The sequence below is a fragment of the Mirounga angustirostris genome, unplaced genomic scaffold (assembly GCF_029215605.1).
Source record: "Mirounga angustirostris isolate CCGP_5_RB_7025 unplaced genomic scaffold, mMirAng1.0.hap1 SCAF_10, whole genome shotgun sequence".
NCBI lineage: Eukaryota > Metazoa > Chordata > Mammalia > Carnivora > Phocidae > Mirounga > Mirounga angustirostris.
In genome coordinates this window covers 123,410,439-123,472,240 of record NW_026991718.1, presented here as the reverse complement: position 1 = coordinate 123,472,240, position 61,802 = coordinate 123,410,439, and the positions used below count along the sequence as shown (strand labels likewise).

Here is a 61,802-nt window from a genome sequence, read left to right as displayed (position 1 = left end):
CTTACTAGCTACATGGCTGTGGGCATGTCACCCAGTCTCCCTGGCCTCTGCTTCCTGGGAGTTGTGAGGCTGCTAGGAGGTGACAAGGCTGCAGGTAAATCTCACTGGGAGGCCGCATTCTTAGTGACAGGGATGCCAGGTGGCCCTGTACCTTTGAGGATCCCACTCCCAGGGCCCTTGGAACAATCCTTCCCTCCCAACAGCTGCAAGGTGGGAAGGGAGGAGTCCAGGGTGGGGCCGATAGAGTTCAAATCTCCTGTTTGTTTGTTTCAGAAGTGGGCTGTTTGCTAATTATCAGATCTGTTTATATTTAAACAAGAACCAGTTCTTGGGCGCCTGGGTGGCTCAGTTGGTTAAGCGACTGCCTTCGGCTCAGGTCATGATCCTGGAGTCCCGGGATTGAGTCCCGCATTGGGCTCCCTGCTTGGCAGGGAGTCTGCTTTGCCCTCTGACCCTATCCCCTCTCATGTGTTCTCTCTCATTCTCTCTCTCTCAAATAAATAAATAAAATCTTTAAAAAAAAAAAAAAAGAACCAGTTCTCAGCAGCCCCACCCCTCCTGCTGGGATCTGTAGGAACCCCTCGCTGAGCTGTTTGCGGCCTGGAGGGGGATGGGGGTTTGCTAAGGGTACAGGACCACCTGGACAAAGCCCAGAACAGGGTCACCCTCCTCAGTTGGAGGGGCAGAGTTTCTAGGCCTACGGAGGCTGAGTGAATTGCAAGGAGCACTCTGGCCTTGGAGAGGGGATTTGATGGTGGCCGGGAAGGTACAGTGTCTGAAAAGACGGTAGATTTTCAGTACATGGGCCCCTAGAGAGGGAGGAGAAGGCCTGTGTCAACAGTTGGGGCCTGATTTAACCCTAGTAGTACTGGAAGCCTGACTCACTGGTGACCTTCAGGAACGTCCCTGCACCTGGCCAGGCCCTTTGGCCCTGTCTGCTAGAGGCAGGGTGACTGGAAGTGGGTACATTTCACAGCCAGAAAAACCTGAGTCACCATCCCGGCTCTGCTGCTCACCCAAGGACATGCAGTTAGTTAATAAGTCACTTCACCAGTGTGTCCTCAGTAAAACACCCCTGTGTCACTCAAGGGTCATAATCGGTGTTTGGCAAACTTGTTAAGTGCTGGCTTGATCTTGGTTTATTCTTAGTGGCTAGACGAGGGCTCTTCCCCGGGGCCAGATGTTGGCTTCAGGGAGGTGGTATCTGAGTGCATGCCAAAAATGTAAACCGATAGTTACAGTTCTTGGGGTTCAAAACTTTTTTTATCCTTTCCAGAGGGCTCCAGGAGTCCCCAGGAGATCACTTTGTGATTTGAACAGTTCTTCCCAGCTTTGGCCTTCTACGGTACCCCCTACCATCCCTGCTACTTTTTTTTTTTTTTTTTTTTTTTAAAGATTTTATTTATTTGACAGCGAGAGAGGGAACACAAGCAGCGGGAGTGGAAGAGGGAGAAGCAGGCTTCCCTCAGAGCAGGGAGCCCGATGCGGGGCTCGATCCCAGGACCCTGGGATCATGACCTGAGCCGAAGGCAGACGCTTAACGACTGAGCCACCCAGGCGCCCCTCCCTGCTACTTTTTACCACCTCGTCTGTGCCCCCAGTTACCTCCCCCACCCTCTGGCCAGTCCCTCCTACTCACCCCCCCCCCCAGTCTGCCTCTCCCCTCCCCCACCCTGTAGGCTGGGAGCTCCGCTTGCCCCAGTTTTCTCTGGCACAGAGGCTGGCTAGTCAGGTGACACCTGGGGTAATGGAAAGGGGAGGCAGGGAAGGGCTGGTGAGTGTGGAAACAGTGACTTGGTGGAGCCCGCTGGTCGCGGCCAGGCCTGCAGGGCTGGCTGTACCACTCGGACCTCAGGCCATGGGGGCAGGGATGACCCGTGGCCAGTCACAGGGAGTGGGGACACTCCTTGCCCGGGGAAAGACCGGCTGGGAGACGTCTGTGGGACAGACTGACCTGGTCTGGAGCAGTGGCTTCCTCACGGGGGCGGGTTGTGGAAGGGGGAGGCTGGGAAGGGGCAGGAAGCCAGCACCCAGGGCTGATCTAATCAGCCGAGACAAGGCTATCGACTTTGCTCTTGAGAACACAGGAGGCTTGTTTACGTCCCGCCCGTAGATCCAGCAGGGACTTCGGATCTGCTGCCTAGATTACAAGTCCCAGCTTCAATGCACTTCTGTCTCTGCGGCCCTTGGGGAGCCAGCCCCCTCCCAGCTGTCTCCAGCGGTAATCGGAGCAGTGCCCAGCTTGGTTACCAGGCCCTGAGACAGACAGAGGCTTGTCTCTTTGAGAACCTTTTACAGGTGGGCAAACTGAGGCCCAGTGGGGAAATCTCCATCACCTGCTGGCAGGAGGATGTCCAGAATGCAGGACCCCACCCCCAGCCCCATTCCTAGCTGGCACCCCAGCATCCTGGAGCCCTTGCTGTGGAATGGTTTGCCCTGGGGGGGGGGGTTGGTGAAAAGTTGGCTGCTGGCAGTGCCAGGCCTGGCTTCTCTCCTGAGTGATTGTGTTCAGAGTAATCCGACCTTGGAGTGGGCAGAGCTGACATTCGATACCCCCCCCAGCCCCACCCCCCACCCCCAGACCTGGTTTAACCCTCCAGGTACCAGAGCACTGGCTGTGTGTGGTTTCTTTTTGCCTTTTGGATTTTTTTGTTTTGTTTTGTCCCCAGGGCAGGTCAGTAAATACCCCGGGGGGTACAGGTCCCCCAGTAGAATGTCAGGCGTCTCTGGTCACTTCCGTTTGCTCCTTTTGGAAAAATACAACTGCGTTTCCTATGCCTCTGTCGCCTTAGAACGAGTGCTCCAAGTTGTGTGGTCTCTGCCCATCTCTGGGTCCTTTGCAATTGCAAGGGACCTGGTCGGTTGTCCCAGAAGCAAAATAAATACCCATTATAGGTGTTTATTCACGATTTGCGAAGCACAGCCCTCCCCCCCTCCCCCGCACCCCGATCCACTGACCACCTTCTTTCTAGCAGGGGAGCTGCTTCCACAGCTTGTCCCAGGTCTCTCTGACCGTTTGAGCACTAATCCCTTTAGCCAGAAGGGAGGCAGGTGGGGATTGATAATAGCTGCTACTCATTGAGCACCTGCTGTGTACCAGGCCATATGCTGGATTCCTTGCACACACTAATGCATTGCACTTAATCCTCATCATCCTGCAGGGTGCTCCTAGCCCTGGGTACCGAAAGAGAAAGCTGAGGGTTCAAGATGTGACGTAGACTCCAAGACTCCTGCAGTTAGGAAGTGGCCAGACTGTACTTTGCTTGTGGGTCACCACTCTGCTGGCAGATCCTTCCTTTCTGCCGAGGTGTAGATCTCTGATTTGCTCATTCTGGGGGGTATCTGACCCTTCAGAAAGGGGGATGGGGGAAGACAGTGATTGTACCAGAGGTTGCTTTTGGGGATCTCCGGTCAGAATCACTCTGGTGGATTCAGTAGCTGGAGCCCAGTGTCCTTGCTCCCCCACCCCCCCTTGAATTTGGCTTGCACAGTTGTCTTCTGGTCTCACCTCCTGAAAGAAGGGTCAAGTGTGTCCCTGACCCTACCTCTGCTGGGGAGGAGCCTGAGGGCAGAGCTGGGGGAGGGTGGGGGGAGGGGGAGGCTCTCCTCCCTCTTTTCCTCCCACCAGCCAACCAGGCCTTGACCCTGAACTTCTCCCTGGTGCCCCAGCCAAGTTTTTGTTCTTTTGTTTAAGCAATATCAGTTTCACCTTTGTTTGCTCCCTGGTGGAGCCTGGCCTGGCAGTGTGGGGTCGGGGTGGAGAGGAGACGCGAGGGTGGCAGTGAGAAATCTGGTTGTGGCTGAGGCATGGTCTTGAGAAAGATCTAGGTTCAAACCCCAGGTCCGTTGCTTTCTAGTTGTGTGACTTTGGATAAATGACTATTGCACCTGAGTTTCTTGCAAAATGGTTGGAGCACGTTACAAGACCGTTGGGCCGTTGCAAATGAGCTCATAAAGGGAAGACTCCAGCTTGGTGCCTGGCTCGTGGTGGATACTTGAGCTAGTCACCCCAGCCCCTATGCTTTTCCCTGGTGACTGAAGCTGTAGGACTTTGGGATAGGGTTGGTGACCTTTTCCTAGCTTCGTGCCTATAGTGTAAGGACTGGATGCGGAATATGTCTGGAGTGACAGCTGTGGCCTGTGGGTTTGCTGAGACCCTTTGTTTTGCAGCCAAAATCCTTGAAGCAGGGCGGGGAGGACAACTCCAGCCTCAAGCCAGGAGACCTAGGTTCTAAGTCCAGCTCTGCTGCCAAGTGCTTGGGTGACCTTGGCAAAGTCCCTTGTCTTTTAATCTGTTTGCTGGGTTATAAAATGAGACCGTTGGGCTCAGTGACCTCGGATACCTTCTGTTGGCAGGTGTTAGTTCCTTTGGAACAAAACAGCACCTACCCCCTCTTCTGTGGATAATCTGGGAAGGCATTCAGCATCTCAACCCCCAGGCACCAACCCCAGGTGTCCACCAGCCCTGGGGCAAGCAGGTCTGTGGGACCCAGGCCCACTGACCTATTTCTGTTGTGGTCTGTGAGAAAAGAGACCCGAGGGCCCAGAGAGGGTGCCTGTGTGAACACACAATCCACAGGCAGGGGTGGGGGTGAGTGGAGAATAGACGGGTAGCTCAGCTGGGAGCAGGATCAGGTCCTCTCTGGTCAAGGCTGGGTCTGGCTGCTGAGTGGCCTCATTCTTCAGATGTACCCCAGACTGAATGGGCCTTGTCTGCAAAGCAGGTAAGGCAAGGGAGGGCTGTTGGCATGCCCATACACACAAAGGGATGCTTGCCCATAATGCTTGCCCATTGCTGACCTAGTCTTAAAGGGTTCCCACGTGGGAATGTCCCTCTTGTCAGGAGTCATGGGCAGAGAGGAACAGAGAGGGTGCTTCTGGAGTGGAAGAAAGATCCGCTTTCCTGTGCCCTCCCATGGGTACGCCCCACAAAGCTTCTTCCAGGCCCTGGACTTGCTGGAGGAAGGCACATGGGCCCCTGTAATGCAGCCTGGAGAGCCCCAGGATAGGTGTCTGACTGGGTCTACCCCTGGCCGTGCCCCTGACCCCTGGTGCGACCTTAGCCAAGCCGTTTATCCTCCCCAGGAACCTGGTATGGAAAGGAAGGGGGAGGGATCACCAGGCGACCCCTAAGAGGGCTGAACTGCCAGTGAATCTGGGTTTCATCTTTGGTTTCGAGACCACCATACCTGCCTCCTCTCTTCGCCTCTGTCTGGCTAATGAGAAACGGAGCTAGTAACTGTCAGCCAATCAGCATGCTAATCCCGTGGGTTGTTTTGAAACACCCCTTAACACTTTCACATAGTAAAAGAAGGGCAGGATGTGTAAACAACATTCCAGGGCTTCGGGGAATAAGAACCCTGTGGGGCGGGTCTCCCGCCTGAAACTGCCCAGCGTTGGGACCCCAGCCCCTGTCTGGAGGACTTGGAGCTGTGACTCCCATGGGAGTCTCCAGGCCAGGTCGACAAGTGGCCAAAGTACCTTTTTTCTCTGCTGGGCTGGATTTGACCTCCACTTGACAGGGCTCCCTCCCAGCTTGGGTGGCCGGGCACTCTGTGTACATGCGTGTTCATGCAGGTGTTCATTCGCATGTGACTAAAGGCTTGAGTGACCCAGGCCTGGGTTCTGGTCCAGTGTGGCCACTTTCTGCCGATGTGACCTTGGGCAAGCCACTTAACCTTTCTGAGGCCCCCGTTCCACTTCTGCCCACTTCTGCACAAGATCTATCAGGAGGACGTACTTCATTTGCTGAGGGCTCAAAAGGTCCTGCTCTTTCAGATTTGGGCCCTGGGGGAATTCGCGGCAGGAGATGGGGGTAGGAGCCCAGGGACCTCACCCTAGGGGACAGTTTTGCAACCACCACGGAGGAGCCTTCCTCCCAAGCTGCCAGACCGAAGCCACAGGCACGGGGCTGTGTGCGGGGGCTGGAATTCCAACACCAGCAGCTCAGCAGCTCCTGATTCCCAAGTCATGAAGTCATCCCCAGCCAGGGCTTAACCCCTTCTGGCTCCCCACCCCCATGTGTGCCCAGTGTTCAGCAAAGAGTCTCCCATCCGGTGGAAGAGGGCTGTGTGCCCACTGCCTTCTCCCCTGGCCTGACCCTCCTCCCTTCCGGGAATCCAGCCTCTGCCCTCTCGGGGGTGGAAGAGGGCATGACAGTCAGGTCCTGCCCACCTCTCCCCAGAAGCCAGTGGAGGAAGTACAGAGCCTGGGCCTCTCCTGCAATGCTTACCTGGTCCTAGGAACAGATATTCCTCCTCGGGCTACCCCCTTCCCTGGTGTCACTGGCAGTCTTAGCTGGGTGAAGGACAGCCTGGGGCAGTCAAAAAGACACCTGGCCTCTCCGCTCTGAGTTGTCTGGCTGACTCAGTTATGCGACCTTAGGCAAGTCACTGCCTTGTCCAGAGCTCAGATTCTCTCAGATTCTGTGAAATGAGAGCATGGGACCTCCCTGGCCTCTGTAACTGGAATTCTGGTGGTTCTGAGCAGAGCCCCAATATCCTACAGTTAGGGGCTCTGGGAAAGAAGAGGAGAATGTTTAGAGGAGATGTAATGTTTAGAGGAGAATGTAAGAGGAGAATGTGTATTGAACTTCATTGAAACCCTAACTCTTTTGGCAAATAGCAGGCACTTTAGTATTTGAGTTAATGGGGGGGGGGGGGAATGAACTTTGCTCTGGGCTGTTGTTCTTTGGGAAGCCTCAGCCCCAGAGCTAAGAGGAAGGTGGTAAGCATTCTGAATGTTTCCTACCCTTGTGAGCTCTGGGGAATGGGAACAGAGTAGCTGATGTACTTATAGGACCTTGGGGAAGTTTTTGCCTCCCTGGACCTTGTACTTTCCCTTTGAAAGCTTCTTGGTGGAAGTGGGGTTTAAGATTCTGCTGTGATGTGATGGGCTGGGTCCCCGTGCGGTAGGGGCTGAGGACATTTGTGGGTGCTGGAGTGGGTGGTCCATCCACAGGATGCCTCTCTTGCCCTCCCCTGTGCTGGTACAGAAGAGATCTATGGGAGATGCTGGAAAGCTGAGTACAAGAGTGTGCTTACGTACTTGTGAGTCACCAGGTCTGCAGTGCCTGGCCTGAGGCTGCCCTGGGGCGTGAGTGAGCCAGCCCTGGCTGTCCCAGCCCAGTCTGAGTCAGCTGGGAAAGATGTCCTGGACTGGGCAAGACCAGAGCCAGCAGCCCTCTCCCTGCCTCGGGTGAATCAGCTGTGACTTTATTTGCATCCTAGAACCCTGGAGCGTCATATCCTCAAGCCTGTGTGGTTCTGCATTCAGGCAGCTCGATGCTGAATTCTCTCTTTTCGACCTGCTACTTGTATCAGAAGGAAATTCCCAGTTTCCTCTTTTGTAAAATGAGGTTAAAGACATGCCTTTGGTGGTAAGAACAGGGACTTACACATACTAATTGCTTAGTCAATAGTACCTAGTAATATTTAATGTTCTGATTATTACCAACTTTATGATTTTTATTAGCCCAGGATGGGAAAGAGATTTGCCTAAGGTCACACAGCAAGTTAGGGACCAGGAGGGGTGGTCTCCAGGTTCTGGCCTGATTACCTTCCAGCACCCCAGGTTATCTTACTGAATGCCCACTTCACTGCCTTTTGGGGCTCAGGGGCTGCTGTAGAGCACCAGGGGGCTACCGATGTGGCTGACGTGACTCCCTTTTTCACCCTAGATCCGAGAGACCGAAGTCATCGACCCCCAAGACCTAGAAGGCCGATACTTTTCTGGGGCCCTACCAGATGACGAGGATGTTGGGGGGCCTGGGCAGGAACCTGATGATTTTGAGCTGTCTGGCTCTGGAGATCTGGGTATGGAGGATCTGGTGGGCAGCCTGGGCTCATGGGGTTGGAGGGAAAGTGGCCTTACCGAGCACAGGGTAGTGAGCTCGCCTTGAGACTTGGATTTGTGTGGGGGGTTTCCAACAGTGCTCTTCCCCTCTCAGAAAAGAGGAAACAAAAGTAACTATCAACCCTTTTCCATCCCTGACAACCCTCCTTGGGTGAGTTATTTGTTGCTTGGAGTTCATTTGTAGCTCTAGGTTTTCTCAGCACCAGCCTGGACCTGTCTGCCTGTGGCTGGGGGCCTAGTGGGTGTGGGGCTGGAAAGAACTGATAGTGTTTTCTTCTTATGAAAAGGAAAAGGAGCAGCTCAAAAGCCTGGGAGCATGTGTGGGCAGAGGTGTGAGTGGGGACCCAGGAACAAGCTCCTGCTTCAGAGGGGGGCATGGGTGAAGGGGTGCAGGCCTTGGGTGGCTGGACTGGGGGGGGGGGCGGGGAGGGCAGGGCTGTTCATGGTCTTCTGTGACTCCCTGGCTCAGGCTGCTGCACAGAAGCATCCTTCCTCCGTACAGAGTGCTGTGATGATCTCTGTGACCTCTGAGCCTTGGTTTCCAAATCTGTAAAATAGTAAATCAGTGTGTTGGGGATTGGACTGAGTTAAAGCTCTCTTGGCACATATACGGAGCACTCAGGATATATTTCAATGCTGCAATTTCTAATATTTAATATTACAGTCTAGAGTCTTCTCAAAGGAATCCCCTGGGGATCTTATGAAAATGCAGACTGATTCAGTGGGCCCAGGAATCTGTATTTCTAGCCGGCACCCAGGGGATGCTAGTGGTCCCTGGATCCATACATTATGGAGCAGGGGTTTGGAGCTGACAGCATCTGCTCAGCTACCTGCTGAGCACTTGTGAAAGAACCAGAGAGCCCAGTCTTCGGAGCCCATTTTACAGAGGAGGTGACTGAAGCTGGGGTGGGAATGGTCACTTGCTGTACACTGAGCATTTGAGGGCCTAGCCATGGCTGAAGAAGGGGGAGGTCCTTTATCTAAGGGGAAGTGACCTCACACTCAGCCTTTCTGACCTTCCAGATGACTCAGAGGACCCCCAGATCTTCCCCGAAGTAATCCATCCTCTGGTGAGTAATTACATGCTTTTGCCTCTCCCCACTTGCTCCTCTCCTACACCTGTTGAGAAGGGCCCATAAGTGAGGGTCTAACCTCTCTCTGCAAGAAAGCTTTTATTCGGGGCTCTGGCTCCCTGGGGGCAGGCACCGCTGTGGGTCATGGGTAGGCCGTCCTCCCGGCAGGGGATAATCACTGTCAGCACTTAGATGTGTTTCCAGCCCCTTTTCTGTGCATTTCTAGGTATTTCCCAACATTAATATCAAGTTGTATATACAGTTTTGTGTATATAAAGTGGTCAGGAGTTTGTGAGTTTATTTCCTCACATGATTAAATGTGCTTCCTATTCATTTTTATAGGCCGCATCATCATAGTTCACTGCTTTTCCCTTTTTGATGGAAATGTTGTTTCTGATTTTCTGATTTTCTAAAATTAGAACACTACAGCAAGCTTCTTTGACTCAAACCTCTGATTAGCTCCTTGGGACAGGGTCCCAAGCAATTTCTGCAGCTCTGCCACACTGCCCTCCAGGGTGGTGATTCTCGAATACCCACTGACCAGCAGTGAGTGGGATCACGTGCTTCCCTGCGCCCTTGGTCACATTATTCATTCCCCATTTGGGACAGACCTGGAAAGGTGGAGGGTGAGCCTTCGATGGCATCGTTGTTGAGAGTTTGGTGCTGCTTTCTGTCCCAGGACCCCCTGGTTCAGCCAGCAAGATGGCAAAACAGACTCCCTCCCTGGCTGAATGCTTCTGTCCCCTGCCCCAGGTTCGTCCCCAGACCACGCTGAGTGTTTGTCTCTCCTCCTTCCACCCCATGCAGGTGCCTCTCGATAACTTTATCCCTGAGAGGGCAGGGCCTGGGAGTTGGGTCCCCACCGAACCCAAGGAATTGGAGGAGAACGAGGTCATCCCAAAAAGGATCTCATCCTTTGAGGGGGACGAGGACGTGTCCAACAAGGTGTCCATGTCCAGCACTGCGCAGGGCAGCAGCATCTTTGAGAGGACAGAGGTTCTGGCAGGTAAGCTCCTCACCAGAGACTTAGGAGGGGGAGAGGACTCAGAGGGAGATAGTGTTGTAGACACGGATGCCTCGGGCCCCAGGGTACCCTGGAGACTCAAGGACTACACCTCCCTAGGGGCTGGCTCTGAGTGGATGAGTGGCCTGGTGGAGCCGAGGAAGAATTGCATATCAAAGGCTTCTAAAGAACAGCCTGAGAGTCGGTCACTTGCCTTAAGTCCTTCGGTCTTGTTTTAAAAACATTTGCACAGCCTGGGGTTGGTACCTGGGGAGTTAATTATTAAACGTTAACTTCCCATGAAAGCCCATTAGGCTGGCTCCCCATCCCCCTGCTCTGTCACTTGATGGCCTTGTGACCTTGGCTGAGAAGCTTTCCAACCCCAGTGGGGAGGTGAGCCCCAGTTTCCTCCTCTGTAAATGGGTACAATTCTACCCCTTGGGTTGGTATCATAACTCCATGAAAATTAGAATCTGAAGTAATTTGGCCAACTGGAAAGCGCTTTTCTGATTTGTGGGTGTAATCTGTCATTGAGTCTTCACTGACTTTTCATACTAGGTGGCATACCGGGATCCTTCATATGACAGATTAAGACACTGAGGCCTTGGAGAGGAGAGAGGTTCAGGGTTTGGCCTGACGTGAGAGCCGCAGGGTTCTTGAATGTGGTGTGCTATTGTGGAATCTCTGTCCCAGGGTGGGGCATCAGGTGTGGCCTTCATCTGGGGTGGGGACGGCTCCCTCTCTCCTTCCCTGGCAGCTTTGGGATCACCGAAGCTTCGCGGGGGCGGGTTGTCAGAGGGAACTCTCTCTCTGGCCAAGTTTTATAGGCCAAGGGCCTGTCTGCATGAACCAGCCTGGTGAGTGGCTGCCCTGGGCCCAGGCTCGGTTACTCCTGTCTCCTGGCAGCCAGCCGGGCCAGCACCTCCCAGGAGGCTTGAGGTACAAGGAAAGAGCCCTGTGCCCTGCATTTTGCAGATAAGGCTCCCTGGGAATATAACCCCAGGTGACGTTGGGCCCAGCTCAGCCCTGACCCTGGCCTCCTGATACCGGAGCCAATGTTCTTTCTCCTTTACCTTAGCTACTTGCTGAGCGATGTAAAGAGGGGTAGGGGGTGCTTTTGGAACCAGAGGGGCCCTTAGAGACCTTTTAGTCTTCTAAGCTTCAAAATATTTGGTAAAAACCTCCCCCATCTTTTTCAAACACAGAGTTTCACTTTTAGCTGGCATATGTGGGGTCAGCCTAAGGTTTTGCTTTCACCAACTCAGGGTTTTGCTGCTTTTAAAGAAAAATGTAAAACCACTGATCTAGTCCAACCATGTGTGTCTTATAAATGGGGAGACCGAGGCCCGGAGAAAGCAAACCACTTGCTTGGGTCACATAGCAAAAGACAGAACCAAAGCCAGGTCATCTCTTAAATCTTCCGATTGAGAATTAGACAAGCATAAGATCTTCATGTGAGAAGTTATATTGTTGCATTCGTTGGGGTGGGACCTTCCATTCCAGTAGCATCTCAGTGCACCTGGAAGTTTCTCAAGTGCTTACTAGATGCCATCTGATCCATGTGCCCCCCCTCACCGAGTCTCCACAACCCTATGGGACAGGTATGGTTGGCTATCTGTACTCTTACAGATAAGGAAACTGAGGCTCAAGAGAAGCCAAATCACTTGTCCAAAGTCACAAAACTAGGCACTGGTAGCCCCGGCATGTGAACCTAGGACCACAGTCACTTTTGAGACTGCCCTTGAACCTTAACCTGGTGGAGAGTCCCAGCACTGACCAAGGTCCTGATAAGAGGCGCCTGGGGTTATGAGAGGGGAAAGGTGATAAAAACAGTCATGGAGTTGGGATACCTCATTCCATGTGCTTTTTCTGTATTTCCTGGGGTCATTTTGTTGCTGCTTTCTCATATAGAGTTTTAGCAAGAAAGAACCTTACTGGGCTCCTCTGTTCCATTCTGCCCCCATTCTGTGCATAGATTGGGAGTATGTGCAGGGATGGAAAATTAATCTCCTTAGCCGTAGAAGACCGAATTAGGGGACTCAATCTGCCACAGCAAGGATTCTGTGAGGTGTCCCTGCCCCCTCAGCATACAGGATAGAGCCCTTCAGGTGGCCTGGCATGCTGCAAAACAGCTGTTCGCCTGAGGTTAGCAGCCCGCATCTGCCTGATGCCAGTAGGCAGCCTTGGCCGGTGCTCCTCTCTGAGCTGAATTGGGAGAGTCATTTCATAAGCACTTCGCTGTTGTGCCAGGGTCCAGTTCAGGGTGCTAGGGACACACATATAAACCACCAAGGTTTACAAGTAGTGAGTACCAAGGCTCTGCCATGCATTGTTCTAAGCACTTTTGGGGGGTTAATTTATTTCATCCTTAGGACTGATGCGTGAGAAAGGTCCTCCGATTTCTGTTTTGCAATGAGAGAGAGGAAGGAACCTGCCCGATCACACAGCCAGTGATGAGTAATGGGAGTGGGTCTCAGGCCTTAGCACACACCGAGCTGCACACGTAGGAGGGGGAGCCACAGTGTGTCATTGTGACAGACAGCACGGCCATGTCCGCGTGTCCGAGCTGTGTTTGGTAGCGTGCGCCTGTGTGCATGGAGAACGCGTATGTCCGTCTGTGTAGGTGCTTGCACACTCAGCTCGCGGGAGTGCCGGGAGTCTGTCTGGGCAGATGGTCGCAGCCTGCCGGTTTGCTGGCTCCCGGCGCAGTTAGTGCTAAGCTGTCGCTGGGGGGTGTGCTTGGCTGTGGGCTCCAGCAGGTGCGGATTGGAATGGTGGCTTTGCCGCCCTAGCGCTGTGGTCTTTGGTGACTTACGGTGACCCCCTGCTGTCTTGTGAATGAGGTCATGCCGAGCACAAGCAACAGCAAGGGGGAGCATGTCCAGCTGTGAGAGAGCTGACTGGGGGGAAGTGGCAGTGTACCCGAGGTCCTGACCCACGGCTCTCCCCATTCTTCCCCTGCAGCTCTGATCGTGGGCAGCGGCGTGGGCATCCTCTTCGCCGTTTTCCTGGTCCTGCTGCTGGTGTGCCGCATGAAGAAGAAGGATGAAGGCACCTATGACCTGGGCAAGAAACCCATCTACAAGAAAGCCCCTACCAACGAGTTCTATGCCTGAAGCGCCCACCTGGGCACTGGCTTGGACCTCCATGGGGAGGGAAGCCAAAGGATTTGGAAGGGTGGACGTTAGGGTAGGGGGAGGGCAACCTAATGCTGACCTGTCCGCATCTCCAGCTCTGATTATGTTTCAAGCGTCAGAAGAGACATCATCTTCTGTTCCTGCCTGCCTCTTGTTGATTCTCTGGGCCTCGGTTGTCCCGGCAGAAAAATAGGGTTACACTTGGCCTTGCTGAAGGCAGGTCTGGGATTGGATCATTTCTTAATCTTACACTTAAAATGTGGGCCCAGCTTACACCCTATCCTGAACATGCCTCACCCAGAGCCCCTCTGAAGCTGGGACAGGAGTCCTTCTGGGCCTCTGCCCCCAGCCAGCCTTCTCCCTCCCTCTTGTGAAAAGGAGCCAGGAGAAGGAACTAGAACCATCTGCACCTTGACATGTGTCCGTCACAGGGCACTTGTGATCATACTACAGGAGTCTGGTATACCTTGGGCCATTCTCGGCTCTTTCAAGTGACTTTCTGGAAATCAACCTTTTTTATTTGGGGGAGGGGATGGGGAAGGAGGGAGGGTGGGAAGAAAAACTGAAAGTTCATACTGAAATGGATATGCAGAGTATTTGCAAATCTATCTTAAGCGGGGTATTTTTTTCTGAATGGTTCAGTCCTTGGTGCAGAGCCTCTGCCTGGGCAAGAGTGTGCCCATGCTGAGATGTTCTCCGCTCTCTTGCACTTTCCACAGTATCTGCTAAGTTTGTATTTAATGTTTTTTTTATTTTTGTTTTTTGAAAATGAGAGAAGAGACGGAGACACGATTTTTAATAATTTTTATTAATTTTTTTTTTTTTTACTATTTATAGCTTCAGACAGGGCCTTCTTCCTCTTTTTCTTTAAATATCCTCCCCATTTTTGGGGGCACCTGGGTGGCTCAGTTGGTTAAGCGACTGCCTTCGGCTCAGGTCATGATCCTGGAGTCCCGGGATCGAGTCCCACATCGGGCTCCCGGCTCAGCAGGGAGCCTGCTTCTCCCTCTGACCCTCCCCCCTCTCATGTGCTCTCTCTCTCAAATAAATAAAATTTTAAAAAATAAATAAATATCCTCCCCATTTTTTTTTTTTTTATACTTAACACTCCCTCAGCTCGTGACCTTGGCCCTTGCTGAAGCTGCTTCCTCTAAGAAGTAGCTTTTGCTGAAACAGTTTTCTAGCAGATCCCAAAATACAATGTTAGGGGATGGTGGGAATATTTGTATCTCTTTTCTTGTAATATATTATTATTCTTCCTTGGTTCTAGAAAAATAGATAAATATATTTTTTCAGGAAATAGTGTGGTATGTCCCATTTGAAGTTGGCTGGATAGTTGAGTGAGTGGAATTTTGTTTGGCTGAGTGGGTTTTTGCCTCTCTCTCTCTCTCTCCTCTCTCTGTTCCTGGTGCCTTCTCCTGATTGGGCTGGAATAGTTGAGGGTAGACAGTTCTACCTTCTTTCTAGCTTCTGCTTTGAGCCCAACCGGTGTTCCTTTGTTTGCTCTCTCCGAATTTATGAGAAAATTGGAGAGCTGTGCTATCCGCTGCGGTGGCCGCTGGCCACGTGCGGCTGTTCAAATCCGTGAAAATCACCCAGAGTTAAAAATCCATTCCTCATTTACACTAACCACATTTCATGTGCTCATTTGCCCATGTGGTTCATGGCTGCTACAGTGAACATGCAGGTAGGGACCATGTCCACCTGTTGAACCGCAGTGCTGGAGAACTAAACTGGCTTAACACGTCCCAGCCCCAGCCTTGCGGGGGTGACCTTGGTCTCTCTGGGCAAAGGGGGAGGGGGGCTGGGGGAGGACTGACTGGGCCCTGGCTTTGGATCTTGTTATTGGTGACCCTCCCCCGCCCCCCGCCCACAAAGAAGAGGCCTGGTGGCTTAGCCTGGGCAGGCTGCATCTTCTCCTGACCCCACTGGTTGGGGTACGGGGGGAGTCACCCTTGCCTCCTGCACCCTTCACCGCCACAACCCAGGGTCCCAGCTGGCTGGGTCCTCTGCACTGCCCACCCCACCAACCCCTCTGCTCTCCCTCTGGCTGTGTTGGGAGTGAGCACCTCTTGTAGCCACCTCACACTGTTGTCTGTTACTTAATTTTTTTTTTTTTTTTGATAAGAATAAAACCTGGTACTTTCTAGATTGCCTGTCTCTCATTTTTTTTATTTTCTGTCATTTTAAAGTTTGTAAGAAGTCATCCTTTCTGGGTTCTGTATCCCTTGATAGCAGAGACGAAAGAAGCCAAGAAAGGGCGTGGAGAAGAGGAGAGGCAGAAAGTGCACACGGCGGCCTGTGGGCTTGTGCCTGCCGTGGTGTTCTGTTCAGATGGCACCTTGTTTCAAAAACAAACACAAAAATTCCTTGGATTAGGTGCCAACTATAGAAACGAGGATGTTCCCCATATAAGTCCAGATTCCCCACTTCTCGAGGGGAAAACCTCAAGATTTGGCCCCTCTCCAGCCTCTTGGCCCCGTTTGGAAGTTGCCCACAGGCAGGATCCTGTCTTAGACGTGGGTTCTCTGCCTCGCCACAGTCTCTGTCCACCTGCTATCGCTCATGTTGCCTGCTTGGCCTCTGCAGACCCCATTGATGCCTGTCTTGACCCTGGTAAGAGCATTTTTACCAAGGCGGAGACCTGCCCTTACTTGTCTGCAGAGTTAAGCCTTAATTCCCGGGCCTTGGGCTTTGGGGGTCTAACCTTGGTGCCATGTTGTCCAGTGCTTGGCTGGGGTCGGGAAGGATACAGTGGAACGGGCAGTAGAAGCAAACCCTCCCGTCACACACGTGTGCCAGAACCCATTCTAGGCTTCAACATGGGAACCCACTTCATCGGCACAGCAACTCTGCAAAGTAGATGCTCGTAGTGTCCCCATTATACAGATGGGGACGCTGCCGCTGAGAGGTTACAGGACTTGTCTGAAGTGACCCAACTTAGCAACGGTTGACTTGAACCCAGGCACTTGGGCTCTGGAGGCTGCCCACAACCACACTGCCCATCAGAGGGTTTATGTGGCCCGAGGCCCTTCCATTGGAGGCTGCTCGGGCCCGGCTAACCCCCTCTGAAGCGGCGAGTCTGGTCTCAGGTCCCTCCCAACGTCCCCACTATGCCTGGTTTTCCTGAGTCCCGCGAGGCTTGGGTGGATCTCTGTTCCTCATAACTTGGTTCTCGCAGAAGTTTCTCACGTCTGCTAGACCTGTGCTGTCCAGTACAGTTGCTGTTGGCCAAGTGGCTATTGCAGTTCAAATTAATTTTTAAAAAGGAAAAACTCAGTTCCTCAGTTGTGCTAGCCGCATCTCAAGTGATCAACAGCCACGTGCAGCGGCAGCTACCCTGGGCCATGCAGACGGAAGCAGAACATTTGCACTGCCTCAGAAATCTCGGTCAGGTCTATGTCGGGTGATGTGAGACGGTGGCTCAGGGCCTCTGGACTTGGATTTCAGTTTTTTACCAGCCGTTCCCTTGCGCGCCAACGGCCTGCAGGGGGGAGGGTCAGAGCTCGCTGTGCAGAGGTGCTCAACAAAAGGCACTTTATTCTCATCATCAGCACCATCTTTTGGGTGAGGTATTAGCTCCAGCAGGCCCCTCGATTGCCTATCACTGTGCAAAATTACGCCCAAATGTAGAGGCTTAGGACCACTATCTCACAGAGTTTCTGCAGATCAAGGAATGTGGGAGCTGCTGAGCTAGGGGGTTGTGGGGTCTCAACGTTGTAGTCAGAATGTTGAGCAGGGCTGCAGTCATCTGGAAGCTTGACCGGGCTTGGAGGACCCACTTCCAAGGTGGTTGGCAAGCTGGTGCTGGCTGTTGACAGGAGGCCCCAGTTCCTTGCCATGTGGACCCTCAGGGCCGATTGTGTGTCCTCATGACATAGCGGCTGGCTTTTCCCAGAGAGTGATCCAAGGGAGCCAGGTGGAAAGTATAATGCCTTTTATGGCCAAATCTCAGGTCACACACTGTCACTTCCACGAAGTATCCTATTGGTCATACAGGTCAGCCCTATTCATTGTGAAGGAGTCTACACGAGGGCAGGAATGCCTTCAGGAGACAAGACCCCTTAGAAGCCATCTTAAAGACTGGTTACCATATAGCCTGGCTGCTGGTCAACTCTGGACAGGGCTTAATTTCCCTAGAGCACTAATTCTGAGGGCGACTTGGGATGATATTATTTCTGAGAATTGGGCACAGGATGCAAAGTTGATTTTAGACAATATTAAGCCATTTTGTTCTGATCTTGCCATTGTCCTGAAGCAGGAGAAGCATGGATCCCTGTATGGGGCAATTCCTTCATGGGCCATGGGGAGGCCTATGGGCCAAATAGATTCCCCCTTGCCAGGAATTTGATAAGTCGTTTTGGGGGGTGGGAGAGTCAGAATTCTAAAGTGGCCCCCAAGAATTCTTCCCCCTGTTGTAGACACCTGTATATTCCTTCCCCTTGAAAGTGGGAAGGATCTGTGAACATGATGGATGCCACTTCTATGACGGGGTTACATCAGATAGGAAAGGCGAAGAGATTTTGCAGAGGTAATCGAGGTCCCAAATTAGTTGATTTTTGAGTTAGTAAAAAGGGAGATTACCCTGGGTGGGCCAACCTTAATCATTTGAAAGCACGAATAAGAGGGTCTGGAACCTTCCCGGTAAGAGACATGCTCTCCTGTTGGCCTTGAGCTTCCATGAGTTCTATAGCTACAAGGACATGAATTTTGCCAACAACTGTGAGCTTGGAATAGGACCCTTCGCCTCAGACAGACTGCCCTGTCAGTTCTGGCTTGCACCTTGATTATGGCCTTGGGAGACCCTTAACCGAAGACCCAGCTAAGCTGTGCTTGGACTCCCAATCCACGGAAACTGTGGGACAATAGACAGGTGTTATTTTAACCTGCTACGTTTGTGGTAGTTTGTTACACAACAAAGAAAACTAACACAGGAAGGTCACTTGCCTCCTCTGCACCATCACTTTCCCCATCTGTGAAATGGGGGTTGGGGGGAGCGCAAGGTCTGGATCACCTCTAAACGTACTTCTGGAGTAATGACAATGACAGCAAGGGTCCCTTATAAAGTGGTGACAGTGGGCCAGGCCCTGTTGAAAGTGCTTTACATATATTGGTTCTTTTCTTCCTCGTGACGTCTTGTGAAACAAATACTACCCTTTTTACAGAAGGGGGTACTGAGGCACAGAGAGGTTAAGCGACTTGAACTTGCCAAACCTGCCCGGCTTCAACATACAACTTTGCCTCCAAGATGGCTGTTGTCTGAAAAGCCACTGTGTGCTCTGTGTTCCTTGGTGTGTTTTGTTTTTTTTTTTAATATTTTATTTATTTATTTTGATAGAGAGAGACACAGTGAGAGAGGGAACACAAGCAGGGGGAGTAGGAGGGGGAGTGGGGGAGGGAGAAGCAGGCTTCCCGCCGAGCAGGGAGCCCGATCTGGGGCTCGATCCCAGGACCCTGGGATCGTGACCCGAGCCGAAGGCAGACGCTTAACGACTGAGCCACCCAGGGGCCCCTCTGTGTTCCTTGGTTTGAAGGTGATCCCTCTGAAAATACATACGAGTGATTAGTGTGAGGAGAAGGGGATAGATAGATAGATAGATTCCAGGACAAAATCAGCCAAGCCCAGGACACCCCTCGCCAGGATGAGGCGCTGATGGCCCACTTTCACATACCAGCCAGGGTTGCGGAGGAGAGGAGGAGGTTTAGAACCAGATGGGGGCTTGGGGATGAGCTCTGCAGAGTGGGCTCCACTTCAGCACTCTATAATCAAAGAGAATCCATAAAGAACTTGGTCACAAGGCTCTGCCTTCCCCTAGAGCTGTCCCTGCCTCCGGGGTCAGCAGCCAGCCCCAGCAGGTGTTTACCATTTCTGCCCCTGAAAGCATTATTTGCCTACTTCCCCGCCTGCCTTTGTCCCCTGGGGTCAGGAAGAGAGCCAAGCCTGCCTGGTGGGCCTTTTTTTGGTGAGTATGGTCAGGGATTACTCTTGCAAAACTTAGTGGATATTATCTTATTGGTTTCATTCCCCTTACAGCTGTTTCCTCCCTCCCTTGCTGTCTTCATGGTCTGTGCCCTCAGTAGTCTACAGTCTTCCCCAGGGAGGAAGGTGTCAGAGAATTCTACCCACACTGCAGTTTTAAGTTTCTCTTGGAGAAAACCCCACTTATAAGAAACAAAAGAGAGAGAAACCCAAAGGTCAATGCTTAAGCCTGTAGGCTAGCTTGTTCATGGTGGAACCTCAGGCAACAGAAGAGCTGGTAAGCTAGGAGATTTTAGAACCGAGATTTTGACTTTATTCTCACTCTGAGAACCTCAGAGTCCCAGATTTAGCATCCGGAGTATAGCATTTAAATTAGGCTCTGCCATCAGTCTGTTCTCGGAGCTTCATGGGCCTTCTCTCCGAGCCTGTTTCCTCGTCTGTAAAACGGACTACAGCAAGGACTCTCAGCCCTGTTCTGATCCCGACAGTGTGAAAATGTTAAGATTATCTTTTAAGACCCTAACAGTTCTTGAACGAGAAATAAATGAAAACTTAACTCTTGGGCGGGAAACAGTGCCACCTGCTGGTTTCACTTTGCACTTGCAAATATCTAAATTGCCAATGCAATGTGTGGCATATGGTATTTATTGAGCCCCACTCAAAGTTCAAGGTATGCTAATGCGCCCTCTAGGACACAGCCATGAGCCTCTTTCCCCATGAGCTCACGGTCTAGAGGGGACAACTGACACGTACATAAAGCTCTTTGATAGAGGGTGGGTGGTGACATGGTCCCAGTGAAGTGCTCGGGGAACATGGGGTGGGGCCAGGGCATGTGAATTGTGCAGTCACTCAGGGCCCCATACTTAGAAGGGCCTGCCTTGATTTTATGCCCTGGTGTCACTGTCTTGAAATTCTTAATAATTTTTGAACAAGGTGCCATACATTTTCATTTTCTTCTTCTTCGTTTTTTCCCCCATACATTTTCGTTTTGCACTGGGCCCCATAAGATGGGTAGCTAGCTGGTCCTCCCCTGGGGAAATCTTGGAAGAGGAGACATTTGAGCTGGATTTGGAGAACAAGGCAGTAGGTGGAGGGAGAGGAAAGAAGGAAGGCTATTCTAGTGCAGAAGGCAAGATGGAGAGGTGGAGTGCTTAGGCCTCTGTGTTGGGGAGGTGTGACGGGGGGAGATAGAGGGTGCGTTGCTGTGAGGGGTGGGCAAGGAGGGGACTGGATGTCAGAGGGACTCAGGGTCAGGGCTAGGACGACCTCCAAGCACAGAACAGCAGCTGGAACGCAGAAGACAGGCCAGGGCTGGAGCTGTGAGGTCACAGACGTGCACGTGGGTGCACAGGTGGGACCAAGGGCCCTACGGTGCCCGGAGGGGAGTGCCAAGGAAGACAAAGCTGCACAGCTGGGCCTGGGCTCTCAGGCCAACCCCGGATCTTGGCTTCCAGGACTCCTGCCTTGTCAAGTGGCAGAGGAAGTCCTTGAGGGCCGCGCTGAATGGGCCCTCGTGCCCCAACGCCCTGTGTAGTGTGCGGTGAAACTCAGTCCCCCGCAAGTGGCTTCCTGCTTCAACAGCATCACGGGGCCGTGAGAGCAAACTCTCGTGGGGCGGGCACTCGAGTCGGGCTGTTTCCCGTTCAACTTGTTCCGTGCATTCCTGGGCCGGGACGCGTTCTCAGGGGCCACGAGGGCCCTTCAACAAGCTTCTCCTTCCCTGCCATAGTGGGTATCAGCCTGGTGGCAGATGATGGAGCTTCCCGATGACTTTGGGAAGTTTGAAGAGCAAAGGTCACCTCCTCTCCTCGGGAAATTTCGGGCCCTTGCTCAGAATTCAAGGAAGGGCCAAGAAGGGTGAGAGCCCTGGACCCGCATTTCAGATCAGTTCTCCCCAAGGGGCACCATGGGGACTGGTACAGGTCTCCAGCACCCATGGTATATCTATATCCTTGGTTCCAACCGCCTGAGCCAGGACCCTGCCTGGTTCTTCTACTTCCCTGTAAAGCACAGACATGACAGGGGAGGGCCGGGTTGATCAGGATGCACTGGGATTCGGTCCCCGGGCCCCATGCAGAGCAGCTCCTCTCTCAGCCGGCTTATCGCCCAGCTGATCCCAGCAGTTCTGCCCAGAATTGTCCTGTGTTTTGTATCCCGTGTTTGCCCCTGGGCCTGGGGAGCATCTTTGCTTGGATTGGGGGGATAGCTAGGAGGGTAACTCATCCCCAGAGCCAACCGGTGGGCCCTGGGGCAGGGACAGGAGCTCAGGGATGCTAGCTGCTTCTGAACGCCATTCCTTCTCTGGAAAGTGTCAAAAAGGTAGGCTCTCTGTTCCATCGGACTTGTGGTCCCTTCCTCTGTGTGTGTGTGACGGGGGGAGTACACCGAGCACTCCCCTCCTTGGAGAGTTGGGTCATGCAGATCAGACTGCCTTGGCATAGAGGAATCCTCTGCAGGAGTGCATCCTGCTGGGCCTGCAGAGAAGTGCCTGGGGGGTAAGTTAAGATGGCAAGACCTGACCACGGTCGCAGGCACCAAAGCCGTAGGCTGGAGAGCCAGCACGGGCAAGGGTACTGCGCCTGGTCCAGCCATGGCGAGTACGAGGAGGGGCAGGTCTTTGTGTTCCAGGATGGAAGCCAGTACTTCAGGGCAGGACCCTCACGCTCCAGGAGGGACTCGGTGCTTCCCGTGGGATCCAGTGTTCCGGATCGGACCTGGTGCTCCAGCAAGCACCTGCGCCAGGTGGGATTTGGTGGGCTGGGGGAGCCCAGAGCTCCAGGTGAGACCCGGTGCTCTAGGAGTGACCAACTGCTCCAAATGGAACCCAGCGCTCCAGGCAGTACCTAGTGATCCACGCGGCACCTGATGCTCCAGTAAGAGCCCGTGCTTTAGGCAGGACTTGGTGCTCTAGGTAGTTGGCACTGCAGGGCAGATCTGGGGTTCCATGTAGGACACGATGCTCCAGGGCATGTCTCAGGAGCCTGGGCTCCATGCCTGGGTGTGTGACACTACGTGTCTTCTCTTCAAGAGGAGACACAACTGCACGGAGGGTAAACACTAGACTTGACACCTAAGAGTGTGTGAAATCCTAATGAGACAAGGAGAAACACAGAGAAACAAAGTTGGAGGCACACAGTAGAGAGATGTGCAAAGTTACTGCAGGAGAGAGAGGAAGATTGTTTGATTCAAAGAGAGCTGGACAAACACAGGGAGATCCACACCGGTGTCTGGACACAGACATCACAGCATCACTCAGGCCGTGTCTTCTTGGATGTATAAAGATGCGAGTGGCGGTTTCTATGGCGAGAGCTTCCTCCCACGCAGGCTTTGGCCGTCACCTGGCAGCCAAGGGGCCGGGGGTAGGGCCTGGGACCCAGAAAACCGGCCCGGGCCAGGAATGCGCGGACCTAAGTCTGGATGAAGAGGTGGAAGTTGGTGCGCGTGAACTCGTGGTGGATGCTCTCGAGGAGCGCGTCGGTGTCGGCAGCGGGCTCGGGGGCGCCCGGGGGCCCGGGCCGCAGACTGTACTCCGGGGTGTAGGTGAAGGAGAAGGCGCTGGGGTAGAAGAGGCCATCGGCGCGCACCAAGCTCACGGGCACAGTGATGGGTGTGCGCAGCCAGCGCCAGTCGCTGCCGAAGGCGGCTATGTCGGGCGCCACGCACACCAGGGACCGCGGGCTCCTGGGGTGGCACCGAGGTTAGGGCTGCAGCGACGCCGATGACGCGCACCCGCCCGGTCCCCGCGGCCCAAGGGAGGCGCCCCCAAACCTGTACATGGTTTCGGCCTCCACGTCCCCGAACCACACCTTGAGCCCCGCGTGGAAGTTCTCACCGTGGAGTTCCAGCGTGGCCACGTCGCCCCCACCGCTCAGCTGGGGGAGGGAGGGAGTGGGTGCCGTGGCCGAGAGCCGCCTGCTCTCCCTTGCCAGCCCCTACACCACACCCACAGTCAGATCCCCGCCCGCCAGCGCCCGCCTGCGCCCAGATTTCACCTCCAGGGTGCTGATAAGGGGCACGGGAGTGACTGGCTCCCAGGTCCATGCCAGGCTGGTGCTGAAGGAGAACTCCACCGACTCAGTGCCGATGATGGTCCAGCAAGAGCTGTCGTTGAGCAGCGCCCTGTTTGCCTCCTTGGGGCAGGGGGAGGCCTGGGAGGAGACCCAGGGGATGGTGGCCACCAATATGGGGGAGCCAGCATAGTGCCTGAGCCTCTGCATTCCAGGATCCAGTCCTAAGCTCCGAGCTTTACCTGCCCTGCGTGCGAGCTTGGACAAGACCCTCCCGTTCCCAGAGGTAAATAGGTTCGCTGAACTAGTTGGTTTCTAAAGGTCTATTTTCTTAGGATTCTAGAATCCTTTTTTTTTTTTTTTAACATTGTGCAATTCTACTCTACAGTTTTAAATTCTTTGGGAGGGAATATTGCTCAATGATAATGTTATTTTCTACACATTGGGATTTTATCTCAACATTCTCTGACAATATTCTTTTGGGAGTTATACTGCTTAATAATAATAATAATTTTCCACATTCTATAATTCTATGGCTTAACATTTTATGATTCTAATGCTCTTTGCACAATAATACTCAATACTATTACTTATTGCTATTTTTATTTTCATTCTATAATCTTATCTCCAAACATTCTATGACTCTAATATTCTTTGGGAAAGAGCACGGCTCAATCATCTTCATTCTCAGATTCTGTCCTGACAGTCTACGATTCTAACATTCCCTGAGAGGCAGTATTGCTCAGTAAGCAAGAGTCATTATGATGATGATGATGATGATGATGATCTTATGATCTATGGTTCTCTGTGTTCTGGCTTTCTAGGATGCTTGGTGCCAATACTCTCTACCCCTCACCTGGAATTGCACCACCTTGTCTGTAGCCAGGCATAAGTAAGTGCCAACCCCTCCAGGAGGATCACCAGGAAACTGGAATGCACACTTGTGCAGTTGGGAGATGGGCTCGTCCACGTCGAGGAGCGCGCACTGCTTGGCTACTTTGCGGATGATCTACAACAGAAGTGGTGCAGGGCAGCCAGAGGCTGCCCCCCCCCCCCCAGCTAGCTTTCTACTATCCAATAGCCATGTGAGCACTGGCAGGTTCTCCTCCCCCCACCCCCCACTGTCCACACTTTGCCGCCATCCAGCCCCACAAAGCACTAAGTATCCAGAGTGAGAACAGGTGTCTTTATGACTGCCCTGCCCTTGTGGGTCATACCTTCCGCATGAATCTTTGGGGATCGCCCCCAGGTATGCCCTCCCTTCTCATACCATTGGAGGTAGCGTGACGCCTGTGACCGTGCAGACAAGTCGCACTAGGGAGCCATAGCGGACGTAGCCCTCTCGAGGCGGGAAGTCCCCTTGGGAACAGTGTTCATCAGCTGGCATGAAAAGAGGGAAGGGAAGGAAGGAAGGTTTCAGGGGTTCCAAGCTTCTGCCCCCAGCCCTGCCCTCCTTGCTTCTGGCTCCAGCCCACATCGCACATGGGTCTTGTGGGTAGGGTCAGCATGCACGGAGGGGTCATCTGTGGCCATCCTTGAAGATGTTTGCTCCTGGGGTGGGGTTTGAGATGAGGGGAGAGGGCTGGATATCGGAGCCAGACTGGCTTGGATGAGTCACAGACTCACTGGGACTTTTGGGTAAGCCTCAATTCCATGGGCAGAGTTGACCTTTCTCGAGGGGTTACAGTGAAGGTGAAGTGAACTCAGGCATGCAAAGCGCCCAGCCCCAGGCCCGCAGCTGCGGTTACCCAGGTGGAGCGTGAAGGCAGCCCACTGGCGCGCACTGGCCACGAACGCCCCGTCCTCCACAGAGAGGTAGCGCGTGGACACCGTCTGGGAGCGCAGGCGGTTGAAGAGGGAGACTTTTGAGCCCGAGGATATGCACACTGTGAGGGGAGGTGAAATCAGCACCCAAGCCTGGCTTGGTTCTTTGTACTTGCCAGACAATTTCTGGTCCTCTGTCCCCTGTGTCAGTCCCCTCCTATGCTCACTGGCCTAGACACACTGGGCCTATTTCATGGTCATTTACCTAGTACCTGCTGTAGTCCTGCTTTTGAACTTTGGCCGGTTCATTTGTGCTGCCCGGGCATCCTTCAGTTCAACAAATAATATTACCAAGCGTTCACCAAGTGCTTACTTTTGGGCAGGCACTGTGCTGGGTACTGGGCACCAAAGGGTGAATCAGACCCAGTTTTGCTCTGGAGGACTTCACATTCTCAGAGAGGAGGGGCCTAAATATAAAATTTCAAAATGATGTGGTAAGGGGTGGGTGAAGGAGGGCTTCCTGGAGGAGGTTATACTCTCAGCTGGGGAGCAGGAAGTAGGTAGGAGTTGTTCAAGGCCTGCATAAGCAAAGACCATGTGGTGTGAAACAGCAGTGTGATATTTCTAGGGCTTGACCCTGATCTCTTCCAGCTTATCACACATACTCAGAGCCATGGTTTTGTTTTCTGACTGAGCTTTGACCACCTGGGGAGAAAGCACTGGGTCATCTCCCTCTCTCCCCTCCCAGTGCTAGGCATACTGTAGGTGCTCAATTTATACTTAGTCCAAGTTCCCATCCATTGGATAATGATGATAGCTAACATTTGTTGTGTGTCAGGTACTGTTTTAAATGCTTCATATGTGTTAGCTCATTTGATTCTCTCAACAGTGCTCTGGGGCAGATATTATCTCTATTTAAGAGAACAACTTGCTCCATATCGCAAGGCTGGCGAGTCAGGATTCAAACTCAGGCCACCTGGCTTCAGAATCTGAGCTCCTAACCATCACACTCTAGCACTTACCTGATGCCAAGGGCCAGACAGAGTACTGCCTCAGTCTGAGACGTTCTACGGGGTTTTCAACAGACAGAAGGTAAATATGATGTAGGGGTAGGACCTGGGCTCTGGAGGCATGCTGACTCAAGTTCAAATCCTGGCTGGGTCTCTTCCTAGCTGGGCAATCTTAGCCAAGTCATCTGGATGGTGATAAGCCCCAGGAGTTCATTAAATGAATGGGTGAATGTTCCAGACCTCATTTTCCTCATCCCTGACGTAAGAACAATGATAGTACCCACTTCAGAGGGACCTGATGAACATCAAATAGGATGATTCTTGTTCATGTCGGCCAGGAAAGCTCCACCTTCCCCTAGGTCTTCCTCCACCTCCCTGCCGGGGTAGTGGTGGTGTCCTCACTGTTATTCAGGCCCTGCCCTGTCCCCCTGCCCCCCATTCTCAAAGCCTCCAGCCCTGGGATTTGTCACTTGGCACCCAGGGCAGTATTTATTTCAAACTGTCTCTTTGATAAGCGATGTGTGTCTTTCTCCCCTGCTAGGCTGTGGGTTCCTCCAGAACAGACACTTGTCCTTACTTTACAGGGACCCGGCATCCAGCACAGAGCCAGGCCTACATCAGGCACTGAATAGGTATTTTTGACTAAATTTCCGTCACTTTTAATTTGTCTTTAGCTCAGCACCTGCCGGCCATTTTTGTCCGCTCTGGACGCCCCCTCCCGCCGCCTTTCCCAGGGTCTGGGGTCGGTCCCCTTTCCTCTCTGCGCTTGCTTCTCTAGCTTCTCATTCTCGGACCTCAGCCGCACCCGCTCCCCCAGACCCCGCCCCTCTCTCGGCTCAGACTCCACCTCTCCCACTCTGGCCCCACCCCTCCAGTCTAGGCCTCCGCCCTCCCCAGTTCCGCAGCTCCACACCAGGTGGCACGTCCCCGCCCCGCCCGGTGGCCACGCCCCGCCCGGCTCACGGTCGGTGTTTTTCAGCGACTGCTTCTTCTGCGAGGGCTTCGAGATGACCTTGATGAGGCGGCTGTGGAAGGTGCCCAGCTCTCGGCCCCCTCGGTGCACCAGCCGCAGCACCAGCCGGAAGTGCTTCCTCTTGTCTGCGTCCGAGATGTACAGGGTCTTGGCGCAACCGAATTCCTACGGGGGCGCGGGCGCGGGGCCGTCTCATCCCAGCCCTCCGCCACCAGGTCTTTGACGTCTGCCCCATCAGACGTGACGTGAAGCAGCACGATCCCAGCTCCCGGGCTCACCCTCGAGGCAGAACCCCGGTCCCCCCCGCCTCTCCACCTATCGCTTGGCGTCTTCGGGGGTGAGGGCGTGTGTAAAGGAGCCCTCCTCGCCGAGGGAGGGGCAAGGATGGGAGCAAGAATCGGACCGTGTCCCGTGCGCTCTCACCCTGGAGTCCGGCTGCTCTTCAAAATTCAACTTTTGCGTCTCGGCGGCGCTGCCGGACGCGCCGTCCAGTCCCATGTAACCGCAGACCGTGGGCCCGGTTTCCCCTGCCTGGTGGGCTGGAAAGGGACGCGAGCGGGCTCAGGAAGGACTCAGGCGGCAGACAAGCTGAGTTCTCGCCGCCAGAGGGCGCGGCGAGACTGCGCCTGCGACCGGCCCAGCTGCCAGGCCCCACTGTGCGGTCCCCCAGCCTAGGGAGGCGCCCGGCAGCCCAGGAGTCCGCCCTCACCTTGGCCCTGCACTGGCTTCACCCTCCAGCCGGGACCTGCGAGGTAGACACAGGGCGGGGGGCAGAAGAACCTGCGGAGACATGCAAGCAAGCGCTGGACTCGCACGTCCATCTCCACTTGACCGTCCCTAGACATCTCAAAGGCAGCATAAATGGGGCAGAGTCCCTGATTGCTCCTCCACTTTTCCCACTGCCCTCCCGGGGCTTCTTCATGACTGTGGACCCCATTAACATCTGAACCTTCTTTTATCATTGCCTTCACTCAACCCATTAATCAGTCCTCTCTCCTCCACATTCAAAACACATCCAGAATCCACGGGTCTCACCACCTCCACCTTAATCCCAACTGCCATCACTTTTGCCTGGACCACAGCATCAGCCTTCCCACGGCTCTCTCTGCTTCCACCCCGCCCCCCCACCCAACCTGCTTTGCACGAAGCAGTCACACTCTCTTCTTTCTTTAAAAAGCACGAGTCGATCATGTTACTTGTCTTCCTAAAATCCTTCGGTGGTTTAAATCCGAAGTCCTCACCTGATGTAGCCCCTGCTTTACCTCTCCGACTTTATTCCCTGCAACGTCCATCTCCTTTCCTAATTCCAGCCCCTCTGACTTCTTTTGTACCAGGACAGGCCAAGCTGGTACAGCCTCAAGGTGTGTGCATTTTCTTTCTAATTGGAACACACCTTTCCTGGATTTTCTCCTGTCTGGCTTCTCTTTCAGTTCAGATGTCACCTCCTTAAAAGACCTGTCCACCATCGTGACCTTTCTAGCTAACGTGCCCCCACTTCAGTTTCTGCTACATTGTGCTGTTCTATCACTCTTCTAGCTCTTCTCTCGATCTGGAAGGATCTTGTTCACTGAGGGGACTTTGTGGTCTGTCTCTTCCCCACTACAGTGAAGATGCCTTGAGAGCAGGGGCTGTATTTTTCTGGAGCTGTATGCCCAGGGCCCAGCACTGTCCAGAGAGCCTGGCACCTGATAAACACCCACTAAGTAGTTGTTGAATGAAAGAAGGAATGAATGGGTGGGTGAGTGAGGGAGTGGGGACTGTAGATTCACAGGGAGGTTCCAAAGTGGGGGCTGGTGGGGGCTGAGGAAGAAGGCTCCTGATTGGCCAAGAGTTGAGCCCTGAGCCCTCCCCAGGGTTCTCAAAGGCCCCGAACTGGGAGGCAAGCATAGAGTGGAAGGTGGCCGCTTGGAAGGGCTTGGCACTTACCGCTTCTCATTCCCATAGGACTTCTGGGCCACCTTGGCATGCAGGATCCGCACTGTCTGCTCACACTGTTGCCGCAGGCACTGGCGCACGGCTTCCCTCAGCACCGGGACCCGCTCTGGGGAGGACCTGGGAGTGGGGGCAGGCCGGCGGCTGGACAGCAGTGATTGTTAAGGGGAGAGGTGGCATGGAGCCCAACAAGCAGGTTGAATGAAATGCATAGGGGGGAGGGGCTAATGTAGTTCTGCCCCACTCGGGGTCAGGGAGGGGAAGCGTTAGGCAAGAGAGGGGATTTGGGTGTAAGTCATGGGTTAAATATTTAGGCTGCCAGGTACTCAATGAGGCCTGCACGGAGCCCACCAGGACCACCCAGGCGCCACTCCGCAGGCCTGGCGCCATGCCCCACGCAGCCTGCAGCACTGGAGAGAGGCCCCAGGGGCACAAAGGCCACATTTGTGCCGGCCTTGGGATGGAGACTATGTGAGGCTGCATGGTTTCCTTGCATTTTGAGGGGGCGCACCCCAGTGACCTCTTGATGCTGGGGAGAAGAGTTTTGCTGGACCCCCTGGCCCAGAGTGCTCTCTTGCCTGCCCTCAGAAGCCTGGAAACATGGAAGCGCCCCCCAAACCGTGTCCCCAGAACCCAGGGGGAACATTTGAGCCCTTTGGGGTTCAGGGGGGTCCTAACCCCCTTTCTCCCAAGAGAAGGGCCCTGTTCCTGTCGCAGCGTTCCTTCCCTTGCTTACGGGGCCTCCACAATCCAGGGACGGGGCCAGACAGAGCCCAGCGGCCTGGGAGTTTTGAGGAGCGAGGGTGGTGGGTGGGCCCAAGACTTGAGCAATCGCGGAGAGATCGGGTGGAGGAGTCCGCGAGGGCAGAGATTTGAGGGACCACCACGTGGGGCCCGGGAGCCATGAACCCTGCGGCTGCTCTTCTGAACCCTTCACCCTTCGCGCAGGACCAGAGTCCCGGGCCTCTCCTCACTCCCGGAGCGGGCAGCGGAGGGCAGCACCCCGTCCGCGCCCTCGGAAGCGGGGCCAGGCAGCCGGCGGCAGGAGCCAGGCCCCGCTCCGCCCCTTGGGGCTCTACTCCGGGAAGGGCCTCGGAGGCTTCCGACGCATTCCGGCGGCGGAGAGCGGAGCCGCCCAGCCTCCCGCTGGGAGCCGAATTCCGGCCCCGCAGCTCGCGCCGCCGGCTCCCGGGGTGGCAGGAGCAGGGGCGCCGCGCTGGCCCCGCCCCAGCCCTCGGAGGAAAGGGGATCGCTCCCTGCCGGTGGGAGGGGTCGCAGCCCGCGCTCCCCCTCCCCATCGCCAGCCCCGGGTTAAATGCGGCCGCCGCCTCCGCTCGCTCCAGCCGTCTGGCCGTCCCCACCTCGGGCACGCTGCCTGCGCCGTTACCTGGTCCAATTGCCCGGGAGGCTCTGCCCGTCGGCTCCGCTCTGCGGCCGCGCCTCCGAGCTGTCCGGCAGGCTCAGGTGAGTCAAAGGGCCTGGGGGCGCTGAGGGGTCTGCGGGGGGATCAGGCGTCAAGCCAGACCGGGCGACCGTATTTAACCGCGGCTGTGCCACTGACGGTGTCCCCATCTGACTTGCAGCGGCCTTCTTCACTTCTGTGGGGTCCTTTCCAAGTTGAGCCCCCACCAACAAGGCCACCACGGGGAGGGGGACTTTTCCCTTAATCTCCTCCCTCGAGGAACCGCCAAGAACGTCCCCACGGTGTTTATTCTTCAGCCAACTTTGAGTTATTCACAGACCTCTCCTGCCTTTCGAGCCCAGTCTCCCCACTCTCAGGCATTTCCGAATCTTCCTAACTTTAGGATTAACCCCTCAGAGGAGCTGGGGGGGGGGGGCTCTAGTGTCAGACCTGTCACCACGTTGCCGTGTGACCTTGGGCAAGACACTAGTCTCTGGACCTTATTTCTCCCTGCGTGGAACGAGAGGGTTGGGAAGGTGATGGACTTTGAGGCAGTCTCTATTTTGACTCTCTAGGAATCCCGCGGTGGCGGTGCGCGCCAGGCGAGACGTGGGTTCAGGCCGAGAGCAGGATAAGGGGGAATCCTAATCAAGATTTGGGGGCCCAGAGGCTTCTACAGGTGGGAAAGAACAGGAGGTGGCAAAGGCCCCATTGTCCTGACCCCCATGCTCCCCAGAGGTGCTGGCCCTGGCTATGGCCCAAGCTAGGGAAGGCATTCTGCACCCTCCGGTTTCCAGCGGCAGCTGACACATCTGGCTTACTCAACCTCCCACCACCGGCCCTGCCAGAGGGATTTTTGTTCTTCTACCAGGCCTGAAAGGCGAGGGCGGAGAGGATCGGAAAGGCCGCCTGGAGTGAGGGAGCTGCAGGCAGCCGACCTTGCTCAGAATAGGCCCATTCACGGAATTGGGGGGTGGGGGCGGGGTAGAGGGGCTGCGGTTGGGTTAGGGCAGCTGGTCCCCTCTGCCAAGAAACAAGCAACAGAAAAACGGCTAAGGCAGCTTCAGCATGGGGTGGGGGTGGAGCGGGGTACAGAGCAGTGGGAGTGAATGTAAGGAAAAGAGGTTTAGTGACTCCTAGGCGCCAGGTTGCTAGGCAGCCAGGCAGCCCAGAGGGGAGAAGGGGAGCCAGGAGTCCCAGGTTCTAGTCGCAGTTTCCTTTGCAGCTCGGCGGGCAGCCTTCTTGGGCCTCAATTTTCCCATCTGTACATGGGAATCCTTTGGGATTATCAAGGGGCGTCGCCAAGGGCAGTGGAAGAGTGAGCGCTCACCTGTTGCCCGTATAGGGTCCATGGCCGCACTCGGGCCTCACTCACCGCCCTCCGGGCGCATCCAATGCAGCTGTCCCCGGAACCCTGTGCGCCCCTGCTCCTCGGCCCTCGTGCGGGATATATCCTGCCCCGGGCTTATCTCCAAGGCCTCCGGGCTCCTGGCCACTGTTTGCTCTGGGCAGGGGCACCTGCTAGGCAGATGTGGGCTTCCCACGGCCACCCAACCAACGCAGCCAGTCCCAGGAAGACGCCCCCTGGCGGCCTCTCCTGAGAGCAGGAGGGAAACAGAGGTGCCAAACTTGCGTGGTGGGTTTTGGCCTACGTGCTGCGGGTCCCCAACCCCCCAGCCGCGTGAAAGGGCGCGTCTCTCCTGGCGGCCTGAGGCTGGGCGGTGCATGTCTGAGTGTGTGCGTGCGTGTGCGCGCGCGCGTGAGTGTGTTGGAACGACAGCCACATAGAAGCGCCTTGTGTGAGGAGAGGAGGGGGTCGAGGTGGGGAATGGCTGGCTTTCGTCTGCAGACGTTCTCCCAGGAGGAGAGCGCGTGGAACGGATCTTTGGAACCACTTAAGCATAGGACGGCACCGTGGCGAGAATTGCCGAGAGGATGAAATGTCCGAATGCATGAAAAGCATTTAACACTGTGCTCGGTATTTAGAAAGGCATTTTTTCTTTTTCATTTATTTTTGTTTTTGTTTTCTTTTAGGGGGCCTTTTTCTTTTTAAATGTTATATTTTTAAAATCTACTTTCTATTTATTTTTTATTCTGCAATTCTGCAAAGTAGAATTCCTTGTATTTCCCAGCACTGTAATGCAGTACTTTTTTTATTATGACAAACTTCAAACATACACAAAGGTAGAGAGATTAGTAAAATAAATCCATGATCCTTCTCCCCCTCCAAGTGCCCATCACCCAGAATAAGAGTTCCGTAAATATTATTGCTTTGCTTTTTTCCTTGCACCCTCCAGGATCCGACATTTCCGTTCCCTGCCACCCAAGCGCCATGAGGGGCCTTCTTTGCTCGCCACTGCCCATGTTGCTGTTTCTTCTTCAGCCCTGGGAAACCCAGCTCCAGTTTGCAGGTGAGTGGGGCTCAGCCCTCACCAACAGGGGGAAGGGAGCAAAAGCTGGTTCTCCGTCTGCAGCCAGCTAGGTCTGCTGGGGAGAGAAAAAGCAAAGGCTCTGAAATCATAAAGGGGCGGGGTTCTAGTTCACAGCTTCCCCTCTCTGGGACTCAGTTTCCTTATCTGTAGGATGTGGCTTAGAGGTGACAAAGTTGGGCTCATGCAAAACCGCCCATTTGGTGTTTAATTTTAAAAAGTTAATTGAAAAATCAGGAGACTTCACATACAATTCCCGATTTGGGACTTCTCTTGAAAAATCCAAAGATCTGTTAACTTGGGGTCCACATGGCTGCATGGCAGCATTTGGCTGGAGGAGGGTTACAGGTGTCCGCCAGCCTAATCCAACCAGTTCACTCATTTATGTTGCCTGCCTGGTCCCCTATAGACATTTGAGTTTGCCACATCCCTTCGTCCACTCCCGAATTGGAGAATGCCTCCTCAGAATAGCCCTAAGAGCTGATAGAGAATTGGGGGAAATCTGGCCCAGGCCCTTAGCAAATGCTGGATGAGTGAATATATCTAACTCGCATTTGTTAGGTTAATTCTGTGCTAGGCGCTGTTAACGCCGGGATAGCACTATTTCGCCCTGGGTTTCCCCGGGGATCTCCTCCAAGATGAGGTTTTGCAGACCTAGGAAAGTCCTTCCTGATCTCCTCGAAGGTCCCAGGTGTCGGTCGGGGCCCCTGGATTTGGTGTTCGTGATTGACAGCTCGCGCAGCGTGCGCCCCTTTGAGTTCGAGACCATGCGGCAGTTCCTGGTGGGCCTCCTCCGCGGCCTGGACGTGGGGCCCGATGCCACGCGCGTCGGCGTGATCCAGTACTCGAGTCAAGTGCAAAGCGTCTTCCCGCTGGGCGCCTTCTCGCGCCGCGAGGATATGGAGCGCGCCATCCGCGCGCTGGTGCCGCTAGCTCAAGGCACCATGACGGGGCTGGCAATCCAGTACGCCATGAACGTGGCCTTCAGTGTGGCCGAGGGCGCGCGCCCCCCGCAGGCGCGCGTGCCGCGCATCGCTGTCATCGTGACCGACGGGCGGCCCCAGGATCGCGTGGCTGAGGTGGCGGCGCAGGCGCGCGCCCGCGGCATCGAGATCTACGCAGTGGGGGTGCAGCGCGCCGACGTGGGCTCCCTGCGGGCCATGGCGTCTCCCCCGCTGGACGAGCACGTCTTCCTCGTTGAGTCCTTCGATCTTATCCAGGAGTTTGGCCTGCAGTTCCAGGGCCGGCTCTGTGGTGAGTTAGGGGAGCGCTGGAGCGAGGCGCGGACCCCGCAGCCGCTTAGACGCCCCTTCCCACCTCGTAAATAACATCCGGTCCCGGGAGGCCCCGCCCACTCTAGCGCTAGCCCCGCCCGCCAGATGGTGGAGCGGCGCTGGGCTCCCTCAGGCTGTGTCAAATTCCAGCTCTGCCCACTTTTGCTTAGGCTTCGCCCCCAAGAAGCAGCATTTAGCGTGCCTGCTCACCCGGATGAGCTGTTGTGGTTTACCACAGGCCTAAGGTCAAACTCCAAAATCGCCCCTCGACACAGAAAGCACCGCCTTTCAAAGCTGAGAGCAACGGCCCGCCCGAAAGAGTCATGACCCGCCCACATGGGCATGGCCCCGCCCACCCTCCTTTTAGCTCCTCCCACAGTGCTGCAGGTCTGTTCTAGTCACACCTTGATTCCCCCCACCTTGATTTAGTACCTCTCCACCTCCTCTACCTTACCCCTGTGCATTCCCGCCCTATCCCATTGACGCATCTAGCCCGGTGACCCCTTCTGAGCCTATTCGTAGGAGCTACTCAGGCCCTATTCTTTCCCTAAGCCCTCCCATCTGGATTGGCCCTCTCAAATGAGGCTTGTCCCCTCTAAAGCTGTCTTCAAGCTTGGTGCCTGCCTCTGACCCCACCCAGCATTTTCTTGTTGGAGGGTTCTGCCCATCTGTCCCTCGCTGATTCTACTGTTGTGTGTCCTCAGGAAAGGACCTGTGTACTGAGGGGGGACACGGCTGCCAGCACCAATGTGTCAGCGCCCCAGGCACGTTCCACTGTGCCTGCAACCCTGGCTACCAGCTAGCTGCAGATAACAAGAGCTGTTTGGGTGAGAGCTGCCCCTGCCCTGCAGTCTCACTGCTCCTGAGTCTTCTGTGGCTCCCCATTGCCCCAGCATCAGACCAATGAGTCTGGAAGGGCTTTTGGAAGTAAAAGTTCAGCGCCCTTACTTTATGGGTCTAAGAAAGGGAAGGTATTGCCTGCAGCCAAACAATTCCTTGGTGAAATCTTGACTCCTAAGGTTAAGGGTGCTTTCTACATCATTGTCTCCCTTATTTCAGGCTTGCCTCCTACCTGGCTACAATATGCCTCCCAAACTTGTTTATGAATTCTCGCGTACATATCTTCTTACTGTTTCTGTTACTTAGACACTCACTGTTGGGGTCTTCAGTTAGGGTCTCCATACCCCTCCCCACCCCTCTATATACATTGCTCATTTCTGCTCCTGCATCTCAGCTCTTTCTGGACTGCCCTTGCTGCTTCTCTCTGCAAATGCTTTGAGTCCTGGTTCTTCATTTTGTCTCCTAAAAAGCTACGGCACACTATGCCTCCCGTATAAAATTGGGATTTGCTTTTTTCTGTGACTGTGTGTCCACTCCTTTGATCATGAGGCAGCTACCGTTCTCGGAGTGCTGATTTAGTATTGGACAACGCACTTGAAGCTCTCCATACATCATCTCTCAATCTCACGACAACTGGGGAAAATAAGTCATGTGTTCCCAATAATGCAGATGTCAGCTGGGGTCTTCTTATTTCTAGAACTTAGAAAAGACTGGCTTGAAGCCTCATGTGATGACCTCTGAACATTTGAATCTTTCCCCAACATCTCCGGGAATTCCCCAAGTGCTTGCATTCTATGGTCACCTCTCACTCTGAGCTTCTGCTGAATTCATTTTATGGGTCCAGTTTCTCAACCCGCACATGCTGGTCTTGTTCTATGCATATAAATCAGCCTCTTCCTTGGTTTGCACACTTATGCACACAAGGGCATGTGTGTGTTTATATGTAAGTCATGCATATGTCCATTTTACTAAAGATGGGGGTGGCCAGAGGTGTGCATTACGTCTAAGTGAAGTCAAACATACGTACACAAAAGAAACACCTACTATTAATAATTTCGTATTAGATACCCTGATCCCAAAGCCCTGTCACCCCATTAGCAGTGATTTTTCACTGGCAACCTCAGCCCACACAGGTACTCATGCTCACACTCTCTCTCTTGCGCTTCCTCTCGCCACTCCCATCTCTTCTCTAGGAACCCCAAATTCTCACTTTTTTTGTGCAAGGCAATCTGCATCTCCCCAGTCCCTATTTTCCAGCTCTGGGCTGTCTTTGCACATCTACACCATCAAGATACTCAGCAGGCGATAGTTCCCTCCTTAGAAGGAAGCTGTAAATAGCAATTGCACTCTTCCATTATATTCCCATTTTGCAGATGGGTAAACGGAGGCTCAGTAGGTAGTGGCAGAGCCTGGTTCTCCTCCATAAGTCAGTGAGCATCTTGAGGGCAGGGGACCTGTCTTCTACAACTGTTGATTCTTGTTCTTATGCCTGGCTTAGTAACGGGCACATTGGGATGCAGCTGGGCCTTGAGTCGGGAGAGCCACCTGGGCCACTAAGAAGGAGGCCTGTGCTTGTAGAAACCAGAGATGCCTGGGTCACCCAGTCAGGATCTTGGGGGGTTGGGGCCCAGGCATAGGTGTTTTTAAAAAGCTCCTCAGATGGGGGGCCTGGGTGGCTCAGATGGTTAAGCGTCTGCCTTCGGCTCAGGTCATGATCCCGGGGTCCCGGGATCAAGCCCCACATCGGGCTCCTGGCTCAGCTGGGAGCCTGCTTCTCCCTCTGCCTCTCTCTCTCTCTGTCTCTTATGAATAAATAAATAAAATCTTAAAAAAGAAAAAAAGCTCCTCAGATGATTGTTCTGTTGGGGCTGAGAAGTGCAGCCCCACCCAGGGCATACGCTGACCTCACCTCTTCCTCAGCCATTGACCTGTGCACTCAAGGGACCCATGGCTGTGAGCACCACTGCATCAGCTTCCCAGGCTCCTATTTCTGTCGCTGCCGAGCTGGCTTTGTACTCCAGCAGGACCAGAGAAGCTGCAGGGGTGAGCACCCTACCACTAGCATCCTGGACTGAGGTCCCTGATGGCTCCAATCAGAAGCGACACCTTTGCTCTCTCTCTTCCTGCCCACCAGCCATTGACCACTGCAGCTTTGGGAACCACAGCTGCCAGCATGAGTGTGTTAGCACATTTGCTGGGCCACGGTGCCACTGCAGAGAGGGCCACGACTTGCTGCCCGATGGGAAGAGCTGTGAGGGTAAGGAGGGGTCTCTTGTGTTTGTGCAGAGGGGCAAGGGATCTTGGCTGGGGGAGTCCACCCTGACTCATCCTGACTTGTCTCTCCTTGAAGCCCGGGACCTTTGCAATGGTGTAGACCATGGATGTGAGTTCCAGTGTGTGAGTGAGGGCCTCTCTTACCGCTGCCTGTGCCCCGAGGGCCAGCAACTCCAAGCAGATGGCAAGAGCTGCAACCGTGAGTGATGGCTGGGAGGGTGTTCTGTCTGGCCCTGCCCCACTGCATCCTCTGAGCATCCTCGATTCTGCCCTTGCTGTGGCCCAAGGGTACGCTGTGAATGTGTGTGTGTTGGTGATGGTGGGGCAGGGAGTGGAGGGCATGCCGTGTCCTGCCTCCATCTCTTTCCCCTTAATCCTCTACCCTGCTGCCAAGGTTAATATCAAAAGTACACATTTGATCCTATTTCTCCCTCCCTCGAGAGTCTTCTGGGCTCGCCTGTGCTTACCCCTGAGCTCAGATGCTTTACCCCTGAGTTTTTCAGATGGTGGGTGCAGCCCCATTAGTGGATAATGAAATCAAATTAGTTTTTTTTTTAGAAGATTTTATTTATTTATTCATGAGAGACAGAGAGAGAATGAGAGAGAGAGAGAGAAGCAGAGGGAGAAGCAGGCTCCCAAGGAGCAGGGAGCCCGAGGCGGGACTCGATCCCAGGACTCTGGGATCATGACCTGAGCCGAAGGCAGACGCTTAACCGTCTGAGCCACCCAGGCGCCCAGTTTTTTTTTTTTTAAAGGAGAAAACAGAACTTATTGCATGAGGAAAGAGTAAGTATTGTTTCATGAAATTCAAAATTCGAGTGTGTCATTTTGTATTATTATTGTTACCGTGGGGTGTGGTCAAAATTTTGAAACTACTGCCTCACCTCGTCTCAGCCAAGCCCGTCAGCAGGTATCCTAGCACACCTGCTCATCCTCGAGGAACAAATCAGATGTTGCCACCTCCATGTAACCTTCCTCGCCTACTCCAGGAAGGATGAATTATTCCTACCTTGGGGCTCCCTACGTGGCCCTCTCTTCGAGCACTTTCCTTGGCTGCAGCATAGGGCATGTCTGACTGCTCTGTTCTGTCCTGATTTCCTTAGGATCAGGGTTATGTTCATTTCCTGTTGAACCCCCTTCGGGGCCTAGCGAAGTCCCTGATTCAGAACGGGGGAGGGAACATTGTAGAGCGATTCAGGAGCATGGGTTTTGGGGTCAGACAGACCTGGCTTCAAATCCTGCTTGGCCACTGCAGAGAGGGCCACGGTGCCACTGCAGAGAGGAGTGGAGTCTGGAGCCAATCACCTTGTGCTTCAGAACCGAAGGTTATATGAACTGGGGATAATACCCAAGATTATTGGGAGGATTGAGAAAAAATATATGAAGCACCTAGCCCAGGACCTGGCACATGGTAAGCCGTCAAATAATAATGTTTTTGTTTTTATTTATTTATTTTTTTTATTTTTTATTTTTTTTAATAAAGATTTTATTTATTTATTTGAGAGAGAGAGAATGAGAGACAGGGAGCATGAGAGGGAGGAGGGTCAGAGGGAGAAGCAGACTCCCCGCCGAGCAGGGAGCCCGATGTGGGACTCGATCCCGGGACTCCAGGATCATGACCTGAGCCGAAGGCAGTCGCCCAACCGACTGAGCCACCCAGGCGCCCTTGTTTTTATTTATTATTGTGACTGTTTATATATTAGCAACAAATACTTTTTCAGTATATTATGGTTGATACATTTATTATTGTCATAAAGTTTTATTAACTTATTACTATTACTACTATTATCTAGTACAGTGCCTGGCACAGGAAGGACTACACGCACGGTACCTGTTACGCAATAAATGTGAATGCCCCGGTGGGGAGATGGTTGCCGCCAGGCCAGGATCTGGCGCCCACTCGAAGCTCCCCTCACTACGCAGGGTGCCGGGAAGGCCACGTGGACCTGGTTCTGCTCGTCGATGGCTCCAAGAGCGTGCGCCCGCAGAACTTCGAGCTGGCGAAGCGCTTTGTGAACCAGATCGTGGACTTCCTGGACGTGTCCCCCGAGGGCACGCGCGTGGGGCTGGTGCAGTTCTCGAGCCGCGTGCGCACCGAGTTCCCGCTGGGCCGCTATGGCACGGCGGCCGAGGTCAAGCAGGCGGTCCTGGCCGTGGAATACATGGAGCGCGGTACCATGACAGGGCTGGCGCTGCGCCACATGGTGGAGCACAGCTTCTCCGAGGCGCAAGGCGCACGGCCCCGCGCCCTCAATGTGCCTCGCGTGGGCCTGGTCTTCACCGACGGCCGCTCCCAGGATGACATCTCGGTGTGGGCCGCGCGCGCCAAGGAGGAAGGTGGGCTTGGCGCGGGATGCACCAGCCTGGGGTTGGGTTGGACGCCGGAGGGGGTCTTCACTGAGGTCTGGGGCGCCCCCTGTGTCCCCCCCCCCGCCCCCGCCCTCCGCCCTCCGCCCTCTGCCTTGTAGGCATCGTCATGTACGCCGTGGGCGTGGGCAAGGCGGTGGAGGAGGAGCTGCGCCAGATCGCCTCCGAGCCCGCGGAGCTGCATGTGTCCTACTCCCCTGACTTTGGCACCATGACGCACCTGCTGGAGAACCTCAGAGGCAGCATCTGCCCGGGTGAGCGCATCTGACTTCGCTCAGGGCCCAGCCGCCGAGCTTTCCCCCTTCTATCCAACCCTATCCCCTTGGTAGAGTTATAGCCAGGGGTTGGACTCACTACACAGAGCCTTGTTACTCAAAGTGTGGTCCGTGGACCAGCAGCAGAGCCTTGTTAGAACTGCAGGCATTTCCAGAGCTCTCCAGACCGAATGAATCAGATTCTGTACTTTACCAAGACCCTGGGGTGATTCCCAAGAACGTCAAAGTTAAGCACTAGACTGGGCTGGCTACCTGCCCCTCAAATTAGTGGGTGTTCACAGTAATTGGAGGAACTTTTTCAAAGGCATGCCAAACTCCTTGCTAGCAGAGTTACATCACATATTCCTTTAACGTGTTAGAATTCAACTACACAGACCTGGCAAAGTGGCAGGACTGAGAGTGTTCCAAGTATGCAGACATGTATTTTTTTTTTTTTTTTACAATATCACCCATAAATTTAATCCATCCACTTCATCTGGTGCTCAGTTGAAGAAGAAGGGACCAACTCTATCTGTGAAGGAGAAGTGGGCTGTACTTTATAGGTCATATAGGGAACTTCTCGGGGGTAATTTTCACCGCAGAGTCTTTAGACTCTAACCCAGGTCAGAGATGTGACTCTTTCACATTACCAGGCCCTCCAGGGCTAGGTTCAGTAGAGCAGGGCTGGCCCAGAGAATCTATAGTTTAAAAAAAATAGTTTTAAAATATATATGTGTGTGTATACATGTGTGTATCTACACACAGGATACATACATACACATACACACCTACCTACCTCTCCCCGCCCCCCCCCAGGCTAACTCTAATAATTAGCTAGGATATTACGGGGGCACTGGATTTGCTACTCTGTCAGGGCCCTTCCTGTCCTGACTCTTATGTCCCCTGAAGTGTGACTTTGGGCAAGTCACTTAACCTCCACCCTTACCATAACTTCTCTCTTCTGTAACAGGGGAGGGTGCTGGCTGCCCAAGCTTGCTTCCAGCTCTAAAATTCCTAGAGAAATCTGGGCTCTGTGGTTGAGGCTCTTCACCAATCAGCTCTATGACTTTGGGCAGAACTTTCCCTTTCTCTGGCCCTTGGTTTCCCCAGCTGTGAAGTTAGGAGTCTTTGTAGGACTGTTATCAAGACCATTGATGACATATCATACAGCAATTTGCTAAGGGTCCACCGAGACTAAGAAATCACTCTTAAATTGTAAGAGCAACTCTTTTGTGAAGGCCAAGCACCAGGTATTGTGCTGTTATATGAAAAAGGGCACATGTTTACAAAATTTTGGTGAATCTAAGATACCATCCATTGTAAGACTATCCATTATTATTTACTGCTAAGAAAAAATAGGTGCTGAATTTAATTGTAAGGCACATTTCAGAAATGTGATTGATTTCAGAAATGCTAGAATGTGTGTGGAGGTAGACTTGGATCAGTGGTTTTTTGTTTGTTTGTACCAGTGGTTTTTAAACATCAGTGTGCATCAGATTCACCCAGAGGGTTTGTTAAAACACCATTTGCTGGGCTCCAACCCCAGAGTTTCTGATTCAGTAGGTCTGAGCTTGAGTCTAATAATTTGCATTTCTTTTTTTTTTTTAAGATTTTATTTTTATTTATTTATTTGAGAGAGAGAATGAGATAGAGAGAGCATGAGATAGGAGAGGGTCAGAGGGAGAAGCAGGCTCCCCGCTGAGCAGGGAGCCCAATGCGGGACTCGATCCCGGGACTCCAGGATCATGACCTGAGCCGAAGGCAGTCGCTTAACCAACTGAGCCACCCAGGCGCCCCAATAATTTGCATTTCTAATAACTTCCTAAGTGATAGTGCTGGTGCTGGTCCAGGGACCACACTTTGAGAATTCCTGGTCTAATTGAAATACACAATAAAGTGTACACTTGAGCTAGGTAGTACACTAGATCTTCCCTCTCTAATAAGGTATATGTGCCCACTGACTTTAAATTACTTTTAAAAAGTTAAAAATTTTAGTTCTTTAATCGCATTAGCCACATTTCAAATGTTAAATAGCTGCATGTGGCTTGTGTGTTTGGCACTGGGCAGACCAGAAACAGAATATTGCCATCAATGCCTGAAGTCTCATTTGGAGAGTGCTGCTGTCATTTGGACCCTTGCTTCTCAAAGTGTGGTCCACAGACCAGCAGCGTCAGCATCACTTGGTGCTTATTAGAAATGTGGAGTCTCAGCTCCTTCACCGTTCAGAATCAGAATCTATATTTTAACAAGATCTGGTGATTCCAGTGAGCACTAAGGTTTGAGAAATACTCTTCTAAGATGTGTACACACACTCACATCCCCCATAGAATCCTCAGCACCACCCAATGAATAGCTTTTCTCACTGTATCCGTTTTTACAGACAAGGAAACTCAGGCTTAGAAAGGTTGAGTGAGTTTTGCAGTATCTCACAGCGACCTAGCTGGTATTCATCCCAGGTCTGTTTGAATGCGAAGCCCATATGCTCAGCCACAGGCGGGTGGAGGGGCGGAGGGCCTTGCCAGGGCCGGCTCGCCCTGCTGCAGATTCTCATTCCCCTGACTCTCTGCGCCCGGCTGGCAGAGGAGGGCATCGGCCCAGGTACAGAGCTTCGGAGCCCGTGCGAATGCGAAAGCCTCGTGGAGTTCCAGGGCCGCACGCTGGGGGCGCTCGAGAGGCTGACGCAGAACCATATCCTTTGGGCCCCGGGGCCCGGGGGCCCGGGCTGCGGGGGGCAGGGTGTAGGAACCCCCGAGACCCCCAGCGGCCTCCTTAACCGCTCACTGGCCCAGCTGACGGCGCGCCTGGAGGATCTGGAGAACCAGCTGGCCACCCAGAAGTGAGGGCCGCCAGGGCCGGGAGCCGGGCAGGGGCGCGGCCCCGCGGACTGTGCCCTCGGGGCGCCGTCGAGGCGCCGGGGCCGGGCAGCTCCGGGGCCCCGAGGACTTGGGCTGTCGGGGAGGGGGCGCTGGCGGGCTCCCAGCGCTGCGCTCGAGCTGGCCTCGCCTGGACCAGAAGCCGGACTGCGGGGGACCGAGGGGCGCGCTAGGTCCGCACGCCCTCGCTGCGTGCTGCGCTCATTCTTTGTTGGATTTCCTTTTTGTTTTCTTTTTCTTAAAAAAAGTTTTCTTTTTCTTTTCTTTTTTTTTTTTTTTTTGGTTTCCACGGGGTCGGTTTGTGGGTCTTGCTGTGCCGCCAGGGGGAGGGGAGGCCAGACGCCGGTAGGTCCGGCGGCGTCCGGACGGCGGCTCCTCGGAGAAAGGCGCATTGTGCGGGGGTCGGGCTGGGGGGCAGGGGGCCGGGCGCTGCTTTCCCCCCTTGTTTATTCAGCCGCGAACAGACGGCTCCTTATGCGGGCTGCGGGAAGGGAGGGGGCTCAGCGCGAACCCTCCGGGTTTGAGCAAGACTGCGCCCCTCCATCCCCCAGCGGATGGAGCGCTTCGCTCTCTGGCCGTGCCTATCTCGTGGTGCCCCCCAGATCGGGCTGAAAAGCTGCTAGAACTGGGATGGGGAGTTGATGAGAAAGCGAGAGACAGTCATGAACCCCTAAATGGACGGGGTTGGGGCGGATAGGTGAGTGTCGCTTGGATTTTATCTCCCTCCTGCGCTACGAAGGAAGAAGAGGAGGCCAGGATTTGTGGCCAGCGCTGCCGCTCAGGCTGTGACCCACCCTCTTCATCCCCCGCACCCGCCAAAACAAAAGCAAAAGCAAAAGCCAACCCTCTATCAGGAAAGAGCCCAAGTGCATGTAAGAAATTGCTAAGATTAAAATACTCAGTTTCTCCAGATTTTGGCCGATTACTCTGGATTTGTTTCTTTATCTGTAAAATGGGGATTGAAACTGTTACCCCCAAGTGTGATGGTGAGAATGGAGAAAGTTATTCCAAGGCATCTGAACTGTGCCTGGTACTTATTAGGCCCTCAATGAATGGTAGCTATTAATCTTATAATAATAGTTAACGTATTTTGTCTTGGGCGTTACTCTTTCACATTACCAGGCCCTCCAGGGCTGGTGTTTTCATTTTATCCTCAGACAACCTTATGAGGTAGGAATTATCGCCTTTCTCATCCCCATTTCACAGGGAGGAAACTGAGGCATAGAGAGGTTAAGTAAGTGTCCCAAGATCACAGAACCAGTAAGAAGCGGAACCAGGGTATATTAGTTTCCTAGGGCTGCTGGGGCAAATTGTCACAAATTCAGTGGCTTTACACGACACACATTCATTACCTTATAGTTCTGGAGGTCAGAAGTCCAAGAAAAGGGGTTGGCAGGGCTTCACTTCTTCCGAAAGCTTCTGTTTTCTTGCCTTTTCCAGCTCCCAGAGGCTACCCAATTTCCTTGGTTTGTGGCCTGGTGTCACCTCCACCTCTCCTTCTGGCATCACACCTCCTTCTGTGACTCTGACCTTCCTGTCTCCATTTTACAAAGACGCTTGTGATTATACTGGGCTGACCCAGATAATCCACGCTAATCTCCCCATCTCAATCTCTGACTTCATCACAGCTGCAAAATCCCTTTGCCACATAAGGTGACATATTCACATGTTCCAGAGATTAGAGCATGGACCTCTTTGCGGGGGGGGGGGGGGGGCGTTATTGTGCCTACACACAGGTCTGAAACCCCACAGCCTGACCTCAGAGCAGACCTCTGAAGCACGTCTATGCCTGGCACCTTGCTAAGCTTGAAGAGGGAGAAACAGAATTGAGAAAAGCCCACGGTGGGGGAGGGGGGCGGGTAGCTCAGGGCTGAGGGGGTGAGGTGCACCTGACTATTGCTGCAGCAGAAGGAGGGAGGTGAGAAGGTGGAACAGGTGGGTAAGGGCAGGGAAGCAGGGAGAGATCCTGGAGGAGGAGACCAGGAGCCCAGACCTAGTCCATGGCTGGAGTTCCTGCTGGGCATGAATGTGTGTGGTCAGGAGTGACTGGAGTGTGGGGGAGCAGGAAGACTGAGATCTTCCCCACACAGGAGCGGCAGGTGAGCTCAAGTGCTAAGCACAGTGCCTGGCATGTTACCTCATCGGCACATCAGGCCTGGAGGACAGAATTGCCTGCCCAGGGTCACGCAGTGAGGGAACCCCAGCCGGGTGAGGCAGCGGCCTGGGGAGTCTGATTAGGAGCGAGTCCTCAACTGATGAGGGGAGCACTTCGGGCAAAGGGCGGCTCCCTCCTTCCCTCCTGCCCAGAACTGGCCAGGACCACCTTCTCTGGCTTTTCCTTCCTCGCCAGTTCTTTCCTCTTGCAGTCTCCCTAGTGGCCACTGGATGGCGCCCGGAGCTCTGACTTGGAGGTGGGTCCCAGAGCGCTAATAGGCTCTTGGCACCTGGCGCTTGGACTAATGAACCAGGTCTGCTCTTCTCCATAAGATTCTCCTTTCCTTTGAGACCCCTTCCCCGCTCTGGGAGACCCACAACCCCAGCCTAGAAGCTGCTTCTGTTCCGTAGGCACTGGCCATACACTCCTGGATTTGTGGACCAGCCCTGCTACTCACCAGCTGTGTGTCAGGTGTTGACAGCTGCTGGTTCCCCCGTCCATCTCCCAACTTGCCCTCTCTCTCATTTCCCTTTCCTCTTATCCCCTTTAACCTCTGGATAAGAAAGAATGTCCCACGGATGGATAGCTAGCCCTTGCTTCTTTGTTTGCACCCTCCTCCTTCAAAGGATAGAAGACTTACAAAGGGCTCATCGGTTCAGCAAAACAAATATCCATTAACCCAAGAACAGAAAATCAGAATCTAAGTAACAGTGGAGGAAGAGTAACACAGCCAAGCAAGCTTAGGTGGCTGAACAGACACTGGTCTTCAGGAGAGGAGCCCGAACAGACACTGGTCTTCCTTGAGTCCAGGCAAGCAGGGAGGTTTTTATGTGGCTCTCAGAATCTGGTAAGTCTGGCCACAGGGCAATTATGTTTTGGGGGACTCTTGAGCCCAGGTATCCTGGAGGGAACTCAGAGCCCTCAGCCTTCTTGGTTCCCTGCAGATTTGAATATTTAAAAAGGACAGCATCTTCTGCAGTGGTTGACCGAGAGGTCACTCATGGAGCTGTTTCTTATCCTTGGTAATGAGCACTAGACCTGGTCTCGGATGGGAAAGCCAAGGGCAGGAAGGGCAGCAGCCTCAGCCAGTCATTCTGACACCTTTCTGAATTCCACCCTTCTCTGTTTCTCCATGATTTTTGGTATTTCTATCTTTCTATTCTAGCTCAAAGCTCTTCTCAGTTTCTCCAGTTAGCAAAGCTGCTCTCTCCAAGAGATATCTACCCTTCTGGGTCTTTGGACCCAAGATAGCGAGAAAAGGGAAAGGAGAGAATTATCAATCACAAAACACCTACAATGTGCCAGGGACCATGCTATGCCTTGCACCTGCACCATCTTGTTTAAACCCCACAACCTACAGAAGGGAAAACAGGTTCGAAGTGTCCAGTTGTCAAGTTCACAGAGCTTCAGAGCTAGGATTTGAACCCAAGTGTCCCTGATCCCAGAGTGTGCCCACTCACATTTCTACCCTTCAAGTCATTGGGGACAAAGCTGAACTTTTTCAAATAAACTTTTACTGGGAAACTTACAAGGCAGGCCAAAGCAAAGCCCAAGGTATGGAAGGGAAGAGGGGGCGGGATGGTGGTTCTTTGTTGAGGGGTATCCAAGCACATTTAAAACTCCCAGGTTGGTGAGTCACTGTTCTTCCTGCTCTTCGCCCTGCCCTGGGCAGCCCCCTCTCTACCTGCTCCCACATCCTGCTCTGCCTTTCCCACGTCCAGGGAGAGTCTTTTTCTGAAGTGAATAAAACCTTCCGCTGCCCCCCTGGGACTCCCCCTGCCCCCACCAGGGGGCCCAAGGCAGGTGAAGTTCTCCCCTGCGGCTGAGCTGGGGGTGGGGAGTCGTGGAGGGAACTAGCAGAGGAAAGACCAGTGCCATCATACAACATGCGGAGGACAGTCAGGTCTGTTTTCTCCCAGATGAACAAGAGAATCTCAGGGTGGCCTCTGTCCTCTGATAGAGGACAACTAATCCTAATCTTGGCAGGTGCTCAAAAAATACCTTCCCAGTGAGTATTTCTTGAATGTCTAGTTCAGAGATATGTCAGCTATTACACTAGGCACTGGGGATGCAATGGTAAAAAAGAGGATCGTACTCCTTGTCTTCAATTTATGTTCTAGGAGGGGAAGGCAGACAACAAATAAGTAAATGAATAAAGGTTCAAATAGTGATAAATACTAAGAAGATAATAAAATAAAGGTATGAGCAGTGCTGTCCAGTAGAATTTCCATGAAATGTTCTATATCTGCATTGTCCAGTGCTCGCTTCGGCAGCACGTATATATCTGCACTGTCCAATATTAGTAGCCAGCATGTGGCTACTGAGCACTTGAAACGTGGCTCGTGTGGCTGAGGAACTGAATTTTAAATATTGTCTTCATTAGTTAATTAATTAATTACAAGTTAAACAGCCCCATGTGGTTATTGGTTACTGTATGGGGCAGCGCAGGGAGGGAGAGAGGGGAGGGCTTCGGAAGGGGTGGTGAAAGGAGACTGCTCCAGGTGGTCATCTTTGAGCTGAGGTCCGAGTGAGGAGAAGGGGGCCAGCCTTGCAGTGTTCCGGGGCGAGAGTGTAAATGCTGGGCTGCAGGTGAACCAGCCCGGTGACCCCAGCACCAAGGAAAGAAGGCCCCAGGGCTGGAACTTGGTGGCCAGGACAGCGGGGTGGGAGTTGAAGGTGGGGAGAGAGATGCCCCGCGAGGGGAGGGGAGCTGGGCTGCGCCAGCGCTGGATGTGCTCCTGGAGGCCCTGCTCCGTCCGCACCTCTGCGGCCCCTCCCTTGCCTGCCGCCTTCTCTCTCAGGGGAGGGGACGATCCGATGAGATGAGGTGACGGGGTGACGTTCAAATGCTTTCTAAACTTAAAATGCTGCCCACGAGAGAAGGATAGAGTTCTGGTTCTAAGTGTGGTCCCAGGCTCAGCATCACCTGGGAGCTTGTAGGAATGCATATTCTCAGGTCCCACCTTAGATCTATTGCTTCACCGCTCTGAGAGTGGGCCCCACAATCGGCGTTTCCACAGTACCCCCCCACCGCCCCGGGGCAGTGACCTGCACCCAAGAGTGATGGCTTTCAATTCCTCTTCCTCAGCCTCCTTCACGCCTCCTCCCACATATCCCCCCACAGTGTCCCCAGCCCCCAGCCCTGACAGAGCTCACCGTCCTCCAGAGCCTCCTCCCCCCAGGACGGGCTCCGCTTTTAGCTCCACATACACAGATTTTTAAAAAAACAATTGGTAAATAAATTCTTTGTATTAAAAAAAATTTTTTTTGTAATTATAAAAGTAATTCAGGCTCATTGCTTAAATAAAACTTGAATAACACAGAGAGTATCAAGTGGAAAAAAAAAAAATCCCCTGGCTCTCCTAATCCCATTCCCCGGAGGTAACCACGGGACAATGGTTCCTTGTGATTCTTTCCAGACATTTCCTGTGCTCCCGGAGGCAACCTGTGCAGGGCTCTGAAGCCAGTGTGCTTGGTTTAGAATCCTAACTTTGTTTCTTGTTTGCCGAATGTGTTGGACCAGTTGTCTTAGTTTCCTCATTCATAAAATGGAGTTAATAATAGTATGACCGTCGTAGAGTTGTCTTGAGGATTAAATAAATTAATTCAAGTAAACTTTTCAGTGCTCGGCATCCAGGCAGCACTGTATACGTGATTTCAGTATGTATTTTTATAAACTTCTTTTGATTTATTTTTATTTTTTTCAAGCCAAACTGTATCCAGCTTTATTAAAGATACTTTTCATAGGCAATCATGTTTTTTTGGGGGGGGGCAGGACATGGGCAGACGATCATCAACAGTAGACAACAACTTCCAAATTCCCTTCTTCAGTGGACTACCACCATCAGAAAGTCACTGAAATGGCTTCAAACCCGGTGAAGTCTTCACATGATGCTCTGAACAGGGAAAGTTCAGAGTGAGGGCTGACACTTCACATTTGGCATGTTGTTCAATAACTTTTCACAGCCGACCCTGACTTTCAGGAAATGAGGTGAAAACGGCAGAATCATCCATCTGAAGATCCATAAGCCAAAAAAAAAAAAAAGAAAGAACTTTCTGGAGGTATGCCCTCTCCATGGTGACACTGGAAAGTCCAGAATACCTGACGGGGAACCAGGTTTTGGGGTCAAGTTCCAACAGGTCTCTGGGCTTAAGGGATTCAAGTCTATGTGGAAGGCAGACAGGGAGTAGAGGACATAAAAAATGAGTCTTAGTTTTTCCACACCACAAGGCATCTGTGCCAAGGTGGTTTATGTGTGTCAACATCAAGGAATCCTTCCTTCTGTGAACCAAGAGGAAGTTCCTCAAAACTAGAAAGAGGCTTTTCCCCTTGGATTCCATCTAGCTTTGGAGATATTGCATCATGACATATGCCCTTCCCCCCAAAACAACAATGAAGCGTTCGGTGTGCTAATGACCTGGCTTTAAAAAAAAGTAAAAGAAAATTCTGCATTTTTATAAAACTTGATAAAAAATGGTATTTCACATTGTACAGTCACCAGAAGAGTACACAGTTATCAAAAATGCACACACTTCACTTGGCATCTCCTATAAACTTCTTTTTATTTTTGTTTATTTATTTTTTAAAGATTTTATTTCTTTTTTGACAGAGAGAGACACAGCGAGAGAGGGAACACAAGCAGGGGGAGTGGGAGAGGGAGAAGCAGGCTTCCCACAGAGCAGGGAGCCCGATGCGGGGCTTGATCCCAGGACCCTGGGATCATGACCTGAGCCAGAGGCAGACGCTTAACGACTGAGCCACCCAGGTGCCCCTAAACTTCTTTTAAAAAAATGGAATCACACTCCACACATTAACTGAAACTGTCCTTTTCACTTACTGCTCTATCTGGGACATTTTTCCTAAAGCAGGACATGTATATCTATGTAAAGGATGTTCCCCCCATTAGGAAGGATGGTCAGATACAGGTAGACAGAAAATGATATTTACAATACACATACCTGACAAAGAATACTTATATCTGACAAAGGGTACACATAAACTACTAGGATAGATAAAGAGCATCTACAACTCAATCAAAGACTAAACACACAAAAACACAAAGACCTGAATTGATATTTCACAAAAGAAGGTATATAAATGGCCAATAGCACCTTAAAGATGCTCTATATCATTAATTACCAGAAAAATGCAAATTGAAACTACAATGGGATATCATATCATATGCACTAAAATGGCTAACAAAAAACAAAACAACAACAACAAACCCTGACGACATCAAGTGCTGGTGAGGATGTGGAGCAACCAGAATTTTTTTTTTTTTTTGAGAGAGAGCATGGGGGTGGGGGGAGTGGGGGAAGGGGCAGAGGGAGAGGAGAGAGAGAATCTTAAGCAGGCTCCATGCTCAGCTCTGAGGGTTCACAACCCTGAGATCATGACCTGAACTGATATCAAGAGTCCGACACTTAGGGGCGTCTGGGTGGCTCAGTCGTTAAGTGTCTGCCTTTGGCTCAGGTCATGATCCCAGGGTCCTGGGATCGAGCCCCGCATCAGGCTCCCTGCTCAGTGGGAAGCCTGCTTCTCCCTCTCCCACTCCCCCTGCTTGTGTTCCCTCTCTCGCCGTATCTCTCTCTGTCAAATAAATAAAATCTTTAAAAAAAAAAAAAAAGAGTCTGACACTTAACCGACTGAGCCACTCAGGTGCCCCAGAGCAACCAGAATTCTTTACTCTTCTGGAGAAAATGCAAAATGGTACAACCACTTAGGAAGACTGGCAGTTTATAATAAAGTTCAATATACACTTACTCAATGACCAGAAATTCCATTCATAGGTATTTACTCAAAAGAATATAAAGCAAATATCCATGGAAAGATTTGAAAAGAACATTCACAGCAGTTCTGCTTATAATAGCCCCAAACTGGAAACAATGCAAATGCCCATCGACAAGAGAATGGATACACAGATCGTGATATATCCATACAATGGAATACTGTTAGCAGTGAAAAGGAACAGACTACCCACACAGGCAACAACATGGATGAATCTCAAAAACATTATGTTGAACCAAAGGAGCCAGACACAAAAGACTCCATAAATATGATTCCATATACCTGAAATTCCAGAACAGACAAAACTAATCTATAATGAAAGAAGGCAGGTCATTGGCTTTCTAGGGCTGGGACCACGGAGAGTGGTGAAATTGATTATAAAGGAACTCTCTGCGCTGCCGGAAATGTTCTGTATCTTGTTGGGACACTACTTACCTGTGCACATCTATCAGGACCAATCAAATAGTCATTTGATGCCTGTGCATTTTATTGAGTATAAATTATATCTTTAAAAAAATGATAAATCACTGATGCTGCTTTGTAGTTCAGAGGCCTCTCTTATGGATAGTGTCCAGCTCTGGCTGACAGATTCTTAATCTTCAATGATCTCCTCTCAGTCTTGTCAGGGACCCAAATTATTTCCTCGTGAGAGACTGCAGCGTCTTCCGCTTGCAATTTGAAGAAGGGATGCTTTCTTCTGAGCCCTGGAGGGATTGCCAGAAATGCCCTGGTGTATCTCTGACATCTTCACAAATCATTTCTGGATGGGGTTACTGGGGGGGAAGGCATTCGAGCTCTCCCAGTCTGTTCCCTCTTCTACCACAGAGGTGGACCTTTGCTACCTTCACTCCAGATTCCAGGTCCTGCCTTTCAACATGGACAAGGAAATTTGAGCTTATGGGATAGAGGCATGCACTAGGCTTCCATGGGTCTTAACCATTTTGGAGTCCAAACCATTTTGGGATTGTGACGAGAGATATAGAGGTATGGACTCACTCCTCTGAAAAGTGTATATTTGCGTACCATTTCCTGGGGTTTATAGATCCCATTAGGGATCCTTGGACCTCAGATAAAGAAGCCTTCACAGACGTGTAGAGCCTCACGGCCATTCTGGAGTCAGAAGTTAGCTAGCATGCCTCCATTTAAGGAGGATCCCTTCTGCCATCTTGCTTCTGAGAAATCTCCCTGAAGCTGGCTAACGTAGACCCAGGAGCATGAGGGCTCTCCTCTCTTGGGAGACTGACCATCCTGAGTTTGGGGCCTGGGAGGATGCAGAGAGCATGGTAATTCCGACACTCTGAGGGGTGTCAGTGCGAGGAGGGGTCTTCACCTTCACCTAACCCAACACGCTCTTCGTACAGGTGAGGAAGTTGAGGCTCAGGGAGAGGTAGGGCCTGTGTCAAGATTGTGAGGTGAGTCAGGGACAAGATCTCAAGGATCCGGGTCTCTGAGCTGCCAGTTCAGAGAGGATAGGACTCTGGTCAAGGTTAAAGACGGCATCTGCTAGGCTGTGGAGAGAGAACTGTAGACTTAGATAGAGAACAGGACCAGACGGGACTGATGGTCACCTGGCCTGAGCAAGGCTGCCCCAGAGATGAGGCTCTGAGGTGACAGAAGAGCCTGACCCCCCCCCCCCCATGGAGCTCTAGGCATGCAGGAATGAAATTGTAATAATAATGAGAACTACTGTTTTCGACTCCCTGCGTGCCAGACACTGAGCTGGAGGCCTTATGACTGTCTCATCACTTATTTCAAGCAATGGCCCTAAATAAGGGATGAATGTTGATGTCTATTTTACATAGGTTCCCAGAAATAATAGAGGTCTCTTGATGTGCCGAAATCACACAGGAAACAAGTTGCAGAGTCAGGCTTGGAGTCCAGGCCATCCTGACGCACAGTCTACCTCTGAGCTGCTTTGCATCTATGTGTTTCTTATTCACAGTTGCATCCCCAGTGCACAGTGCTAGGCATGCAGGAGGCATTTTTGAGGGATTGAATGAAGAAAGAAGATTTAGGAGGAGGTGTTGGAAGCTGGGTGGAGAAGCCGTGGTTGGATTCCAGGAGCTAGAGCTGGTCAAGAGAGGTATGGTAGTACAGACCAGGCTTTGGGAGTAACATCTACTGGCAGGTGACCTGGGCAAGGCCCCTGTCTTCAGAGTCTGTTTTCTTTCTTGATGTTAAACAAATCAGCCAGCTGGCCCAGTGTTGGCCCAGAGGAACTTCTCGTGGATACTTTGTAATCATTTCATGTTCTAGTTGTTGCTACATGTAAGATTTATATTTCTGAAAAATGAGCAAGGATCTTGGTATGATTGCTTAATTGTTATACTCAATTTATTTTTAAAGATTTTATTTATTTGAGAGAAGAGAGAGAGAGCGAGCGTGAGTGGGGGAAGGGGCAGAGGGAGAGGGAGAAGCAGGCTCCCCACTGAGCACAGAGCCCCACATGAGGTCCCATCCCAGGACCCTGAGATCATGACCTGAGCTGAAGTCAGACACTTAACTGACTGAGCCACCCAGGCACCCCTCTATTAATTTATTTTTAAACCAGTAGAGAGAAAAACAGTTTTATTGTGAGTGTTAGGTCTCAGACTTATACAAGGCATTTTGGTGAAGGATCTCTTGAAAAAACAGCCAACAAATTTAACAATTAAAGGATGAGTTCACGAAAGGCAAAATGCAAATAACAGTCGAATCCCCCAAATGACTTTGAAATAAGAATGTTAAGACCTTTGAGAGGATAAAAGGAATAACATTCACAAAAAGAGAACAAGAGATTATAAAATAAAAATAGGAGGATATGAATCAAGAACTGATGGATATGGGGGGCGCCTGGGTGGCTCAGTCATTAAGCGTCTGCCTTCGGCTCAGGTCATGATCCCAGGGTCCTGGGATCAAGCCCCACATTGGGCTCCCTGGTTGGCAGGAAGCCTGCTTCTCCCTCTCCCGCTCCCCCTGCTCGTGTTCCCTCTCTCGCTGTGTCTCTCTGTCAAATAAAAAATTAAAAAAAAAAAAAAAAAGAACTGATGGTATGGGAAAAAGAAAGAAAAAAATATGAAAAAAACCACACACAGCTCAAGTTGTAGAGTGAGAGAAAAGAAAAGTCAGAAGAGATAATGCAAAGAAGCAATGGGAGAGGATTTTCCAGAATCAAAGGAAGATGTGAGTGTTCACATTGAAAGCATACATCAAGTATGGAGCGGAATGGATAAATTAACATCTATGCAACAAGATACTTGGCTTTGGGTACAAGTTCACAGCATTGACTGGAAGCAAATGGACCAGAAACTGACTAAAGTTATGGGTTGTATTGGCAGGGAAATTCCAACACTGGCCCAAGGGGCATTGCTCATTCTAGAAGGCAATCCTCAGGATCTATTGCACCTACAGGAGAGGTGGGGAAGACCTACGGTGATGGGGATGACCTGTGGTCTTGCTTTTTCCTGTTGTGATGAAGGAAGGCTGGAAGTACCCAGAGGTGAGTATATGATGTTCGACCCCCCACACAGCTGTGAGATGAAAGGCCAGGGCTGCATGGGTGTGTGTGTGGACAGACATGTGTTCCCATTGTGAAAGATCCAGAGGAGGCTGGTCTCATGCATCTCACTTATGACCACAGCCTTTGGTGCCCTGGGCCATGGATAAGAGATCATCTGCCTGTTTACCTCTTAGGGGAGCACCTGTCTGGCATTTCTATCTTCAACACTTTCTTCCATCACCTCAACAATTTTGCACAAGATGCTGTGGTGTAGGGTGTCAAATTAAGACTCAATATTATATGTTGCCTTGATGACTGGTAAGATTGGGGGAAACCTGGAATGTCCGAACCTCAGTCTCTCCTCAATCCCACTCTGCACCCACTGATAAAGTCTCTGAGCTAAACAACCCCTTTATCAAAGAACCAGGCACAGTTCTTGCTTACTCCTGAGTAGCCCATTTCAGTTCCCTGCAATTATGGACATGGGAACCAGGGGACACCCCACCCTCTTGATACTAAAAATCCATCCTCCCACAACCCTTGGTGGTTTGCTCTGTTTTCAAGTGCCACCACCACGTGCCACTGTGCGGTATGTGGTGTCCTCCTCAAGCTATGAGTGTATGTGACTGGTAAACTGCTGTTGATATCTGTCCAGTGTTGGGGGTTATGGGTTTGACCGTCCTCATACTCCAGGGCAGGAATCCCTCCTTCACCAACAGGATCTCCTCAAGAAGCACTTCTACCCCAGTCCCCTCTGATGGGGGTTCTGGGAGTGAGAACTGCTTGGGGCTGGGGGATGGAGGCCACATCCTAAAGAACCTTGGATTTGAACCTCAGCTCTGCTATTAACCGGCATTTGACCTCAGGCAAGCCCTGTATTTCTCTTATTGTCAATATTGGTTAAGGGTTAGTTGCAAAACCAGGAAACACTCTAGCTAGTTTAAGCAGAGAGTAATTTATTATTAGAAACTGGTATCCCACAAAATCTCTCAGAGAGCTGCCAGAGGCTGTAAACTGAGTTTCTGGGAAAATTTCCTCCTCTGAGTCACTCTGCCTTGGCATAGTTCAGGAAGCAACAACTGGAGAACCACACTGCCAACCACAGTCTGTGCCCTGCGCTCTGTGTCCCTCCCAACTAAGCTTTGGTTCAATGTTTTCGAGAGTGCAGTGGTTGGTGAAACCCAAATCACAGCCAGAACTCCAGCTCTGGGGATCATGGCAATGTAGCTTTTAGCTTTCCAACCTCTGTGCTGTTGAGAGGTATGCCAGAAAGAAAGAGGTTGAAATGGATGGTGAGTGAGTCAATCCACAGATTCTGCCTTAGCCTCTCCTCTCCACAAAAAAGTGGTTTGCTGGGGTCTCTGAGTGGGTTGGGAAGGAGTGTGGGCTTGCTGCCTAGAGTCAAGCACAAACCTGTTTCATAGAGTCCCTCTGGAGGTGATCTAAATAAGTGCTTTTCAACCCTATGGACCCAATGTCCTGCACCCTTTTAGTAACAAATCTTTTGTTACATCCCCTTAACTAATCTACATGTGTATTACCAGAAACAGGTCACTATCATGTACTAACAATAATGATAGAAATTAAGTGAAAGGAAAGTGAAATTTACAGTAAAATGATTTTCCAATCATTTAATGTGTTCCAATATTTAATGTGTTCCAATATTTAAATGCCCCACCAGGGCTACTCGGAGATGTGATGATGTTGTCAAGATCTTATGTTATATTGGGATGTGATGTCCACAAATGCAGATGGTTATAGTTACAACTCAAAGATTATGGAAGTGTTTCTCTTGCAGATATCATGTTGTAAGTGGTCAACAGCTCTTGATAAAGTTCTGAACGAAAGATAAACTTCCCTGAACTTAGATGGTGGTTGCGTTCCTGAAAAAAAAAAAAAAGTGGTTATTAAAACTGGACAAAGAATATTTTGTGCTTGTACATAATATGAGTTTAGCACCAGGCTCATATAAACAGATGTTTCACCTTCAAAATATCTGCAAGACATTAAAAAAAACTTTTATAATGAAAGTAAAATTCATATAACATAAATTTACTGTTGACCATCCTCAAGTGCACAATTCAGTGACATTTTGGCAGTCACAGTATTGTGCGACCATCACCTCTGTTTTGTCTGGAGACACCACCCCGAAAGGAAACCTGTCCCCCCATTAACCAGTTGCTACCCATTCCCCTCCCCTCCAAGCCCCTGGGAATGACTGGTCTGCTTTATGTCTCTATAGATTTACTTATTCTGGAAGTTTCATACAATAGATTCATAAAAGTGGGTGATCTTTTGTGTCTGGCTTTTCACTTAGTATAGTGTTTTCAAGGTTCGTCCACTTTCTAGCATGGATCAAGACCTCATTCCTTTTTATGGCTTAATAATATTCCATTGTATGGATGTACCAACACTGTGGAGATCAGGTCAGTCCTTCCCCAAATAGGTAAACATAGAATTACCATATGACCTAGCAATATTGCCCTAGGTGTGTATACACCCCAAATAATTGAAAACAGTATTTAAACAAATACTTATACATGAATGTTCTAGCAGCATGACTCACAGCTATGGGACATTTTGAAAGTTATGCAAGATGTTGACACTTGCTAGGTGTGAAAGATTTTCTGTGCAACATATGATGTCTGCCATCTTCAGCCCTCATCCACTAGAGGTGAGTACGTCTCCACAATCATTTTGAAACCCAAAAACACCTTTACAGGTTTTCCAAAGTCCTCTGGAGCTTTGCCACTGCCACTGAGATCATGGACGGGATCTCAGTGTCCTGTGAATAGAGAGGCTGAGGCCCAGAGAAGGCTATTTGTTCACACAGGGGGTCAGGTGAAGCCAGGTTAGAACTTGCCTCTCTCCAACCCAAGCTAATGGTTTTTCTGTGCTGAGCCTCCATCCATCCCATTGAACCCTAAGTTTGGGAAGAAAACACAGCAGGTCCCCAGTGCTGAAGCGTAGGCCTGATTGCATCCCCCAAACCTGATTCCCACCACCAGCGGGAGAGAGTGGAAGCTGCTCTCAGTAGAACATAATCTCCTCATTTTCTACAAGGTTCAAGAGGACAGGGACTTAGAGTTTTCATTACTTCTGAATTCCCCACACCTAGGAAAGTGCCTGGCACATAGTTGGTTTTAACATGTATTTGTTGAATGAATGAATGGATGTACAGCGTGCAGTCCTGTGGTCCAAAGACTCTCTTTCTCCTCCCTGGATGGAAAAGCAGAGGATTTGTCCCTAGTGTGAGCACATCCTTCAAGAATAACTTTGGACTCCATTCATCTGCATGCCCTGAGCACTCAACTTAGGGCCAGGTACGTAGTGGGTAATGCACACAGTGAATCAGTACATGCCTTTTGCACGTTCAGTTTCTGTCTGGGACAGAAGTCTGGCCAGGACATGTGGGATGATGGAAGGGAGGGAAAGGTGGGAAAGGTAATGGGATTTGTGTTCTTCCTCTCTCAGCATGAGAAGTGGAAAGAACAGAGGGCTCTGAGTCAGACAGATCATAGCTTGAATCATAGTCGTGCATTATTAGCACTCACATGCTAAGCCCATGACTTCACCTGTCTGAGCCTCCATTTCCGGGTATGTAAAATGGTCAATAATACTTGCTTTCTTCTATGGTGGTGGGCATTAAAGATGTTATGTTTCTGAGATGAGTACACAGTGATTGTAGACAATAATGGTACATATTTATTTTCCTTTAGGATGAGCTCCAGCTTCTCTACACCAGTGCACACTCCACCTCCGATTGAAAGTGTTACTAATTGCTATTGACGGTCAGGTGTAGGACTTTCTATTGGGCTTTATTCAGAAATTAAGGTAGCACACACAGGGGTGTGATGCTCCTTGATTTCATTTTTCAGGAGTTGTAACAAGAGTCTGCACTGAACTGTTCTAGTGGGGACCAGATATGACCGTCTTCCTCCCTCTTTGTCCTTTCTGGGTTCAGGAAGAAATTCAAAACCTGAATAAAGCCATAATCATTAAAGAATTCGAAGTGGTAATTAAATTTCTCCCTTCGTAAAATGAAATAGGTTGAAATATTTCAATTTGGTGATTAAATTTCTCTCTTCAAATATGGAAATGATAGGTGGCAGATTAATTTTTTACCAAACTTATAAGAAAGAGACAATTTCTATCCCAAGCTATTTCAGAGACTAGAACAAAGAAAGCATGGATAGAAACTTTGTGGCTTTTATTTTTTATATCATGTGTTTGATATTATAGTTAGAGTTTGAGAAGAAAATTATAGACTCGTTTTATTCTTTTTTTTTTTAAAGATTTTATTTATTTATTTGACAGAGAGAGACAGCGAGAGAGGGAACACAAGCAGGGGGAGTGGGAGAGGGAGAAGCAGGCTTCCCGCGGAGCAGGGAGCCCAATGTGGGGCTCGATCCCAGGACCCTGGGATCATGACCCAAGGTGAAGGCAGACGTTTAACGATTGAGCCACCCAGGCACTCCCTAGACTTGTTTTTTTCTTATGAAGATATGATGGGAAAACCCTAATTAAAATGTCAGGAAATTGTTGATGTTGAGTTCCCTCAAGTCGATGACTGCCCTATGGTTATGTAGAAGAATGCCCTTATTCATGGAGAATACATCCTGAAGTACTCATGGCTAAATCTGATTTATACAACTTACTCTCAAGGGACAATACAGAACATTATGTTCTCTCGCTCACACAGGGAGGAAAGAGAATAATAAAACAAATGCGGCAAAACGTTAACATTTAGTGGATTTGTGTGAAAGGAATATGACAGTTCTTTGTTCTGTTCTTCCAGTTTTCTCTATGCATTTGAAATTATTTCAAAGTGACAAGTATAGTAAGTGTTAGGATATTGAGTGCGTTAAAAAGAAATCCCTCATAAATAAGTAGGGTACATCCCAGGAATGCAAGGGTAGTTCAAGAACAGAAAATCTCTCAGTGTGATCAAGCAAATTAAAAGTTTGAAGAAGAGAAGTCAAATGAGTCTTTACATCGATTTATAAAAATCATTCTGTATTGTTCTATGTTCATTCATGATAAGAATACACACTATGAGGGCGCCTGGGTGGCTCAGTTGGTTAAGCGACTGCCTTCGGCTCAGGTCATGATCCTGGAGTCCCGGGATCGAGTCCCGCATCGGGCTCCCTGCTCAGCAGGGAGTCTGCTTCTCCCTCTGACCCTCCTCCCTCTCATGCTCTCGGTCTCTCATTCTCTCGGTCTCAAATAAATAAATAAAATCTTTAAAAAAAAAAAAAAGAATACACACTATGCTAGGAACAGAAGCGAACATTTTTAACGTGGCAAAGGGTATTTACCAAATACCTACAGCAAATATTATACTCAGTGGTGAAACTAGAGAAGCAGCATCCTTAAAGACAGTATAAGGCCAAGATGCCCTCGATGGCCACTCTCATTCAAAATCATATTCGTGATCTTAGACCAATGCAATTAAATAAGACATAAAAATGAAGACGTGTATCTATGTGGTTGCCGGGGGAGGGGGGATGGGCAAGATGGGTGAAGAGTGGAAAGTACAGGTTTCCAGTGATGGAAACGAGAAACCATTAAAGCTCATGAGAAAATACACCGAGAGTGCGATGACACGTCAGTATTACAAAAAAATTAATTGCATACTTACACACCAGAAACAACTAAATATGTGAAAAGGGGAAAAAATCCTATGTTCACAGTAATCGTAAAATTGGTAACTACCTAAAAATAAACCAAGGCAAAGTTTGCAAAAATTATATGAAGATAATAAAACGTTTTTTTTTTTTTTTCCAGATGATAAACTTTATCGAATGACTTGAAGAGGCCTTGGATAGACTGATGCTCATTGTTTTTTCATTTGGGAAGACTTACTGTGGTAAATATTTTGGCTGCCCCCAGTCATTTAGAGCTTTGATGTAACTATAATGAAAATCTCAACAGATTTTTTTAAGGACCTGGAAATATTGATTCTAGAGTTTATGTGGTAGAGTAAAAGTGCAAGAGAGGCCAGAACAATTCTGAATAAGTGAAACAGGAAAAAAGTATGCCGCAAAGCACCAAGATATATAAAACATATGTGTTAATTAAAGGAGGACCAGGGCGCCTGGGTGGCTCAATTGGTTAAGCGACTGCCCTCGGCTCAGGTCATGATCCTGGGGTCCCGGGATCGAGTCCCGCCACGTCGGGCTCCCTGCTCAGTGGGGAGTCTGCTTCTCCCTCTGACCCCTCCCCTCTCATGCTCCCTCTCACTCTCTTTCTCTCTCAAATAAATAAAATCTTTTAAAAAAATAAATAAAAAAATAAAAGAGGACGGGGGTGCCTGGGTGGCTCAGTCGGTTAAGTGGCTGCCTTCGGCTCAGGTCATGATCCTGGGGTCCTGGGATAGAGCCCCACATCCGGCTCCCTGCTCGGCAGAGAGCCTGTTTCTCCCTCTCCCTCTGCCTGCCACTCTGCCTACTTGTGCTCTCTCTCTATCTCTCTGTCAAATAAATAAATAAAATCTTTAAAAAATAAATAAAAAAATAAAAATAAAAGAGGACCAAAGAAGACTGGTTTGAGTGTGGACAGACTGAGAACACCTAACAGAGTGCAGAAACAGTCTGTCTATAAGTGAAAACCTGGCACAAAACAGATGTGGTTTTATAAATTAACAGGAGATCAATGAGATGGCGGGGGGACAACTGGCATTCCATATTGGAAAAAATTGAAACAAGATCCCTAGTTCAAACCTTTCACAAAAAATAAATTCCAGGTGGATTCATGATGAAATGTGGAAAACAAAACTTTTAAAAAGGTTTAAAGAAAATATAGGGGATTGTTCTCAGGTGAGGATGGTCTGCTTAAAATTGCCATAAAAAGTAAAATCCATAAAAGAAAGGGAGGGTGAAATTGACCGCATCAAAATAAAAAATATATATCCTTTTTTTTTTTTTAAAGATTTATTTATTTATTTATTTGACAGAGAGAGACATAGTGAGAGAGGGAACACAAGCAGGGGGAGGGGGAGAGGGAGAAGCAGGCTTCCCGCCGAGCAGGGAGCCCGATGCGGGGCTCGATCCCAGGACCCTGGGATCATGACCTGAGCTGAAGGCAGACGCTTAACGACTGAGCCACCCAGGTGCCCCCCAAAATATATATCCTTTTTAAAAGATGACACAAAGGACAAATTTATGCTACTCGATGCTTCTCTCTGGAGCTCATTCACCATTTGTACACGGGGCCCAACATCAGCTGCACAAACTACAGAGGTGACCCTCCCAGGGGTTCTCTGCTCTGACCCCCAGCTTTGGATGGATAGCATCAGCCTGTAGGCAGCCCTCTGTCAACCTCATCCAGAGTGTTCCCTCCTCCCCTCACGTTATATGGGAGGCCAACTCTGAGCCTTATTTTTGCTGTTTGTAAAATCAGATGACTGTAGCATCTACTCAATACAATGTCATGAAGTTTGAAAGTGATCAATCAGGCAAAGAACTCGATGTCGGGCCTGGCAGGTAACAGGTGCTCAGTAACTATTAGCTGTAACTATCTAAAGGAGCATATTTATTAAGGGGTGTGTGTGTGTCAAGATTTAAAAGCAGGTCAGTCTAACTCCAAAGTCTGTGATCTTTTAACGGAAGTCCCTGGAATCAAGCAGGAGGAGTTGGAAGTTGGTTGTTTGGGGGATGTTTCCCTGGAGCCTGGGGTCCGCATCTCCTTGCTCTGGAGTTTCACGGCTCCTTTTCGCTCTAGTGTAGCTGACAATCGCCTCGTCTCCAATGCTTGCTTTTCTCCCCAGCATCTTACATTGTAAAATAAACACGCATTCGGAAAAACACACAAAATAAGAGGACAACGTAAGGGGTAATTACAAGGCAAACATAAGCGTCACCACCACCACCGCCAAGACCATATCCGTTTTCAATCTGGTTTCTCAAGCCCCCAAACCACTTCTTTATGGACGGG

At 51.3% G+C, this 61,802-nt stretch overlaps 3 protein-coding genes and 1 long non-coding RNA gene across 11 annotated transcripts in view; 3 read left to right on the top strand and 1 right to left on the bottom strand.

Annotated features, from left to right (window-relative positions):
- SDC4 (syndecan 4) overlaps nt 1-15,218 on the top strand; it is a 19,883-nt gene extending 4,665 nt beyond the window's left edge. The window contains exons 1-5 of one of the 3 annotated variants that reach the window (XM_064573249.1): nt 7,019-7,378; nt 7,679-7,814; nt 8,878-8,924; nt 9,735-9,933; nt 12,895-15,218. In XM_064573249.1, the coding sequence (XP_064429319.1) occupies nt 7,367-7,378; nt 7,679-7,814; nt 8,878-8,924; nt 9,735-9,933; nt 12,895-13,046 (546 nt within the window). In that variant the 5' untranslated portion in view covers nt 7,019-7,366 and the 3' untranslated portion in view covers nt 13,047-15,218. The other 2 variants (XM_045885833.3, XM_064573250.1) reach the window with 2 other exon arrangements.
- Nucleotides 15,219-22,326: 7,108 nt separating this feature from the next.
- On the bottom strand, nt 22,327-31,487 carry RBPJL (recombination signal binding protein for immunoglobulin kappa J region like). Its single transcript, XM_045885832.2, has 12 exons — nt 31,466-31,487; nt 30,121-30,229; nt 28,728-28,853; nt 27,511-27,581; nt 27,225-27,340; nt 26,792-26,966; nt 24,803-24,940; nt 24,325-24,434; nt 23,911-24,063; nt 23,040-23,195; nt 22,816-22,919; nt 22,327-22,728 (listed from the first exon to the last, which is right to left on the bottom strand). The coding sequence occupies exons 1-12, from the start codon at nt 31,485-31,487 to the stop codon at nt 22,455-22,457; spliced, it is 1,554 nt and encodes a 517-aa protein (XP_045741788.1). The 3' UTR covers nt 22,327-22,454.
- On the top strand, nt 29,642-43,358 carry MATN4 (matrilin 4). 6 transcript variants are annotated; one of them, XM_045885830.3, is made up of 11 exons: nt 29,642-30,197; nt 32,433-32,546; nt 33,249-33,818; nt 34,543-34,665; nt 36,599-36,721; nt 36,813-36,935; nt 37,029-37,151; nt 38,876-39,289; nt 39,421-39,573; nt 42,154-42,261; nt 42,355-43,358. In XM_045885830.3, exons 2-11 carry the CDS (start codon nt 32,468-32,470, stop codon nt 42,411-42,413), a joined length of 1,875 nt encoding a protein of 624 aa, XP_045741786.1. In that variant the 5' UTR covers nt 29,642-30,197; nt 32,433-32,467; the 3' UTR covers nt 42,414-43,358. The 6 variants fall into 6 exon arrangements, with proteins under 6 accessions (XP_045741786.1, XP_045741787.1, XP_054366099.1 ...); XM_045885831.3 differs by lacking the exon at nt 36,599-36,721; XM_054510124.2 differs by having other exon boundaries at nt 42,154-43,358.
- A 13,366-nt stretch (nt 43,359-56,724) lies between these two features.
- The window catches only part of LOC135361691 (uncharacterized), a 17,368-nt gene continuing 12,290 nt past the window's right edge, over nt 56,725-61,802 (top strand). The window contains exons 1-2 of the long non-coding RNA XR_010405374.1: nt 56,725-57,190; nt 59,655-59,736. This is a non-coding gene — a long non-coding RNA (uncharacterized LOC135361691). The remainder of the gene's footprint in view (nt 57,191-59,654; nt 59,737-61,802) is intronic.

Excerpts from the sequence above, each read along its gene's own strand:
- RBPJL (XM_045885832.2), bottom strand. The coding sequence starts at position 31,487 with ATGGACCCTATACGGGCAACAG. Across the intron at positions 24,435-24,802 it reads TGCCTTCACGCTCCACCTGG|CTGATGAACACTGTTCCCAA; the intron begins GTAACCGCAGCT and ends TTTTCATGCCAG. Across the intron at positions 24,064-24,324 it reads GCGTCACGCTACCTCCAATG|ATCATCCGCAAAGTAGCCAA; the intron begins GTATGAGAAGGG and ends CTTCTGTTGTAG.
- MATN4 (XM_054510124.2), top strand. The coding sequence starts at position 32,468 with ATGAGGGGCCTTCTTTGCTCGCCACTGCCCATGTTGCTGTTTCTTCTT. Across the intron at positions 32,547-33,248 it reads AACCCAGCTCCAGTTTGCAG|GTCCCAGGTGTCGGTCGGGG; the intron begins GTGAGTGGGGCT and ends ATCTCCTCGAAG. Across the intron at positions 33,819-34,542 it reads GTTCCAGGGCCGGCTCTGTG|GAAAGGACCTGTGTACTGAG; the intron begins GTGAGTTAGGGG and ends GTGTGTCCTCAG.